The sequence below is a fragment of the Mustela putorius genome, unplaced genomic scaffold (assembly GCF_011764305.1).
Source record: "Mustela putorius furo isolate JIRA1106 unplaced genomic scaffold, ASM1176430v1.1 tig00000127_pilon_pilon_pilon, whole genome shotgun sequence".
Classification (NCBI taxonomy): domain Eukaryota; kingdom Metazoa; phylum Chordata; class Mammalia; order Carnivora; family Mustelidae; genus Mustela; species Mustela putorius.
The window spans coordinates 482,540-554,628 of record NW_025421288.1 but is presented as its reverse complement, the minus strand read 5'-3'; the positions used below and the strand labels follow the sequence as shown (position 1 = coordinate 554,628).

General features: G+C 38.8%; 4 protein-coding genes across 4 annotated transcripts; 2 read left to right on the top strand and 2 right to left on the bottom strand.

Annotated features, from left to right (window-relative positions):
• Positions 1–11,090: 11,090 nt before the first annotated feature.
• LOC101680002 (olfactory receptor 4C45-like) lies at positions 11,091–12,032 on the top strand. Its single transcript, XM_004763223.1, has one exon. It carries the CDS (start codon positions 11,091–11,093, stop codon positions 12,030–12,032), a length of 942 nt encoding a protein of 313 aa, XP_004763280.1.
• A 24,579-nt stretch (positions 12,033–36,611) lies between these two features.
• LOC101680308 (olfactory receptor 4C45-like) lies at positions 36,612–37,553 on the top strand. The gene has a single exon (XM_004763224.2). It carries the CDS (start codon positions 36,612–36,614, stop codon positions 37,551–37,553), a length of 942 nt encoding a protein of 313 aa, XP_004763281.2.
• A 14,001-nt stretch (positions 37,554–51,554) lies between these two features.
• On the bottom strand, positions 51,555–52,535 carry LOC101681465 (olfactory receptor 4C3). The gene has a single exon (XM_004763027.3). It carries the CDS (start codon positions 52,455–52,457, stop codon positions 51,555–51,557), a length of 903 nt encoding a protein of 300 aa, XP_004763084.1. The 5' UTR covers positions 52,458–52,535.
• A 16,765-nt stretch (positions 52,536–69,300) lies between these two features.
• LOC101681746 (olfactory receptor 140) lies at positions 69,301–70,209 on the bottom strand. Its single transcript, XM_004763028.1, has one exon. The coding sequence runs from the start codon at positions 70,207–70,209 to the stop codon at positions 69,301–69,303; it is 909 nt and encodes a 302-aa protein (XP_004763085.1).
• Positions 70,210–72,089: the final 1,880 nt, after the last annotated feature.

The following is a 72,089-nucleotide window of genomic DNA, read 5'->3' as shown; positions in this document are numbered from 1 at the left end:
ATCAAAATCAAAAGCTTCTGCTCAGCAAAGGAAACAGGCAACAAAACAAGGAGGCAACCCACAGAATAGGAGAAGATATTTGCAAATGACAGTACAGAAAAAAGGTTGATATCCAGGATCTATAAAGAACTCCTCAAACTCAACACACACAAAACAGATAATCATGTCAAAAAATGGGCAGAAAATACAAATGGCTATCAGACACATGAAAAAATGTTCATCATCACTAGTCATCAGGGAGATTCAATTTAAAACCCACATTGAGATACCACCTTAAACAAGTTAGAATGGCCAAAATTAGCAACACAGGAATCAACGTGTGTTGGAGAGGATGTGGAGAAAGGGGAACCCTCTTACACTGTTGGTGGGAATGCAAGTTGGTGCAGCCACTTTGGAGAACAGTGTGGAGATTCCTCAAGAAATTAAAAATAGAACTTAAAAATAGAACAGTGACATGATTGTCTGTTTTGTGTGTGTTGAGTTTGAGGAGTTCATTATAGATAGTGGATATCAACTTTTTGTCGGTACTGTCATTTGCAAATATCTTCTCCCATTCTGTGGGTTGCCTCTTTCTTTTCTTGTTGTTTTGCTTTTATATATATTTTTTCTCTTCTCGTTTACTTTTATCAGTCTTTTTGTTTGTATACTTCATAAATCTTAACTTGGGGCCCATTAGAGCTAGGCCTTCTCTTTTATTTTATCTTTCTTTTTTTCCTCTCCCTCTCTCTCTCTCTCTCTCTCTCTCTCTCTTATTTTTCTTTTTTCTCTCTATCTTTTTTCTTTCATTTGGGTGGGGACTCTTGATTGCTCAGAAGCATTACAGGGTGCACTTTGACTGCACCACAGTTGATACATCCAGCTATAGGTTCAGCCATCACTCACCAAAATGACTAGGAGGAGGAATGCCAAAAGAAGAAAAATTCAGAGGCTGGGCCTTCCGCAACAGAGCTAATGGCTTTTGACATAGACAATATGTTGGAAAGGGAATTCAGGCTAACAATTATCCAGGCAATAGCTAGGTTGGCAAAAGCCATGGATGACAAAATGGAATTGATTAGAGCAGAACTGAAAGCCACCAGGGATGAGGTTCACAATGCTCCCAATGAGTTCCAATCTAATTTAAATTCTCTAAAATCTAGGGTAACTGAGAAAGAAGATAGAATTAGTGATCTGGAGGACAAACAGATAGAGAGAAAGGATCAGGAGGAAGCCTGAAACCAACAGCTTAGAAGCCATAAAACAGAATCAGGGAAATAAATGATGCCATGAAATGTTCCAACGTTAGAATTATTGGAATCCGTGAAGGGAGGAGAAAGAAAGAAATCTAGCAGATATAGTGGAACAAGTTCTACATGAAAATTTTCCCAATTTCGCAAATGGAACCAGCATTCATGTACTAGAGGCTGAAAGATCTCCACCCAAGATTATAGATTTTTGAAATTCCTCGAGACACCTGATAGCAAGAATGAGGAATTATAATTGTAGACAGGCTCTCTTGAAGGCAACTAGGACAAAGAAGCTCCTTACCTACTGAGGAAAGCCCATCAGAATAATGCCAGACCTGTCCACAGAGACCTGACAAGCCAGAAATGGCTGGCAAGATATATTCAGGGCACTGAATGAGAAGAACATGCAGCCAAGAATACTTTATCCAACAAGACTGACATTCAAAATGGATGGAGAGATAAGGAGTTTCCAAGACCGGAAACGCTTAAAAGACTATGCAACCACCAAGCCAACACTGCAGGAAATATTAAGGGGGGTTCTATAAAAGAGGGAAAATCCTAAGAATAGCATTGAACAGAAATATAGAGACAATCTACAGAAAGAAAGACTTCAAAGTTAACACAATGTCAATAAAAACGTTTCTATCAATAATCACACTCAATGCAAATGGGCTAAATGTGCCTATAAAATGACACATGGTTGCAGATTGGATAAAACGACAGGACCCATCCATATGTTGTCTACAAGAGACCCATTTCAAGCCTAAGGATACACCCAGACAGAATGTGAAGGGATGGAGAAGCATTTTTCATGCCAATGGGCCTCAAAAGAAGGCTGGGGTAACAATTCTCATATCAGAAAAATTAGATTTTAAATTAAAGACTGTAGTCAGAGATCCAGAAGGACACTACATCATTCTTAAAGGGACTATTCATCAAGAAGACCTAACAATTGTAAATATTTATACCCCCAATATGGGAGCAGTCAATTACTTAAGAAAACTATTAATCAAGATAAAGAGTCATATTGACATGAATACATTAATTGTAGGAGATCTCAACACGCCTCTCTCAGTAATAGACAGATCATCGAAGCAAAAAATCAATAAAGAAACAAGAGCATTGAATGACACATTGGACCACATGGACCTCATAGATATATATAGAACATTCCACCCTAAAACAACAGAATACTCATTCTTCTCAAGTGCACATGGAGCCTTCTCCAGAATAGACCATATACTGGGTCACAAATCAGGACTCAACTGATACCGAAAGACTGACATTACCCCCTGCGTATTCACAGATCACAATGCTTTGAAACTGGAGTTCAATCACAAGGAAAAGTTCAGAAGGAACTCAAACACCTGGAAGCTGAAGACCACCTTGCTTAAAAGAATGCTTGGATCAACCTAGATCGAAGAAGAACTTAAACAATTCATGGAAACCAATGAGAATACAAACACTTCAGTCCAACACCTATGGGATACAGCAAAGGCGATACAGAGCCATCCAAGCCTCCCTCAAAAAAATTGAAAAATCCAGAATACACCAGATGTGTCTACACCATAAAGAACTGGAGGATAAACAACAAATTAACCCAACTCCATACACAAGAAGGTAAATAATCAAGATTAGAGCACAGATCAATGAGATACAAACTAGAGATACAGTAGAGCATATCAATGAAACTAGAAGCTGGTTTTTTGAAAGAATCAGTAAGACTGATAAACAATTGGCCACACTAATCCAAAAGAAAAGAGAGAAGACCCAAATTCATAAAATTATGAATGAAAACTGACAGATTACAACTAACACCAAGATAATGGAAACAATCATCAAAAGTTATAATCAATAGTTATATGTGGATAAATTAAGTAACCTCGATGAAATGGATGCATTCCTGGAAACTATAAACTCCCAAAATTGAACCAGGATTAAATTGACAATCTGAATAGATCAATATCTAGTAAAAATATTGAAGCAGTGATTAAAAATCTCCCAAAAAAACAAGAGCCCAGGACGTGAGGGATTCCCTGGGAATTCTACCAAACTTTCAAAGAAGAAATAACACCTATTCTCCTGAAGCTGTTTAAAAAAACAGAAGCAGAAGGAAAACTTCCAGACTCTTTCTATGAAGCCAGTATTACCCTGATCCCCAAACCAGGCAAAGACCCTACCAAAAAGGAGAATTTCAGACCAATATCCCTGATGAATATGGATGCTAAGATTTTCAACAAGATCCTAACAAACAGGACCCAATAGCACATTAAAAAGATTATCCACCATGACCAAGTGGGATTCATCCCTGGGTTACAAGGATGGTTCAACATTCACAAATCAATCAATGTGATAGAACAAATCAATAAGAGAAGAGAGAAGAACCACATGGTCCTCTTAATTGATGCAGAAAAAGCATTTGACAAAATCCAACATCCATTCCTGATTAAAATGCTTCAAAGTATAGGGATAGAGGAAACATTCCTGAACTTCATCAAATCTATCTATGAAAAACCCAAAGCAAATATCATCCTCAATGGAAAAAAGCTCGCAGGCTTCCCATTGAGATCTGGAACACAAGGATACCCACTCTCACCACTCTTGTTCAACATAGATCAGATGTCCTAGCAACAGCAGTCAGACAACAAAGAGAAATAAAAGGTATCCAAATTGGCAATGAAGAAGTCAAACTCTCTCTCTTTGCTGATGACATGCTACGTTATAAGGAAAACCCAAAAGACTCCACCCCCACACTACTAGAACTCATACAACAATTCAGTAATGTGGCAGAATACAAAGTCAATGTAAAGAAATCAGTTGCTTTCGTATATACTAACAGTAAAAATACAGAAAGGGAAATTAGGGAATCAATTCTATTTACTATAGCACCAAGAACCATAAGATACCTGGAAATAAACCTAACCAGAGGTAAAGGATCTGTACTGGGGGAACTACAAAACATGAAATTTCATGAAAGAAATTGAAGAAGACACAAAAAGATGGAAGACCATTCCATGATCTTGGATCGGAAGAATAAACATTGTTAAAATGTCTATACTGCCTAGAGCAAGCAATACTTTTAATGCCATTCCAATCAAAATTCCACCAGTATTTTTCAAAGAGCTGGAACAAATAATCCAAAAATTCATATGGAATCAGAAGAGACTCCGAATCACTAAGGAAATGTTGAAAAACAAAAATAAAACTGGGGGCATCACGTTACCTGATTTCAAGCTTTACTACAAAGCTGTGATCACCAAGACAGCATGGTACTTGCATAAAATCAGATAAATAGACCACTGGAACAGAATAGAGAGCCCAGATATAGACCCTCAACTCTATGGTCAAATAATCTTTGACAAAGCAGGGTCAGTTGGGGTAAATTGGAAGGGGAGGTGAACCATGAGAGACTATGGACTCTGAAAAACAATCTGAGGGGTTTGAAGCTGCGTGGGGTGGTAGGTTGGGGGAACCAGGTGGTGGATATTAGAGAGGGGATGGATTGCATGGAGCACTGGGTGTGGTGCAAAAATAATGAATAGTGTTGTGCTGAAAATAAATTTTAAAAAAAAAAGAAATCAATGAAATAGAAACCAAAAAAACAATAGAACAAATCAATGAAACTAGGAACTGGTTCTCTAAAGGAATTAATAAGATTGACAAACCCCTGGCCAGACTTATCAAAAAGAAAAGAGAAAGGACCCAAATAAATAAAAGCACTAATGAAAGAGAAGAGATCACAACCAACACCAAAGAAATACAAACAATCATAAGAACATACTATGAGCAACTCTACACCAACAAATTCTACAATCTGGAAGAAACAGATACATTTCTAGAAACATAAAATGCCTCAATATTATCAAAGCCATCTATGAAAAACCCACTACAAATATCATTCTCAATGGAGACAAACTGAAAGCTTTTCCACTAAGGTCAGGAATACAGCAGGGATGTCCGTTATGACCAGTGCTATTCAACATAGTACTAGAAGTCCTAGCCTCAGCAATCAGACAACAAACAGAAATTAAAGGCATCCAAATTGGCAAATAAGAAGTCAAACTATCACTCTTTGCAGATGATATGATACTGTATGTGGAAAACTCAAAAGGCTCCACTCCAAAACTGCTAGAACTTGTACAGGAATTCAGTAATGTGTCAGGATATAAAGTCAATGCACAGAAAAATGAAATTGGACTATTTCCTTACACCACAAATGAAAATAGACTTAAAATGGATGAAGGACCTCAATGTGAGAACGAAATCCAGCAAAACCCTTGAGGAGAACACAGTTGCTGTGTTCACACAGTTGCATTTCTTTACACTAACAATAAGACAGAAAGAAGAGAATTTAAAGAGTCAATTCCACTAACAATTGCACCCAAAACCATAAGATACCTAGGAGTAAACCTAACCAAAGAGGCTAAGAATCTATACTCAGAAAACTATAAAGTACTCATGAAAGAAATTGAGGAAAACACAAAGAACTGGAAAAATGTTCCATGCTCCTGGATTGGAAGAATAAATATGGTGAAAATGCCTATTCTACCTAAAGCAAGCTACACATTTAACGCAATTCCTATCAAAATCTCATCCATTTTTTTTTCAAAGAAATAGAACAATCCTAAAATTTATATGGAACCAGAAAAACCTCGAATAGCCAAAGGAATATTGAAAAAGAAAGCCAAAGTTGGTGGCATCACAATTCCAGACTTCAAGCTCTATTACAAAGCTGTCATCATCAAGACAGTATGGTACTGGCACAAAAACAGACACATAGATCAATGGAACAGAATAGAGAGCCCAGAAATAGACCCTCAACTCTATGGTCAACTAACCTTCAAGAAAGCAGGAAGGAATGTCCAATGGAAAAAAAAGGCAGCCTCTTCAACAAATGGTGCTGGGAAAATTGGACAGCCACTTGCAGAAAAATGAAATTGGACTATTTCCTTACACCACAAATGAAAATAGACTTAAAATGGATGAAGGACCTCAATGTGAGAATGAAATCCAGCAAAACCCTTGAGGAGAACACAGGCAGCAACCTCTTTGACCTCAACTGCAGCAACTTCTTCCTAGGGACATCGCCAAAGGCAATGGAAGCAAGGGCAAAAATGAACTATTGGGATTTCATCAAGATCAAAAGCTTTTGTACAGCAAAGGAAACAGTAAAAAAAAAAAAATAAACTGACAGAATGGGAGAAGATGTTTGCAAATGACATATCAGATAAAGGGCTAATATCCAAAATCTATAAAGAGCTTAGCAAACTCAACACCCAAAGAACAAATAATCTAATCAAGAAATGGCAGAGGACATGAGCAGACATTTCTGCAAAAAAGACATCTAGATGGCAAACAGACACATGAAAAAATACTCCACAACACTCGGCATCAGGGAAATACAAATCAAAACCACAATGAGATACCATCTCTCACCAGTCAGAATGGCTAAAATTAACAAGTCAAGAAATGACAGATGCTGGCCAGGATGGGGAAAGAGGGGAACCCTCCTACACTGTTGGTGGGAATGCAAGCTGGTGCAACCACTCTGGAAAACAGTGTGGAGATTCCTCAAAAAACTGAAAATAGAGCTACCCTATGACCCAGCGATTGCACTACTGGGTATATATCCTAAAGATACAAACGTGGTACTCCAAAGGGACATGTGCACCCAAATGTTTATAGCAGCAATGTCCACAATAGCCAAACTATGGAAAGAACCTAAATGTCCATCAACGGATGAATGGATAAAGAAGAGTTGAGGTATATATACAAAAGAATACTATGAAGCCATCAAAAGGAATGAAATCTTGCCATTTGTGATGACGTGGATGGAACTAGAATGCATTATGCTTAGCGAAATAAGTCAATCAGAGAAAGACAACTATCATATGATCTCGCTGTTATGAGGAAATGGAAATGCAATATTGGAGGCTTGGGGGGAAGGAAAAGAAAAAATAAAAGAAGATGGGATCAGGAGGGAGAAAGCCATAAAAGACAAAATCTCAAAAAACAGACTGAGGGTTCGTTGGGGGAGGGGGGACAGGAGAGGGTGGTGGGGATATGGATATTGGGGAGGGTATGTGCTACGATTTGTGCTGTGAAATGTGTAAAGCTGGTGATTCACAGACCTGTACCCCCTGGGGACAAAAATACATTATATGTTTATTAAAAAATTTAAAAATTAAAAAAAATAGCCATTATCAAAAGACAAAACATAACAAGTATTAGTAAGGATGTGGAGAAAAAGAATCCTTGTACACCAATGGTAAGAATGTAAATTTATATAGTCACTATGCAAAACAGGATGGAGGTTCTTCAAAAAATTAAAATAAAATACCATATGATCCAACAATCCCTCACCTGGGTATTTATTGAGAGCTACTGAAATCAGGATCCCAAGGAATTCTTTGCACTCCTATTGCTCATTTCAGCATTATTCACAGTAGCTAAGAAGGGGAAACAGCCTCAGTGTCCATCAATGGATGTAAATCTTTGAAACAAGTAATGGAATATATACAGACATGGTATACTTTACAGCCTTAAAAAGGATGGAAATCCTGTCATTTGTGACCACAAGGATGAAACTTGAGGGCATTACTCTAAGCAAAATAAGCCAGTCACAGAAGAAACACTGCAATAGTCCACTTATATAAAATATTCAATATAGACACACTCAAAAGAACCGGAAAGCAAACAGTGTTTTCTGAAGCTGGTTAAGGAAGAAATAAGCAGTGATTGTTTGAAGGATATGGATTATTTTTTATGAAAAGATGAAAAATTCTGGAGATGGTTGGTGGTGTTGTTTGCACACAATACAAATGTACTTAATGACACCGAACTGTACTGTTGAAAATGGTTTACAGGTGCCTGGGACACTCAGTGGGTTATGTGTCTGTCTTCAGCTCAGGTCATGATCCTGAGGTCCAGGGATCAAGCCCCTCATTTTTCTCCCTGCTCAGCAGGCAGTCTGCTTCTCTCTCTCCCTCTGCCCTTGGTCATGCTCTCTCTCTCTCTCACTCTTTCTATATAAAGTAAATATATAAAATCTTAAAAATTTAAAAATGAAAATGGTTAAAATAGTAAGTTTTATATTATGTGTATTTCCTACAATAAAAAGAAAAAAAAAAAAAAAAAGGGAGAGAGACAGACTGCAAGCAAGCAAAATAATTACGTGCTGAGGACAGGGCTGGAGGCACTCTTTCCATTTGTGGTGCAGGATGGGATTTCAGAACTATATCAGCTTCTTTAAAGATAAACACTGATTTTTTTTAAGGTGATTTTGTACAAATTTCATCCAGCTCTTCAACATGTCAGAAATTGAGGGAAAAGTTATAATGGAGCACCCCTTCTATACTGTTTCCATCCTCTACCTCTGAATGTCTTTATAGAAAATGTTTCCCTTGGTGTGATTTTCTCAATGCCTACCATGTAGAAGCATTGCTCTTTACTGTACATCTCCACAATTCTTTCCTGCAGGATAGAGAGAAAAGCTATATTCCCATGAACACATCATGAGGACCTGTCATTGATATACACACACCAGAAGAAGTTGATGGATCTATGGCTCATAAATTACCCAAACTTCCATAGCTGAGAATTCTGCCATCTGAGTCTCCATTGTTAGCTGCTAATAAAAATGTCAGTCTCCCAGAGTTACATTTTATGTAGCCTTGAAAACTGGCATTTCCATTCTCAGGACAACTGTATACTTAGAACAGACACGTTTTCAGAGAGAAACCCATTCTCTGAACACTAACCTATGCCTAAATCTGCCTCCTATCCTGTGCCAGGCTCAACAATGTCAAAATGAACAGCAAAGCCCTGTAAGGAAGCTTTCCTACTTTTTTTACCAAAATTTAATACTAAACTATAGCCACAGACACGTGTTTCACCGAAGCTCAACTGGCCTCTAATGATGTTTGTGGGTGCCAAGGCGGAATAAGTGAAAAGCAGAGGCTGAGACTTCTACCAAAGGTTCCGACAGGACCAATTACTAATCCTCTGAGGACTTGAGAGGTCAGTGCATTACCAAAGTGCAGGCACTCTGCCAAGGTCTATTTAAATATTTGACTAGAATCAGTGAAGAAAGAATTAAAGGATATTTAACTAAATGACAGAGGCAGAGTATATACCTACAAGCTTAAGATTCATATGTGAGACATTGCACCCAAGCTTATGGGGTTAAAAGGAGGAATGAAAAAGAATTCTCTCTACACTGCTCAAGGACTTTGGGAAATGTATTTTAAAGATGTGTCTACATTTTTATAGGAGGCCATGCAAGTGAGTAGAAATTAAATCCTAGAGTATTGAAGTTTCCTAAATAAAACAGCTCATTTCTGGGCAATTTCAGAATGATAATGGAACCAAAGTAAACTAAAATGACCAGGACTCGGACAGTTCTCTGAGAGAGAATTCCAGTGATGCTCTTGTTAGTTGACAGAGTATACTTGCAGCTGTGGTGCTATGCCCTCAGGAGAAGAAAACATGACTGAGTGCAATCCAAAAACAGTGGAACCCACAACCAACTAGATCCAGGTCAGTAGTAACTCAATCTTTTTCCACAAATTTTAAGCAGATTTACTTAATTTATCCAAATTATTTTCACCAAATAGTTTTTGTAGCTAGATACTGTGAATTGAAGGTAATATTTTTCTCTAAAAACAAATTTGAACACAATGACATTAAAATAGCAGTAGAAAATGTGATCTGTAATTCCGCAACACAAAATGTTGTTGAGAACTACTAAGGTCATTTATCTAACACTGTGGTTAAAATGTATGTAGAAGTGGATTGCCTCAGTACACTTCTACGTGTTTATTTGAAACTGTTTCCCCTTTTCACAACCTCCATGTTGCCACGCTGAAGTCAGAATTTGTGGATTAAACCTATGAAGGATAATGAAACACTTAGTTCCCACCTATAGTAGCAGCCATGGATAGAGAAGAAACAAAGAGACATAGCTTTCTGGAAAACAAAATATAGTTTCCTCACCTTTATTGAAGCTGAAAGGTCCTGATGCTGACTTCTGTGTCTGTAAAACTTTGAGGAAAAATATGTTGTTATATTCCTTACCAGGGATAGGGAAAGGAGAAAAAGAGGGGGAGAAGGAATAAAATGTCCTATGATCATTTGTAACAAAGACTCACTATGGAAAATCCATGCCTAGATCAATCAAACAAAGAATAAATTCTTGTATATATTCAATTCTTCCACTAATAAGCAATGAAGACTTCAAGTTCATTTTAATTGATTAAACTATGTCAAAGGAAAAACTTGTATTATCTTAGGTAACATTTCTCTCTCAACAATAGGAGATTCGAGGAAACATCATGACTCCTTTAATTCCATTTGTAAAATGTGACTAGGATTATAGATCTATTCAGGAGCGGTATTCTTTTTATTTAAAGACTAACTGATTAATTATTAGAGAGAGCACGCACAACAGATGGACAAGCAGAGGCAGAAGCAGAGGTAGAAGCAGACATCCCCTGAGCAGAGAGCCTGAACCGGGACTCAATCTCAGGATGCTGGAATCAGGGCCTCATCCAAAGGCAAACACTTTTCTGGCTGAGCCACCCAGGCACCCTTTTCTGGTGCTTGTAACATACTTCCACTATTCAACTTATATGAATAAGAGAAATTTAATATCTTACTGTTCTTTTTTACAAATATCTCCAAAGCAGTTGTGATGAGTGGAAGCTGTGGCTTCCTCTTTAGTCAGACCTCCTGGATCTTGATGGAAAATTTCAAGTTGAATGGATGGTGATGGAAGTGATGGAGGTGATGGAAGATTTCAGTGTTGAATTCAAAATTCTGTGATCTTTCCAGATTGACCGTAGACTTATAACCCAAGCTGACTCCATGGGAAGGATAAGCAATGTAACGGAATTCATTCTGCTGGGCCTGACTCCGAACCCAGAACTGAAGAAATTCTTATTTGCTGTGTTTTTAATCACCTACATGATCACAATGGCAGGTAACCTCCTCATCTCCATCACCATCTTCATCAGCCCAGCCCTGGGATCTCCCATGTACATTTTTCTGTCCTACTTGTCCATTTTAGATGCTTTCTACTCTTCTTCCATAGCACCCAAAATGATCTTTGACTTGATTTCTGACAAGAACACCATATCCTTCAATGGCTGCATGACTCAGCTCTTTGCTGAACATTTCTTTGCTGGAGCAGAGATCACCCTATTAGCTGTCATGGCCTATGACCGCTATGTAGCCATCTGTAAGCCCTTGCATTACATGACCGTCATGAGCCGACCTGTCTGTTCTTTCTTGGTGGGAATGGCTGTGATTTTAGGCTTTCTGCATGGAGGGATCCAGGTATTGTTCATAGTCCAGTTGCCATTCTGTGGCCCCAATGCCATTGACCATTTTATGTGTGATTTAATACCTCTCCTGGAATTAGCCTGTACAGACACTCACACTTTGGGGCCCATGATTGCCGCTAACAGTGGGTCACAATGTCTGCTCATTTTTTCTATGCTGGTTGCTTCTTACATTGTCATCCTTTGCTCCCTGAGGACTAAAAGCTCTGAAGGGCGTCGCAAAGCCCTGTCTACTTGTGCTTCTCATGTCACTGTTGTCATCTTATTCTTTGTACCTTGTTTATTCATGTATCTGAGACCCATGATTTCCTTCCCCGCTGACAAAGCTGTGGCTGTGTTCTTTACCTTAGTAACTCCCATGTTAAACCCTTTAATTTATACCCTCAGAAATGCAGAAGTGAAAAATGTCATGAAGAAACTCTGGGGGCAAATAATGAAAATTGGTAATAATGAAACTTGGGATTAGAGTATTTACATAAAAACATCTAGTGGAAATTTAGAGATTTATTATCCTTCCTAGTTGATTAGACATGAGACAGTCAATTATCCTGTCTGGATCACTTTTCTTCAGAAGCATATATTTTGTGGGCAGGATCATCACACCCATTAAGACAAAGTAAGCATGGTGCCTAGAGTCTACAATAATTCCAGGAGCCCTGGAAATGGTTAATTTCTTTTAAAGTAGGAGGAAAAAATGAAAGTAATCCAAATCCAATGTGCAGTATAATCATCTTTAGACCAATGCTTTTATAAAATGTAATTTTAATATTTTTAAGGGAGGAAAAGGGCTCATGAGGACAATATAGTAACGGGCCACAAAAATCATAATGTTCCACTGATTGTGGGTATGAAACAGGGAAACAGCAATATTCCTGAGCACTCTCCACATGCTATACTTCAGCTAGAATGAAGTTTTATTTCAAAAGAATAAAAGTATATATGCAAAAACATAAAGAACACCAGGGAGTCTTCAAGAAGTACTTTCTTTCTTTCTTTCTTTCTTTCTTTTGAGATTTTAAAAATAAAGACTTTTTTTCAGCATTTTTTTAAATTTTTTATTTTTCAACATAACAGTATTCATTATTTTTGCACCACACCCAGTGCTCCATGCAATCCGTGCCCTCTCCCATATCCACCACCTGGATCCCCCAACCTCCCACCCCCCCCACCCCTTCAAAACCCTCAGATTGTTTTTCAGAGTCCATAGTCTCTCATGGTTCACCTCCCTTTCCAATTTCCCTCAACTCCCTTCTCCTCTCCATCTCCCCTTGTCCTCCATGCTATTTGTTATGCTCCACAAATAAGTGAAACCATATGACACTTGACTCTCTCTGCATGACTTATTTCACTCAGCATAATCTCTTCCAGTCCTATCCATGTTGCTACAAAAGTTGGGTATTTATCCTTTCTGATGGAGGCAGAATACTCCATAGTATATATGGACCACATCTTCCTTATCCATTTGTTCGTTGATCCAAATATACCTTTTCTTATCTACCCAAATTTTAGAGATTTACAGATGCCCCTGCACCACAATAATAAAAACTCTTTTCTTCCCACAAGCCCTAGAAAAGAACACTTGTACAGAAAGATACTTTTTTAAAACTACATCACCTCCATTTCCTGTAGTATGCAATTGTCTACAGAAATATTAGAGGCAGAACTGCTGATGCAAAAGAAATAGGAGTGATCAAGTCTGTAGATTAAGGCAGAAAATATCTGTATGTTAAAGATGTGTTTTAGACATGGACAAGGACAGAGTCTGAACACCTGGAAATTACCAGTGATGTAGGAACATGTATGTGTCACAAATTGAACAATGACCACAGATCTGGATTACAGAAAAGAAACATAAGGGTACATAATGAAATTCTAGGAGAGATTCAGAAACAGTCAGATGCTTTGAAGTCAGATATTAAGAGCTTTGGATCAAATAGGCTTGATTTCTCACCTTATCTCTGGCATCAATTAATATTTTGATGTAAGCATTTTGCTTCATCTCTCTACTGATTGTTTTAATCTGTACAATGGAAATAACATTGCATAATCTCTTAAATTGTGGGAATTAAATGATTTATATTGAAAAAGATGAATCAACTAAAAATTAGTGAAATTGCCCAGACATGGTTACAGCCTTCAGAGATGTCATCAGCACAGAAAGTAAGCCAGGGACAATGATTGCTGACAAGAGGAGGCCAAGAACACCACTACCAACCACCATTCACTAACCATGATCACAGGAGGACCAAACATCTGTGCCATGCTCACTTCACTTTACAATAAGTCATAAAAGGCATCTGGATATGAGTAGGGACAGCAGAGAAGAGAGTTACTATCTCAGCAAGGAATCTAATGGGACCTATGAGCAGATCTCTGGACACTAAAAGCTAGCCCCCCACCAACTCCCCATTCTGGGACACAAATGCCTTTAAACATCTCTGCAGTAGCAAATGAGGGGGGGGCTGGCTGGAGCAACTGTGAAGTGTCTAAGCGGAACATATTTCAAAAGCTCTCTCTAATGATGGATCCCCTTCTGCTGCTCTCAAGGGAGGAAAAGGAAAAGCCACTGCAGTGCCAGAGACCAACAGACCTATCTCTGTACAGAGCTTGGGATTCCTGAGGAAGAGCTCAGAAACTTGTCTTGAGAGGGTGATTTCACAATCAGGGATTGAATATTTTGTGATACTGACATTTCTAATGTTCTCAGGTCTTTAGATCTGGTTAAAGTCTACTCTCTATGAAGGCCTTTTAAAAACAAATGTTTTCACGAGTTAAAAAAAAAAAAAAGACTCTTAAGAGAACAAAGTAGTGGTTGCCAGTGGTAATTGCAAAAGGTGGTTGTGGAGGGAAGGTTGAAATAAATGAAATTAAAAGGTCAAACTTTGTTATAAAATAAGTAACTCAAGGGGTTAAAATGTATAGTATAAAGAATGTAATCAACAATATTATAATATTGTGTGACAAATGGGCAACTACAGTTATCTTGGTGAGTACTGAATAATGTACAGAACTGTCAAATCCTATGCTGTACACCTGAAACTATCGTGACATTGTATGTTAAATACACTCCAATACAACCTCTACAAAATAGATGTTTTGCGATAATTTCCTGAGTGACCACCTTCTAAATAAATGCAAGCAACACTATACCTAAAATATCAAACTTATTTTTAAAGATCTAGCTGTAGTTCCCAAGAAAGATGGGATGAAAAAGAATAATGTAGAAATAAGAATGATGATGCTCATGATGCTCATGATGACGGGGAATGCTTCTGGAGCACCTTCTCTGAACAATATACTGACATACCCAAACATTCATATGTTTTGGAGGCAGTAATTTCTTTCATTAATTTAGGTTTCAAACTGTGGAACTTACCTCTTTTTAAAATGTCCTTTACATACCACTAGAGGAGAAAAGTCAGAAAAACTGGGCCTTTAAAGCAAGCCCAAGTTGTTCACCCTCCACATCTGCTTTCCTTAAACACATTCATTCCACTTTCACATTTGGTATACTCAAAGTCGCAAATGAAAAATCTTCCATATCTGGAAGTAGGCAAGAAGACTCTTGCCAAACTCTCATCTTATCAGTCAGATTAGCAACATATTTTATCCATTTGTGGCCACACAGAAGGTGTATTATTCAACATTCTTTTTCTTGTATGATTCATTGGAAGTGTTTCTCGGGTCATTGGTAAAATACCCACATGGCAAATATGGTCACAAAAACCCAAGCCAAACTATACCTGTAGTGGTCTAACCATAAATGGATCATCAAGGTGTAACCTCATTTCTTTTCTTCAAATTTTCCAGTTGGGAGTTGTTGTTTTTTGGTTTTTTTTTAAGATTTTATTTATCCATTCAACAAAGAGAGACACAGAGAGAGGAGCAGCAAGTAGAGGCAAAGGGAGAAGCAGGCTTCCTGCCGAGCAGGGAACTGGACATGGGAATCAATCCAAGGACCCTGGGATCATGACCTGAGCCAAAGGCACATCATAACAGACTGAACCACCCAGGCTCCCCCAGTTGGGAGATTTTAGGTAGAGCCTGATAATCAGCAAGAGGACAAGTTTCCTACTTTCCCTACAAGTTCCACGATTTCTCTAGAGTCAGTCTTTCATCAGTGACATATGACACAGGTGGTAAGAGTACTATCTTTTGTTCCAAAGTGGTCTCTTGAAAATAGCATGATTTTCTTCTGCTGTAGAATCATGATCCACTTAGAGGGACTTCTACCTCTTTCTCTCTATTATGACTTTTGTCCCACAACCCCTCCCCATCATCAGATTTCCCAGCTCAAACTTGTGCTATTTTTTCCACAGGGCTGATTATAAGAGGAGCTGTATTAACACATCTTTGGACACACACCCAGGCAGATATCCTAAAATCTGATAAGAAAAGAATCAAAGGACTGACCTTGACACTTGGTAATGGGGCTACATTTGCAGTCAAAAGGACCTTGGGATCCACCCTAAAATATCTTAGGAATACATATTTTCAAATTTAACTCCAAGGATCTTGTGTCTTGGGCATCAATATTACCTTTCCTCAGTACACGAAAGTTTAAACAAAAAGGATGATGTCAGGCAACACAAAGGAAACATGTTGCAAAATGGTGAAGATATAAAATTGTGGAATTGCATCATTGCTCATCTCAAGTTATCCTACTTATCTTAAAAATACTTCTAGTGGACAGAGCAACTGCAAAGACCGTACAAGTTTGCATATTTGAAAGGACTCATAAGAAATCCAAAAGCATAGGGAGAGACAAGATGGCAGGGAAGTAGAGGGCGGCACCGTTTCAACCTGACCCTAAAGTGAGCTGATTACCTACCAAAGAACTCCGATCACCCATAAAATCAGCCTAAGATCAGAATTATACACAACTGGATCTCTACAGGGGCAGAAGATGCCAGTGGGCAGGTAAAGCGGAGTGGGAACATTGGACTGATATCAAAAGATAAACAAAAGGGGGAGGGAGCCAGCAGAGGTGACCCATTAAAAAGTAATACCCCAAAACAAGAGTGCTCTGTGTCTGGGGACCAGCATTAACTTGGAGTCTCACAAAGAGAGACTTTGTGAGTCTCACTCACAAAGAGCAAAGGATCGCGGGGGGGGGGGGGGGGGCGTGGATTGTGGGAATCGGGGTGGCTAGGGACAGGGGCTTAAGTCCCTGGACCCAGGACAGCCTCCCCTGGCATTGAACAAGAGAGAGTGCTGTGGAGAAACCAGGTCTTGGTCCCAGAGCCGCCAGCGTGCCGAGAATGCATGGAGTCTGGCTCTTGTGAGGGGCTGGGAACCTCGCCAGTTAGCAGAATGCCACGCTATGCTATCAGAGCCTGAGATGTGCATGCCCCCACTCCCCCTGAGAGAGGTGTTCAAAGGCCCAGCCTGACACTCTTAGACACCCGCAGTGCTATCAGAGCCTGAGACACGGGCACCCCACAACCTCCCCTGGGAGAGTGCCCACAGGTGCCAGCCCAGTGCTCTAGGACCAGGAAAGGCCAGGAACTACCAGCCCAGGCCTGTGGGAAAATCTCAGTGTGTGATTGCAGCTTGGAACCTCTCTGGTGATCTAGAGCTGCCCGGACAGCCACCACTGCCATGGTTTTGGGTACAAGCAGGAGATCCTGCATGCCCAGGGACCGTGACTTGGAACCTGCTCTGCCAGCAGCATTGCAGCACCCATAGGGGAGCCGACTGAGGCTTCTCTCTGAGAGGGAGGTCAGGGTGCACTTTGATTTCCTGTAAACCTCCAAAAACCATCAAAAGCTGTTAAGGCGAGAGAAAAAAAAACAAACAAACAAACAAAAAAACTTCAAGAGAACAAAAGCCTGAAAAACCGGTCTCCTCAGAGCCCACCCTTTAAGGAGGACTTAATTCATGAAACATTATTGACAGAAAACTCACATGGCAGGCCCCTCCCCCAGAAAACCAACCAGGAAAGGAAAAAAAAAAAAAAGACTACAAGAGAACAACTGCCACTACTTCATAGATACAACCTTTATTTTTAACTCGTTCCCACTATTCTGGTTCATTTTTTTTAATATAGGTAATTTTTTAACTTATTTACCATCACAGTGAGATGTCCAGTACATCAAATTCCATAATAACCTTCTAACTGGAACTTTCTGAAACATACACCCGTGTTTTTCTTTTGCTTTTCTATTTTTTATTTTTTTTATTTTAGTTTAATTTAGTCTAGTTTATTCTTTTTTTATTTTTATTTTCTAATATTCATATAGAGTTAAACTTCAAGGTAACCCCCTTTCCCCAGTCATTGCTACCCCTATAGGTAAACCAATTTTTAATCTTCCTTTATCTTAGGAAAGTTGAGTCCTTTAACAAAGATATCAAGATACATCCAGGAAAAGTCAAAATAACCTTCCACACCCACACGGAGAATTTATAACCACTCTCCCATATTTTTCTTCTGCCACTGTTTCTGTATATTTGTGTTTGTCCTGGTAGTATATAAATCATACTTGGGGTTCTTTTAGATGAGGTTCTTCCTTTTGTTGCTTTTATATATGCATATTTTTTTCTCTTGTAATAAACTTTTAACAGTCTTTTGGTTTGTATGTTTTTGTCTGTGTACTTCATAAATTTTACCTTGGGGTCCATTAGGGCTGAGCCTTCTCTTTTATCTTCCCTTTTTTTCCATGCCTCTCTCCCTCTCTTTCTTTTTCTTTTTTTTTTTTCTTCTTTTTTTTTTTTTTTTTTTTATCTCGTTAGGGTGGGTAATCCTGATTGCGCAGAAGCGTTCCAGGGTGCACGTTGACTGCACCACAGTCGATATATCTGGTTACATTCATTCAGTCATCTCTCACAAAAATGACTACGAGGAGGAATGCCCAACAGAAGAAAAAACAGAGGCTGGGCCTTCTGCAACAGAGCTAAAGCCTATCGACATAGACAATATGTCAGAAAGGGAATTCAGGCTAACAATTATCCAGGCAATAGCTAGGTAGGAGAAAGCCATGGATGACCAAACAGAATTTATTAGGGCAAAACGGAAAGCGACCAGGGATGATGTTCACAATGTTATGGCAGAACTGAAAGCCACCAGGGATGAGGTTCACAATGCTCTCAATGAGTTCCAATCTAATCTAAATTCTCTCAAAGCTAGGGTAACTGAGACAGAAGATAGAATTAGTGATCTGGAGGACAAACAGACAGAGAGAAAGGATCAGGAGGAAGCCTGGAACGAACAGCTTAAGCCGTGAAAACAGAATCAGGGAAATAAATGATGCCATGAAATGTTCCATGTCAGAAATATTGGAATCCCTGAAGGGAGGAGAAAGAAAAAAATCTAGAATATATAGTGGAACAAGTTCTACATTAAAATTGCCCCAATCTCAAAAATGGAACCAGCGTTCATGTACTGGAGGCAGAATGGTTTCCCCGCAAGTTTATAGATTCTCTAAAGTCCTCTAAAGTTCATAGATTCTCTAAAGTACCTCTAAAGTTTATATATTCTCTAAAGTACCCCTAATAGTAAGAATGAAGAATTATAATTGTGGGCAGACCCTCCTAAAAGCAGCAAGGACAAAGAAGCTCTTTCCTACTGAGGAAAGCCCATCAGAATAATGTCAGACCTGTCCACAGAGACCTGGCAAGCCAGAAAGGGCTGGCAAGATATAGTCAGGGTACTAAATGAGAAGAATATGCAGCCAAGAATACTTTATCCAGCAAGACTGACATTCCAAATGGATGGAGGGATAAAGAGTTTCCAAGACCAGCAAGGCTTAAAAGACTATGCAACCACCAAGCCGACACTGCAGGAAATATTAAGGGGGTTCTATAAAAGAGTAAAACTCCTAAAAATAGCATTGAACAGAAATATAGGGACAATGTACAGAAAGAAAGACTGCAAAGGTAAGACGATGTCAATAAAAAAGTATCTATCAATAATCACTCTCAATGTGAATGGCATAAATGCACCCATAAAATGACACATGGTTGCAGATTGGATAAAACGACAGGACCCATTCATATGTTGTCTACAAGAGACCCATTTTGAACCTGAAGATACACCCAGACTGAAAGTGAAGGGATAGAGAAGAATCTTTCATATGAAGAGGTCTCAAAAGAATGCTGGGGTAACAATTCTCATATCAAATAAATTAGATTTTAAACTAAAGACTGTAGTCAGAGATATAGAAGGACAGACATCATTCTTAAAGGGACTATCCACCAAGATGATCTAACAGTTGTAAATATCTATGACCCCAATATGGGAGAAGCCAATTACATAAGAAAACTGTTAATCAAGATAAATAATCATATTGATATGAATACATTAATAGTAGGAGATCTTAACACACCACTCTTAGAAATAGACAGATCATCGAAGCAGAAAATCAATAAAGAAGCAAGAGCATTGAATGACACATTGGACCAGATGGACCTCATATATACAGAACATTCCTCCCTAAAACAACAGAATACTCATTCTTCTCCAGTGCACATGGAGCCTTCTCCAGAATAGACCACATACTGGGTCACAAATCAGGACTCAACCGATACCAAAAGACTGACATTACCCCCTGCATATTCACAGATCACAATGCTTTGAAACTGGAGCTCAATCACAAGGAAAAGTTCAGAAGGAACTCAAACACCTGGAAGCTAAAGACCACCTTGCTTAAGAATGCTTGGATCAACCAGCAGATCAAAGAAGAACTGAAACAATTCATGGAAACCAATGAGAATGAAGACACTTCAGTCCAAAATCTATGGGATACAGCAAAGGTGGTCCTAAGGGGGAAATACATAGTCATCCAAGCCTCCCTCAAAAAAATTGAAAAATCCAGAATACACCTTAAAGAACTGGAGAATCAACAACAAATCAAACTCCACACATAAAAAGGGAAACCATCAAGATTAGAGCTGAGATCAATGAGGTAGAAACCAGAGATAGTAGAGCATATCAATGAAACTAGAAGCTGGTTTTTTGAAAGAATCAATAAGATCAATAAACCATTGGCCACAGTAATCCAAAAGAAAAGAGAGAAAGCCCAAATTCATAAAAATATGAATGAAAAGGGAGAGATCACAAGTAACACCAAGGAAGTAGAAACAATCATCAGAAGTGATTATCAACAGTTATACGCCAATAAGCTTAGCAACCTAGATGAAATGGATACATTCCTGGAAAACTATAAACTCCCAAAACTGAACCAGGAAGAAATCGACAACCTGAATAGACAAATATCTAGTAACGAGATTGAAGCAGTGATCAAAAACCTCCCAAAAAACAAGAGTCCAGGACCTGACAGATTCCCTGGGGAATTCTACCAAACTTTCAAAGAAGAAATAACACCTATTCTCCTGAAGCTGTATCAAAAAAATTGAAACAAACTGAGGGTTGCCGGGGGGAGGGGGTTTGGGAGAAGGGGGTGGGATTCACAGACCTGTACCCCTGGGGATAAAAATATATGTTTATAAAAAATAAAAAATTAAAAAAAAAAATTGAAACAGAAGGAAAACTACCAGACTCTTTCTATGAAGCCAGCATTACCCTGATCCCCAAACCAGGCAAAGACCCTACCAAAAAGGAGAATTTCAGACCAATATCACTGATGAATATGGATGCTAAGATTCTCAACAAGATCCTAGCAAACAGGACCCAACAGCACATTAAAAAGATTATCCACCATGACCAAGTGGGATTCATCCCTGGGCTACAAGGATGGTTCAACATTCGCAAATCAATCTAGGTGATACAACAAATTAATATGAGAAGAGAAAAGAACCACATGGTCCTCTCAATTGATGCAGAAAAAGCATTTGACAAAATCCAGCATCCATTCCTGATTAAAACGCTTCAAAGTATAGGGATAGAGGGAACATTCCTGAACTTCATCCAATCTATCTATGAAAGACCCACAGCAAATATCATCCTCAATGGGAAAAATCTTGTAGCCTTCCCATTCATATCAGGAACAAGACAAGGATGCCCACTGTCACCACTCTTGTTCAACATAATATTAGAAGTCCTAGCAAAAGCAGTCAGACAACAAAGAGAAATAAAAACTCTCCAAATTGGCAATGAAGAAGTCAAACTCTCTCTCTTTGCAGATGGCATGATTCTTTATATGGAAAACCCAAAAGACTCCACCCCCAAACAACTAGAACTCATACAGCAATTCAGCAACGTGGCAGGACAAAAAGTCAATGTGCAGAAATCAGTGGCTTTCTTATACACTAACAATGAAAATACAGAAAGTGAAATTAGAGAGTCGATTCCATTTACTATAGCACCAAGAACCATAAAATACCTGGGAATAAAGCTAACCAAGAGGTAAAGTTCTGTGTACTTGAAAACTACAGAACACTCATGAAAGAAATTGAAGAAGACACAAAGAGATGGAAGACCATTCCATGCTCTTGGATAGGAAGAATAATTTTTTTTTAAATGTCTATACTGCCTAGAGCAATCTATAATTTTAATGCCATTTAGATCAAAATTCCACCGGTATTCTTCAAAGAGCTGCAGCAAATAATCGAAAAATTTGTATGGAATCAGAAGAGACACTGAATCGCTAAGGAAATGTTGAAAAACAAAAATAAAACAGGGGGCATCACATTACATGATTTCAAGCTTTACTACAAAGCTGTGATCACCAAGACAGCATCACCAAGACTGGCATAAAAACAGACACATAGACCAGTGGAACAGAGTAGAGAGCGCAGATATGGACCCTCAACTCTATGGTCAATTAATCTTCGACAAAACAGGAAAAAATATACAGTGGAAAAAAGACAGTCTCTTCAATAAATGGTGCTGGGAAAACTGGGCAGCTACATGTAGAAGAATGAAACTCGACCATTATTTTACACCGTACACAAAAATAAACTCAAAATGGATAAAGGACCTCAATGTGAGACAGGAATCCATCAGAATCCTAGAGGCGAACATAAGCAGTAACCTCTTCGATATCAGCCACAGCAACTTCTTTCAAGATATGTTTCCAAATGCAAAGGAAACAAAAGCGAAAATGAACCTTTGGGACTTCATCAAAATCAAAAGCTTCTGCTCAGCAAAAGAAACAGGCAACAAAACAAGGAGGCAACCCACGGAATAGGAGAAGATACTTGCAAATGACAGTACAGACAAAAGGTTGATATCCAGGATCTATAATGAACTCCTCAAACTCAACACACACAATACACATAATCATGTCAAAAAATGGGCAGAAGATATGAACAGAGACTTCTCCAATGAAGACATACAAATGGCTATCAGACACATGAAAAAATGTTCATCATCACTAGTCATCAGGGAGATTCAATTTAAAACCACATTGAGATACCACCTTACACAAGTTAGAATGGCCAAAATTAGCAACACAGGAATCAACGTGTGTTGGAGAGGATGTGGAGAAAGGGGAACCCTCTTCCACTGTTGGTGGGAATGCAAGTTGGTGCAGCCACTTTGGAGAACAGTGTGGAGATTCCTCAAGAAGTTAAAAATAGAGCCTCCCTATGACCCTGCATTTGCACTCCTGGGTATTTTCTCCAAAGATACAGATGTAGTGAAAAGAAGGGCCATCTGTACCCCAACGTTCATAGCAGCAATGGCCACGGTCACCAAACTGTGGAAAGAACCAAGATGCCTTTCAATGGACAAATGGATAAGGAAGATGTGGTCCATATACACTATGGAGAATTATGCCTCCATCAGAAAGGATGAATACCCAACTTTTGTAGCAACATGGAGGGGACTGAAAGAGATTATGCTGAGTGAAATAAGTCAAGCAAAGAGAGTCAAGTATCATATGGTTTCACTTATTTGTGGAGCATAACACATAATATGGAGGACAAGGGGAGATGGAGAGGAGAAGGGAGTTGATGGAAAATGGAAGGGGAGGTGAACCATGAGTCTATGGACTGAGAAATAATCTGAGAGTTTTGAAGGGGTAAGGGGTGGGAGGTTGGGGGAACCAGGTGGTAGGTAGTAGGGAGGGCACAGATTGCATGGAGCACTGGGTGTGGTGCAAAAACAAAGAATACTGTTATGCTGAAAAGAAATTAAAAAATTTAAAAAAAGCTTTAAGAAGACAAAATGTCTCAAACTGCAGCAATGAATAAAAGACATTCCATGTGAACAGCAACTGAAAGAGGGCAGGACTATACTCACTTCAGACAAAATAGACTCTAAAAACAAAACTGTCACAAATAAGGACTTTATATAATGATAAAAGGGTTGGTTACTTAGGAAGATATAATAATTATAAATACTGATGGACCCAACAGCAGAGTATCTACATATATCAAGCAAATAACAGATATAAAGGCAGAAAGAGACAAAACCACAGTAGGACTAAGAGACTTCAATGTTCACTTTCAATGATGGATACAACATATAGACAGAAAATCAGTAAGAACCCAATGGACATGAACATTATTAACCAAATGGACCTAAAAGGCATATATAGAACAATCCATCCAATAACAGTAGAATATACAGTCTTCTCAAGTGCACATGGCAGATGATGCAGAATAGATTATATGTTCGGTCACAAAACAAGTCTTGAAAAACTTAAGATTCAAGTCATACAATGTATATTTTCTGAACACAAGGAAGTGAAACAAAATCAAGAGCAGAAGGAAAATTGGCAAATTCACAAATTCATGAAAATTAAATAACACATTCTTCTGCAACCTATTGGTCAATGAGGAAATCAAAAGAGGAATTAGAAACATGTCAAAACAAACAAAATTTTAAACTTACAACAAAAGCTATGGGAAGTAGCAAAAGCCATACAAAGAGGAAAGTGTATAGCAATGATCACCTACCTTTAAAAAGATCTCAAGTAAACTTACCTCAAGAAATGAGAAAGACAACTAAGTCCAAAGGTAGCAGCGGTAGGGATAATTGAGATTATAGGAGAAAAAGGAAATAGAGATGAGGAAATCAATAGAAAAATATCAATGAAACTAAAAGCTGTTTTTTAAAGTACAACAAAACTGACAAACTTTACCTAGATGGAGAAAAGTTCACATATGAAAGAGGGGACATTAAAACTCATACCACAGAAATAAAAGGATTACAAGAAACTGCTAACAAAGTATGTTACTTAATTGGATTACATGGAAGAAATAGATAAATTCCTAGGAACATACATTCTACCACATCTGATGCATGAAGAAGTAGATAATCTGAACAAATAATGAGCAAGGAATTTAAATCCATAACGAGAAGCTTACCAAGAGAGGAAAGCCCAACATCCGAGTCACTGGTGAAATCTAAAATACAACATTTAAAGAAGAAGAAATGCCAATCCTTCTCAAAATCTTCTAAAGTTTTGAAAAGGAAAAAAACACATCTGAACTCCCTTTAGAAGGCCAGAATTACTGTTACCAAAAAAAGAAAAAAATGACTGAAATACTTAGAAAAAATATGAATCTAAAAAATTAAGGATTTTTAAGCTGGAAAAGAAAAAAATTTATGAAAGAACATAAAAATGAAAAAAGGCAAATAAATGGAAAGGCACCCTGTGTTTGTGGATTTCAAGATTCAATGTTGTCAAAATGTTCATACTATACAAAGTGATCTAGTATCACCGTAATAGCTATCAAAATCCTAATGGAATCTTGCATGGAAAAGAAAAAACAATCGGGGCACCTCGGTGGCTCAGTAGTTGAGCATCCAACTCTTGGTTTCAACTCAGGTCATGATCTCAGGGTCATGAGATCTAGCCCCAAGTCAGGCTGCTATATGAGTGGGGAGACTGCTTGAGATCTCTCCTTCTCGCTCTGCTCGTCCCCCCACTTGCTCACACTCACTGTCTCTAAAAGAAATAAATCAAGCTTAAAAAAGAAAAAGAAAAAAGAATCTTAAAATTGATGTCGAATTAAAATAGAACCCCATAGCCAAAGCAATCATAAGAAAGAAGGACAAAGCTAGAAACATCACACTTCCAGATTTCAAACTATATTACAAAACTATAGTAATTAAAATAGTATGGTACTGGCATAAAGACAGATATAGAGACCAATGCAACAGAACAGAGAACCCAAAAACAAGCCCACGCATATACATAGGCTCACGCTTGATCTTTAACAAGGGTGTCAAGAATACACAATGGGAAAAGAATAATTTCTTCAGTAAGTGCTGGGAAGACTGGATATCCATAGGCAAATGAATGGAATTGAACCTTTATCTTATACCTTCACCAAAATCATCAAGCTAGATTTAAAATGGAAGGCTGGAAACTAAACCTTTTAGAAGAAAACACAGCAGAAAATCTTCATCATTGGAATGAGCTATGATTTCTTGGATATAACACCAAAAGAACAGACAACAGAAGCAAAAATAAACAAAGGGGACTACATCAGACTTAAAAAAAACTTCTGTACAGCAAAGGAACAATTAACAATTTCCCACAGAATGGCAAAAAATATTTGCAAACAATATGTTTCATATGGGGTTAGTATCCAAAATAGACAAAGAACTCATACAACTCAATAGCAAAGATAGCCCAATTTGAAAATGGGCCACAGACTGAAATAGACCTTCCCACAAAGAAAATATATAAATGGCCAACAAGCAAATGAAAAGATGCTCAACATTACTAATCATCAGAAAAATACAATTCAAAACCACAATGATGTAATATTTCATATCTATTAAAATGGCCATTATCAAAAGACAAAACATAACAAGTATTAGTAAGGATGTGGAGAAAAAGAACCCTTGTTCACCAATGGTGAGAATGTAAATCTGTATAGTCACTATGCAAAACAGGATGGAGGTTCTTCAAAAAATTAAAATAAAATACCATATGATCCAACAATCCCTCACCTGGGTATTTATCAAAAACTACTGAAATCAGGACCTCAAGGAATTCTTTGCACTCCTATTGCTCATTTCAGCATTATTCACAGTAGCTAAGATGGGGAAACAACCTCAGTGTCCATCAACGGATACAAATCTTTGAAACAGGTCTTGGATTTTTTATACAAACATGGTATACTATTCAGCCTTAAAAAGGAAGGAAACCCTGTTCTTTGTGACCACAAGGATGAAACGTGAGGTTATTACTCTAAGCAAAGTAGGCCAGTCATAGAAGAAACACTGCAATAGTCCACTTATATGAAATATTTAATATAGTCCCACTCCAAAGGACCAGAAAGAAAACAGTGTTTTATGAATATGGGTAAGGAAGAGATGAGCAATGATTGTTTGAAGGATATGGATTTTATTTATGAAAAGATTAAAAATTCTGGCGATGGTTGGTGGTGATGTTTGCACACAATATGAATGCCCTTAATGACACTGAACTGTGTCAGTGAAAATGGTTACAGGTGCCTGGAAGGCTCAGTGGGTTACGGGTCTGTCTTCAGCTCAGGTCATGATCCTGGGGTCCAGGGATCAAGCCCCTCATTTTGCTCCCTGCTCAGCAGGCAGTCTGCTTCTCTCTCTCCCTCTGCCCTTGGTCATGCTCTCTCTCTCACTCTTTCTATATAAAGTAAATATATAAAATCTTAAAAATTTAAAAATGAAAATGGTTAAAATAGTAAGATTATATTATGTGTATTTCCCACAATAAAAAGAAGGGGAAAAAAAGGGAGAGGGACAGACTGCGAGCAAGCAAAATAATTACGTGCTGAGGACAGGGCTGAAGGCATTCTTTCCATTTGTGGTGCAGGATGGGATTTCAGGAGTATATCATCTTCTTTAAAGATAAACACTGATTTTTTTTAAAGGTAATTTCATACAAATTTCACCCAGCTCTTCAACATGTCAGAAACTGAGGGAGAAGTTTATAGTGGAGCCTCCCTTCTATACTGTTTCCATCCTCTACCTCTGAATGTCTTTATAGAAAATGTTTCCCTTGGTGTGATTTTCTCAATGCCTACCATGTAGAAGCATTGCTCTTTACTGTACATCTCCACAATTCTTTCCTGCAGGATAGAGAGAAAAGCTATATTCCCATGAACACATCATGATGACCTGTCATCGAGATACACACACCAGAAGAAGATGATTGATCTATGGCTCAAAAATTACCCAATCTGAGGCACCTGGGTCGCTCAGAGGGTTAAGCCTCTACCTTCCGCTCAGGTCATGATCTCAGGATCCTGGGATCAAGCCTCGAGTCGGGCTCTCTGCTCAGCAGGGCGCCTGCTTTCCTTCCTCTCTCTCTGCCTGCTTGAGATCTCTGTCTGTCAAATGAATAAATAAAATATTCTAAAAATAAATAAATAGATAGATAAATCACCCAATCTTTCATAGCAGAGAATTCTGCCATATGAGTCTCTATTGTTAGCTGCTAATAAAATGTCAGTCTCCCAGAGTTACATTGCACGTAGCCTTGAAAACTGGCATTTCCATTCTCAGGACAACTGAGAACAGACACATTTTCACAGAGAAACCCATTCTCTGAACACTGACCTATGCCTAAAACTGCCTCCTATCCTGTGCCAGGCTCAACAATGTCAAAATGAACAGCAAAGCCCTGTAAGGAAGCTTCCCTACTTTTTTTACCAAAATTTCAACTAAACTATAGCCACAGACATGTGTTTCACCGAAGCTCAACTGGCCTCTAATGATGTTTGTGGGTGCCAAGGGGGAATAAGTGAAAAGCAGAGGCTGAGGCTTCTACCAAAGGTTCCGACAGGACCAATTACTAATCCTCTGAAGACTTGAGAGGTCAGTGCATTACCAAAGTGCAGGCACTCTGCCAAAGTCTATTTAAGTATTTCTCTAGAATCAGTGAAGAAAGAATTAAAGGATATTTAACTAAATGACAGAGGCAGAGTATATACCTACAAGCTTAAGATTCATATGTGAGACACTGCACCCAAGCTTATGGGATTAAGAAGAGGAATGAAAAAGAATTCTCTCTACACTGCTCATGGACTTTGGGAAATGTAAATTTGGCAGGATTTAAAAATCTATATCTACCCAATCAAATGGATCTGATGCACTTACATATTCTATGGTTCCATATGCTAGCTTTTTCTGACTTAAAGGTTTTCCTTTTCCCATTATTTTTCTTGGGATTAAATATACTTCTGAGATTTGAAAAATAAATGTATTTTAAAGATGTGTCTACATTTTCATAGGAGGTCAGGCAAGTGAGTAGAAATTAAATCCTAGAGTATTGAAGTTTCCTAAATAAAACAGCTCATTTCTGGGCAATTTCAGAATGATAATGGAACCAAAGTAAACTAAAATGACCAGGACTCGGACAGTTCTCTGAGAGAGAATTCCAGTGATGCTCTTGTTAGTTGACAGAGTATACTTGCAGCTGTGGTGCTATGCCCTCAGGAGAAGAAAACATGACTGAGTGCAATCCAAAAACAATGGAACCCACAACCAACTAGATCCAGGTCAGTAGTAACTCAATCTTTTTCCACAAATTTTAAGCAGATTTACTTAATTTATCCAAATTATTTTCACCAAATAGTTTTTGTAGCTAGATACTGTGAATTGAGGTAATATTTTTCTCTAAAAATGAATTTGAACACAATGACATTAAAATAGCAGTAGAAAATGTGATCTGTAATTCCGCAACACAAAATGTTGTTGAGAACTACTAAGGTCACTTATCTAACACTGTGGTTAACATGTATGTAGAAGTGGATTGCCTCAGAACACTCCTACGTGTTTATTTGAAACTGTTTCCCCTTTTCACAACTTCCATGTTGCCACACTGAAGTCAGAATTTGTGGATTAAACCTATGCAGGATGATGAATCACTTAGTTCCCACCTATAGTAGCAGCCATGGATAGAGAAGAAACAAAGAGACATAGATTTCTGGAAAACAAAATATAGTTCCTCACCTTTATTGAAGCTGAAAGGTCCTGATGCTGACTTCTGTGTCCGTAAACCTTTGAGGAAAATTATGTTGTTATTTTCCTTAGCAAGGATAGGGAAAGGAGAAAAAAAAGGGGGAGAAGGAATAAAATGTCCTATGATCATGTGTAACAAGGACTCACTATGGAAAATCCATGCCTAGATCAATCAAACAAAGAATAAATTCTTATATATATTCAATTTTTCCACTAATTAGTAATGAAGACTTCAAGGTCATCTTTTTTTTTTAATTTTTTATTTTTTATAAACATATATTTTTATCCCCAGGGGTACAGGTCTGTGAATCACCAGGTTTACACACTTCACAGCACTCACCAAAGCACATACCCTCCCCAATATCCATAATCCCACCCCCGTCTCCCAAACCCCCTCCACCCAGCAACCCTCAGTTTGTTTTGTGAGAGTAAGAGTCACTTATGGTTTGTCTCCCTCCCAATCCCATCTTGTTTCATTGATTCTTCTCGTACCCACTTAAGCCCCCATGTTGCATCACCACTTCCTCATATCAGGGAGATCATATGATAGTTGTCTTTCTCTGCTTGACTTATTTCGCTAAGCATGATTTGCTCTAATTCCATCCATGTTGTCGCAAATGGCAAGATTTCATTTCTTTTGATGGCTGCATAGTATTCCATTGTGTATATATACCACATCTTCTAGATCCATTCATCTGTTGATGGACATCTAGGTTCTTTCCAAAGTTTGGCTATTGTGGACATTGCTGCTATAACCATTCGGGTGCACGTGCCCCTTTGGATCACTACGTTTGTATCTTTAGGGTAAATACCCAATAATGCAATTGCTGGGTCATAGGGCAGTTCTATTTTCAACATTTTGAGGAACCTCCATGCTGTTTTCCAGAGTGGCTGCACCAGCTTGCATTCCCACCAACAGTGTAGGAGGGTTCCCCTTTCTCCGCATCCTCGCCAGCATCTGTCATTCCCTGACTTGTTGATTTTAGCCATTCTGACTGGTGTGAGGTGATATCTCATTGTGGTTTTGATTTGTATTTCCCTGATGCCGAGTGATATGGAGCACTTTTTCATGTGTCTGTTGGCCATCTGGATGTCTTCTTTGCAGAAATGTCTGTTCATGTCCTCTGCCCATTTCTTGATTGGATTATTTGTTCTTTGGGTGTTGAGTTTGCTAAGTTCTTTATAGATTCTGGACACTAGTCCTTTATCTGATATGTCGTTTGCAAATATCTTCTCCCATTCTGTCAGTTGTCTTTTGATTTTGTTAACTGTTTCCTTTGCTGTGCAAAAGCTTTTGATCTTGAGGAAATCCCAATAGTTCATTTATGCCCTTGCTTCCCTTGCCTTTGGCGTTGTTCCTAGGAAGATGTTGCTGCGGCTGAGGTCGAAGAGGTTGCTGCCTGTGTTCTCCTCAAGGATTTTGATGGATTCCTTTCGCACATTGAGGTCCTTCATCCATTTTGAGTCTATTTTTGTGTGTGGTGTAAGGAAATGGTCCAATTTCATTTTTATGCATGTGGCTGTCCAATTTTCCCAGCACCATTTATTGAAGAGGCTGTCTTTTTTCCATTGGACATTCTTTCCTGCTTTGTCGAAGATTAGTTGACTGTAGAGTTGAGGATCTATTTCTGGGCTCTCTATTCTGTTCCATTGATCTATGTGTCTGTTTTTGTGCCAGTACCATGCTGTCTTGATGATGACAGCTTTGTAATAGAGCTTGAAGTCTGGAATTGTGATGCCACCAACGTTGGCTTTCTTTTTTAATATCCCTTTGGCTATTCAAGGTCTTTTCTGGTTCCATATAAATTTTAGAATTATTTGTTCCATTTCTTTGAAAAAGATGGATGGTACTTTGATAGGAATTGCATTAAATGTGTAGATTGCTTTAGGTAGCATAGACATTTTCACAATATTTATTCTTCCAATCCAGGAGCATGGAACATTTTTCCATTTCTTTGTGTCTTCCTCAATTTCTTTCATGAGTACTTTATAGTTTTCTGAGTATAGATTCTATGCCTCTTTGGTTAGGTTTATTCCTAGGTATTTTATGGTTTTGGATGCAATTGTAAATGGGATTGACTCCTTAATTTCTCTTTCTTCTGTCTTGCTGTTGGTGTAGAGAAATGCAACTGATTTCTGTGCATTGATTTTATATCCTGACACTTTGCTGAATTCCTGTATAAGTTCTAGCAGTTTTGGAGTGGAGTCTTTTGGGTTTTCCACATATACTATAATATCATCTGCAAAGAGTGATAATTTGACTTCTTCTTTGCTGATTTGGATGCCTTTAATTTCCTTTTGTTGTCTGATTGCTGAGGCTAGGACCTCTAGTACTATGTTGAATAGCAGTGGTGATAATGGACATCTCTGCCGTGTTCCTGACCTTAGCGGAAAAGCTTTCAGTTTTTCTCCATTGAGAATGATATTTGCGGTGGGTTTTTCATAGATGGCTTTGATGATATTGAGGTATGTGCCCTCTATCCCTACACTTTGAAGAGTTTTGATCGGGAAGGGATGCTGTACTTTGTCAAATGCTTTTTCAGCATCTATTGAGAGTATCATATGGTTCTTGTTCTTTCTTTTATTGATGTGTTGTATCACATTGACTGATTTACGGATGTTGAACCAACGTTGCAGCCCTGGAATAAATCCCACTTGGTCGTGGTGAATAATCCTTTTAATATACTGTTGAATCCTATTGGCTAGTATTTTGTTGAGTATTTTCGCATCTGTGTTCATCAAGGATATTGGTCTATAGCTCTCTTTTTTGATGGGATCCTTGTCTGGCTTTGGGATCAAGATGATGCTGGCCTCATAAAATGAGTATGGAAGTTTTCCTTCCATTTGTATTTTTTGGAACAGTTTCAGGAGAATAGGAATTAGTTCTTCTTTAAATGTTTGGTAGAATTCCCCCAGGAAGCCATCTGGCCCTGGGCTTTTGTTTGTTTGGAGATTTTTAATGACTGTTTCAATCTCCTTACTGGTTATGGGTCTGTTCAGGCTTTCTATTTCTTCGGGATTCAGTTGTGGTAGTTTATATGTTTCTAGGAATGCATCCATTTCTTCCAGATTGTCAAATTTATTGGCGTAGAGTTGCTCATAGTGTGTTCTTATAATAGTTTGTATTTCTTTGGTGTTAGTTGTGATCTCTCCTCTTTCATTCATGATTTTATTTATTTGGGTCCTTTCTCTTTTCTTTTTGATAAGTCTGGCCAGGTGTTTATCAATTTTATTAATTCTTTCAAAGAACCAGCTCCTAGTTTCGTTGATTTGTTCTATTGTGTTTTTTTTGTTTCTATTTCATTGATTTCTGCTCTGATCTTTATGATTTCTCCTTGCCTGCTGGGCTTAGGGTTTCTTTCTTGTTCTTTCTCCAGCTCCTTTAGGTGTAGGGTTAGGTTGTGTACCTGAGACCTTTCTTGTTTCTTGAGAAAGGCTTGTACCGCTATATATTTTCCTCTCAGGACTGCCTTTGTTGTGTCCCACAGATTTTGAACCATTGTATTTTCAATATCATTTGTTTCCATGATTTTTTTCAGTTCTTCTTTAATTTCCTGGTTGACCCATTCATTCTTTAGAAGGATGCTGTTTCGTCTCCATGTATTTGGGTTCTTTTCAAACTTCCTTTTGTGGTTGAGTTCTAGCTTTAGAGCATTGTGGCCTGAAAATATGCAGGGAATGATCCCAATCTTTTGATACCGGTTGAGTCCTGATTTAGGACCGAGGATGTGATCTATTCTGGAGAATGTTCCATGTGCACTAGAGAAGAATGTGTATTCTGTTGCTTTGGGATGAAATGTTCTGAATATATCTGTGATGTCCATCTGGTCCAGTGTGTCGTTTAAGGCCTTTATTTCCTTGCTGATCTTTTGCTTGGATGATCTGTCCATTTCAGTGAGGGGAGTGTTAAAGTCCCCTACTATTATTGTATTATTGTTGATGTGTTTCTTTGATTTTGTTAATTGGTTTATATAGTTGGCTGCTCCCACGTTGGGGGCATAGATATTTAAAATTGTTAAATCTTCTTGTTGGACAGACCCCTTGAGTATGATATACTGTCCTTCCTCATCTCTTATTATAGTCTTTGGCTAAAAATCTAATTGATCTGATATAAGGATTGCCACTCCTGATTTCTTCTGATGTCCATTAGCATGGTAAATTCTTTTCCACTCCCTCACTTTAAATCTGGAGGTGTCTTCGGGCTTAAAATGAGTTTCTTGGAGGCAACATATAGATGGGTTTTGTTTTTTTATCCATTCTGATACCCTGTGTCTTTTGACAGGGGCATTTAGCCCATTAACATTCAGGGTAACTATTGAGAGATATGAATTTAGTGCCATTGTATTGCCTGTAAGGTGACTGTTACTGTATATGGTCTCTGTTCCTTTCTGATCTACCACTTGTAGGCTCTCTCTTTGCTTAGAGGACCCCTTTCAAGATTTCCTGTAGAGCTGGTTTGGTATTTGCAAATTCTTTCAGTTTTTGTTTGTCCTGGAAGCTTTTAATCTCTCCTTCTATTTTCAATGATAGCCTAGCTGGATATAGTATTCTTGGCTGCATTTTTTTCTTGTTTACTGCTCTGAAAATATCATGCCAGCTCTTTCTGGCCTGCCAGGTCTCTGTGGATAAGTCAGCTGCCAATCTAATATTTTTAACATTGTATGTTACAGACTTCTTTTCCCGGGCTGCTTTCAGGATTTTCTCTTTGTCACTGAGACTTGTAAATTTTACTATTAGGTGACGGGGTGTGGGCCTATTCTTATTGATTTTGAGGTGCATTCTCTGAACCTCCTGAATTTTGATGCTCGTTCCCTTTGCCATATTGGGGAAATTCTCCCCAATAATTCTCTCCAGTATACCTTCTGTTCCCCTCTCTCTTTCTTCTTCTTCTGGAATCCCAATTATTCTAATGTTGTTTCATCTTATGGTGTCACTTATCTCTCGAATTCTCCCCTCGTGGTCCAGTAGCTGTTTGTCCCTCTTTTGCTCAGCTTCTTTATTCTCTGTCATTTGGTCTTCTATATCATGAATTCTTTCTTCTGCCTCATTTATCCTAGCAGTGAGAGCCTCCATTTTTTATTGCACCTCATTAATAGCTTTTTGATTTCAACTTGGTTAGATTTTAGTTCTTTTATTTCTCCAGAAAGGGCTTTTATATCTCTCAAGAGGGTTTCTCTAATATCTTCCATGCCTTTTTCGAGCCCGGCTAGAACCTTGAGAATTGTCATTCTGAACTCTAGAGCTGACATATTACCAATGTCTGTATTGATTAGATCCCTAGCCTTCGGTACTGCTTCTTGTTCTTTTTCTTGTGTTGAATTTTTCCTTCTTATCATTTTGTCCAGATAAGAGTATATGAAGTAGCAAGGAAAATACTAAAAGGGTGGCAACAACCCCAGGAAAATATGCTTTAACCAAATTAGAAGAGATCCCAAATCGTGAGGGGGGAGAAAGGGGATAAAAAGAGGTTCAAAAAGGAAGAAAGAAAAACGAAAAAAAAAGAATTAAAAAAAAAAAGAAAACAAATAAGAAAAATAAAAAAAGAAAAAATATATATATTAGATAAACTGGTTAAAAAACGTTAAAAAATAAAAAGGTAAAAGTTAAAAAAAAAAATTTTACCAGAAGGCGAGAAAAAAAACAAAAAATGAAAAGAAAATAATTAAATTAACTGCAAGACTAAAAAAAATCACAGGGAAAAAGCCATGAGTTCCGTGCTTTGCTTTCTCCTCCTCTGGAATTCTGCTGCTCTCCTTGGTATTGAAACCGCACTCCTTGGTAGGTGAACTTGGTCTCAGCTGGATTTCTTGTTGATCTTCTGGGGGAGGGGCCTGTTGTAGTGATTCTCAAGTGTCTTTGCCCCAGGCGGAATTGCACCGCCCTTACCAGGGGTAAGGGGTGAGTAATCCGCTCAGGTTTGCTTTCAGGAGCTTTTGTTCCCTGAGCGCTTTCCATAGAGTTCCGGAGGACGGGAATACAAATGGCGGCCTCCTGGTCTCCGGCCCAGAGGAGCCGAGAGCCCAGGGCCCCACTCCTTAGTGCGCCCTCAGAGAACAGCGCCAGTTACTCCCGTCTGCCTGACCTCTGGCCCTGCTCCGAGCTCACCGTGCCTGCGACCGGTTCAAGGTAACACCGAGCTGTGAGCTTACTGTCGGCTCTGTCTCTGTAGCCGGCTTTCCCGTTCCAATACCCGCAAGCTCTGCGACACTCAGACACCCCCGATCCTTCTGTGACCCTGCAGGACCTGAGGCCACGCTGACCCCGCGTGGGCTTCGCCCCTTTTAGCCTCTGGAGCGATGTCCCTCAGCGGAACAGACTTTTAAAAGTCCTGATTTTGTGCACCGTTGCTCCGCTGCTTGCCAGGAGCCAGCCCCTCCCCCTGGGGTCTATCTTCCCGTCGCTTTGGATTCACTTCTCCGCCGGTCCTACCTTTCAGAAAGTGGTTGTTTTTCTGTTTCCAGAATTGCTGTTCTTCTTCTCTTCGATCTGCCGATGGATTTTCAGGTGTTTGCAATCTTTAGATAAGCTATCTAGCTGATCTCCGGCTAGCTGAAGTAGTCTCAGCCTGCTACTTCTCCGCCATCTTGACTCTTCCTCCCTTCAAGTTCATCTTAATTGATTAAACTATGTCAAAGGAAAAACTGGTATTATCTTAGATAACATTTCTGTCTCAATAACAGGAGATTTAAAGAAACTTCATGACTAATTAATTCCATTTGTAAAATGTGACTAGGATTATAGATCTATTCGGGAGCAGTATTCTTTTTATTTAAAGACTGACTAATTGATTAGAGAGAGCACGCACAACAGACGGAGGAGCAGAAGCATAAACAGAGTGAGAAGCAGAGGTAGAAGCATCCTCCCCCTGAGCAGAGAGCCTGAACCTGGACTCAATCTCAGGACCCTGGGATCAGGGACTCATCCAAGGCAAACATTTAACTGACTGAGCCACCCAGGCACCCTTTTCAGTGCTTGTAGCATACTGTCACTATTCTGTTTATATGAATAAGAGAAATTTAGTGTCTTTCTGTTCTTTTTTTACAAATACCTCCAAAGTGGTTGAAAGTGGAAGGTGTGGCTTCCTCTTTAGTCACACCTCTTTAGTCATGATGGAAGATTTCGCAGTTGAATGGATGGTGATGGAGGTGATGGAAGATTTCAGTGTTGATTGCAAAATGCTACTCAGAAATTCTGTGATCTCTCCAGATGAACCATAGGCTCATGACCCAAGCTGAATCCATGGCAACGACGAGCAATGTAACAGAATTTATTCTGCTGGGCCTGACTCCGAATCCAGAACTGCAGAAATTCTTATTTGCTGTGTTTTTAATCACCTACTTGATCACAATTGCAGGTAACCTCCTCATCTCTGTCACCATCTTCATCAGCCCAGCCCTGGGATCTCCCATGTACTTTTTTCTGTCCTACTTGTCTATTATAGATGCTTTCTACTCTTCTTCCATAGCACCCAAAATGATCTTTGACTTGATCTCTGACAAGAATACCATATCCTTCAATGGCTGCATGGCTCAGCTCTTTGCTGAACATTTCCTTGCTGGAGCAGAGATCATCCTATTAGCTGTCATGGCCTATGACCGCTATGTAGCCATCTGTAAGCCCTTGCATTACATGACCATCATGAGTCAACCTGTCTGTTCTTTCTTGGTGGGAATGGCTGTGATTTTAGGCTTTCTGCATGGAGGGATCCAGGTATTGTTCATGGTCCAGTTGCCATTCTGTGGCCCCAATGCCATTGACCATTTTATGTGTGACTTAATACCTCTCCTGGAACTAGCTTGTACAGACATTCACACGTTGGGGCCTCTGATTGCTGCCAACAGTGGGTCACTATGTCTGCTCATTTTTTCTGTGCTGGTTGCTTCTTACATTGTCATCCTGCACTCCCTGTGGACTAAAAGCTCTGAAGGGGGTAGCAAAGCCCTGTCTACCTGTGCTTCTCATGTCTCTGTTGTCATCTTATTCTTTGTACCTTCTTCATTCCTGTATCTGAGACCCATTACCTCCTTCCCTGCTGACAAAGCTGTGGCTGTGTTTTACACCATAGTAACTCCCATGCTAAACCCTTTAATCTATACCTTCAGAAATGCAGAAGCAAAAAATGTCATGAAAAAACTCTGGGGGCAAATAATGAAAATTGGTGATAATGAAACTTGGGATTAGAGTATTTACATTAAAATATCTAGTGAAAATTTAGAGAGATTTGTTACCCTTCTTAGTTAATTAAACGTGGAACAGTCAATTACCCTCTCTGGATCACTTTTCTTCAGAAGTATATATATTCTGGGAAGGATCAACATACCCATTAAGGCAAAGTAAGCATGGTGCCTAGAGCCCACAGAAATTCTAGAAGCCCTGGAAATGGTTAATTTCCTTTAAAGTAGAAGAAAAAATGAATGTAATCCAAATCCAACTTGCAGTATAGTCATCTTTATACCAACGCTGTCATAAAATGTAATTTTTTTCTAAGACTTTTGCTTTTTTTTTAATTAGGAATTTTTTAATTAAATTTATTTATTTTCAGCATAACAGTATTCATTATTTTTTTCACCACACCCAGTGCTCCATGCAATCCGTGCCCTCTATAATACCCACCACCTGGAACCCCAAACTCCCACCCCCCACACCACTTCAAACCCCTCAGATTGTTTTTCAGAGTCCATAGTCTCTCATGATTCACCTCCCCTTCCAATTTACCCCAACTCCCTTATCCTCTCTAACTCCCCATTTCCTCCATGCTGTTTGTTATGCTCCACAAATAAGTGAAACCATATGATAATTGACTCTCTCTGCTTGACTGATTTCACTCAGCATAATCTCTTCCAGTCCCGTCCATGTTGCTACAAAAGTTGGGTATTCATCCTTTCTGACGGAGGCAAAATACTCCATAGTGTATATGGACCACATTTTCCTTATCCATTTGTCCGTTGAAGGGTATCTTGGTTCTTTCCATAGTTTGGCGACCATGACCATTGCTGCTATAAACATTGGGGTACAGATGGCCCTTCTTTTCACTAAATTTGTATCTTTGGGGTAAATATCCAGGAGTGCAATTGCAGAGTCATAGGGAAGTTTTATTTTTAATTTCTTAAGGAATCTCCACACTGTTCTCCAAAGAAGCTGCACTAACCTGCATTCCCACCAAGAGTGGAAGAGGGTTCCCCTTTCTCTACATCCCCTCCAACACATGTTGTTTCCTGTTTTGTTAATTTTGGCCATTCTAACTGGTGTAAGGTGATATCTCAATGTGGTTTTCATTTGAATCTCCCTGAGGGCTAGTGATGATGAACATTTTTTCATGTGTCTGATAGCCATTTGTATGTCTTCATTGGAGAAGTCTCTGTTCATATCTTCTGCCCATTTTTTATATGATTGCCTGTTTTGTGTGTGTTGAGTTTGAGGAGTTCATTATATATCCTGGATATCAACCTTTTGTCTGTACTGTCATTTGCAAATAATCTTCTCCCATTCCGTGGGTTGCCTCTTTGTTTTGTTGACTGTTTCCTTTGCTGTGCAGAAGCTTTTGATTTTGATGAAGTCCCAAAAGTTTATTTTCACTTTTGTTTCCTTTGCCTTTGGAGGCATATATTGAAAGAAGTTGCTGTGGCTGATATCAAAGAGGTTACTGCCTATATTCTCCTCTAGGATTCTGATGGATTCCTGTCTCACATTGAGGTCTTTTATCCATTTTGAGTTTATCTTTGTGTACGGTGTAAAAGAATGGTCGAGTTTCATTCTTCTACATGTAGCTGCCCAGTTTTCCCAGCACCATTTATTGAAGAGACTGTCTTTTTTCCACTGTATATTTTTTCCTGCTTTGTCAAAGATTATTCGACCATAGACTTGAGTGTCCATAGCTGGGCTCTCTACTCTGTTCCACTGGTCTATGTGTCTGTTTTTATGCCAGTACCATGCTGTCTTGGTGATCACAGCTTTGTAATAAAGCTTGAAATCAGGTAACGTGATTCCCCCCATTTTATTTTTGTTTTTCAACATTTCCTTAGTGATTCGGGGTCTCTTCTGATTCCATATAAATTTCTGGATCATTTGCTCCAGCTCTTTGAAGAATACTGGTAGAATTTTGATTGGAATGGCATTAAAAGTATAGATTGCTCTAGGCAGTATAGACATTTTAACAATGTTTATTCTTCCGTTCCAAGAGCATGGAATGGTCTTCCATCTTTTTGTGTCTTCTTCAATTTCCTTCATGAGTGTTCTGTAGTTCCTCAAGTACAGATCCTTTACCTTTTTGGTTAAGTTTATTCCTAGGTATCTTATGGTTCTTGGTGCTATAGGAAATGGAATCAATTCTCTAATTTCCCTTTCTGTATTTTCATTGTTAGTGTATAAGAAAGCCACTGATTTCTGTACATTGACTTTGTGTCCTGCCATGTTGCTGAATTGCTGTATGAGTTCTAGTAGTTTGGGGGCGGAGTCTTTTGGGTTTTCCATATAAATAATCATGTCATCTGTGAAGAGAGAGTGTTTGACTTCTTCATTGCCAATTTGGATACCTTTTATTTCTCTTTGTTGTCTGATTGCTGTTGCTAGGACTACTTTTATTATGTTGAACAAGAGTGGTGAAAGTGGGCATCCTTATCTTGTTTCTGATCTCAATGGGAAGGCTGCAAGCTTTTTCCCATTGAGGATGATATTTGCTGTGGGTCTTTCACAGATAGATTTGATGAAGTTCAGGAATTTTCCCTGTATTCCTATACTTTGAAGCATTTTAATCAGGAAAGAATGCTGGATTTTGTCAAATGCTTTTTCTGCATCAATTGAGAGGACCATTTGTTTCTTCTCTCTTCTCATATTAATTTGTTGTATCACATTGATTGATTTGCGAATGTTGAACCATCCTTGTAGCTCAGGGATGAATCCCACCTGGTCATGGTGGATAATCTTTTTAATGTGCTATTTGATCCTATTTGCTAGAATCTTATGGAGAATCTTAGCATTCATATTCATCAGTGATATTGGTCTGAAACTCTCCTTTTTGGTAAAGTCTTTGCCTGGTTTGGGGATCAGGGTAATGCTGGCCTCATAGAAAGAGTCTGGATGTTTTCCTTCTGCTTCAATTTTTTGAAACAGTTTCAGGAGAATAGGTGTTATTTCTTCTTTGAAAGTTTGGTAGAATTCCCCAGGGAATCTGTCAGGTCCTGGGCTCTTGTTTTTTGGGAGGTTTTTGATCACTGCTTCAATCTCGTTACTAGATATTGGTCTATTCAGGTTGTCGATTTCTTCCTGGTTCAGTTTTGGGAGTTTATAGTTTTCCAGGAATGCATCCATTTCATCTAGTTTGCTAAGCTTATTGGCATATAACTGTTGATAATAACTTCTGATGATTGTTTCTACTTCCTTGGTGTTAGTTGTGATCTCTCCCTTTTCATTCATAATTTCTTAAAATTATGAATAAAATGTAATTTTAATATTTTTAATGGAGGAGAACTCATGAGGACAAATAGCAAGGGACCACAGAAGTCATTATGTTGCCCTGATTGTGGGTTGAAACAAGGGAGCACCAATATTTCTGAGAACTCTTTACACACAACACTACATCAAGAATGAAGTTTTATTTCAAACAAGTGAAACCATATATGCAAAAACATATAGAACACCAGGGAGTCTTCAAAAGCAGTTTCATCCAAATATACTTTTTCTTATCTTCCTAAATTTTAGAGATTTACAGATGTTCCTGCACCACAGTAATAAAAACACTTTACTTCCCACAAGCCCATGAAAAGAACACTTGTACACAAAGGTACTTTTTAAAAATTACATCACCTCCATTTTTTGTAGTATGCAGTTGTGTACAGAAATATTAGAGGCAGAATTGACTTCTGCAAAAGAAATAGAAGTGATTAAGTCTGTAGAGTTAAGGATAAAATATCTGCATGTTAAAGTTGTGTTTTAGACATGGGTAAGGCAGTGTCTGAACAGCAAGGGCAGGAACAAGTCTGTGTCACAAACTGAACAACAATGACCATAGATCTGGATTACAAAAATGAATTCGTAACAGGTACATAATGAAATTCTAGGAGAGATTCATAAACAGTCAGATGCTTTGAAGTCAGAGATTAAGAGCTTTGGATCAAATAGGCTTGATTTCTCATCTTCTTTCTGGCATCAATTAACCTTTTATTGTAAGCATTTTGCTTCATCTCTCTACTGATTGTTTTAATCTGCACAATGGAAATAACAGTGCATACTCTCTTAAGTTGTGGGAATTAAATGATTTAGATTGAAAAAAATGAATCAGCTAAAAATTGGTGAAATTGCTCTGACATGGTTACAGCCTTCAGAGATGTCGCCAGCACAGAAAGTAAGCCAGGGACAACACTTGCTGACAAGAAAAGCCCAAGAACACCACTACCAACCACAATTCACTAACTATGATCACAGGAGGACCAAACATCTGTGCCAGCTTCATTTCACTTTAGAGTAAATCATAAAAGGCATCTTGATATGAGTAGGGAGAGAAGAGCAGAGAGTTACTATCTCAGCAAGGAATCTAATAGGACCTGTGAGCAGATCTCTGGACACTAAAAGCTAGGCCCCCACCAACTCCCTAGTCTGGGATACAAATGCCCTTAAACATATCTGCAGTAACAAATGGGGGAGATGGCTGGAGCAACTGTGACGTGTCTGAGCAGAACTTACTTCAAAAGCTCTCACTGATGTTGGATCCCCTTCTGCTGCTCTCAAATCAGGAAAGGGGAGAGCCACTGCAGTGCCAGAAACTGGCAGACCTATCACTGTACAGAGCTTGGGATTCCAGGAAGAGCTCAGTAACTTGTCTTCAGAGGGTGACTTCATAACCAGGGATTAAATTTCATGTGATGCTGACATTTCTCATGTTCTCGGGATTTTAGATCTGGTTGGGGCTTACTCTCTATGAAGGCCTTTTAAAAATAAATATTTTGCCAAAACAAACCAACAGACTCTCATGTAAGGACAAAGTGGTGGTTGCCAGTGGTGAGTGTGGGGGGGAAGGATGAAATAGGTTAGGAGGAATAAAAGGTACAAACTTTGTTATAAAATAAATACATCAAATGGATGAAAAGGACAGCATAAGGAATATAATCAATAATATAATACTGTTGTATGGTGACAGATGGGTGACTACACTTACCTTGGTGAGCACTGAATAGTGTACAGACCTGTTGAATCACTATTTTGAACACCTGAAACTAATGTAACATTGTATGTCAATTACACTTCAATATAAATTCTAAAATTTAGATGTTTGACATAGTTTCCTCTGAGTGGCCATCTTATAAATATATGCAACAGTATGGTTAAAATATCAAACTTATCTTATGAAGATCTCTGTAGTTTCCAAGAAAGATGTGATGAAATAGGATAATGTAAAAATAAGGATGACGATCAAAGAAAGAATATTACCATATGGTTTCATGCATATGTAAAATTTAAGAAACAAAACAGAGAATCATAGAGGAAGGTAGGGAAAAATAAAATAAGACAAAATCAGAGAGGGAAACAAACCTTAAGAGACTCTTTTTTATTTATTTATAAGTCAGAAAGAGCAAAAAAATAGAGCACTAGCAGAGGGAGGGGCGGGCAGAGGGAGAAGCAGGCTCCCCACTGAGCAAGGAGCCCAGTGCAGGACTCAATCCAGGATTCGGTCCCGGACTCAATCTCAGGACCCCAAGATCATGACCCAAGCCAAAGGCAAATGCGTAACTGACTGAGGCACCGAGGCATCCCCCTTGGAGCCTCTTAACTATAGGAAAGAAACTGAGGGCTGCTGTAGGGGAGGTGGGTAGGGGATAGAGTCCCTGGGTGATGGGAATTATGTGATGTAATGTGTGACATAATGAGCACTGGGTGTTATATGCAACTGATGAATAACTGAACTCTACACCTGAAACTGATGCTACACTATACGTTAATTAAACAAATTTAAATAAGATTTTAAAAATAAAGATGATCATGATCATGATGCTGAAAAAGACAGCTAATGTTTTTGGAGCACATGAACAATGTCCTGAGCTACCCACTCACTTATATGTTCTGGAGGAAGTGATTTCTGTCCATATTTTTTTTTCATTAATGTAAGTCTCAAACTGAGGAACCTGCCTCTGTTTAAAACATTTCCTTTTTTGAACATAATGGTGAACATGCCCACAGAATCCTGTGAACATCAATAAAACAACGCTAGTATCAGTAATTGTGACAGGTTGTTTTGAGTATTTACTAGGTGCAAAGTACTTTGTAGTCACGTTTTTTTTATTATTATTCAATTCTTACCAAAGCCCAATAACTCCAAGGATACTGATTTCCCCATTTCACGAATAGAAAACAGTGGGCTGGAGTGGCTGATTATATAGCTCAAGATCAATATGCAAAAATTTGCCTGAACCAGAGTTCAAATTTAAGCCTGTCTCACTAAAGGCTTTGTGCATTATCAAACCCATGTTTTAGTGGCTTACTATAATGAAACAACAAATTAAAATTTTTACATTTCTCTCTAATCTTTGGAATTTTCTTCTTGAAACCCTTTCACCGTCATTGTTTTTTGTTTGCTTGTTTTTTATTTTACTAATTTTCAGTGTTCCAAAATTCATTGTTTATGCACCACACCCAGTGCTACATGCAATACGTGCCTTCCTTAATACCCACCACCAGGTTCACCCATCCCCCAACCCCCACCTCCCCTCCAAAACCTTCAGTTTGTTTCTCAGAGTCCACAGTCTCTCATGCTTCATCTCCCCCTCCAATATCCCCCAGCACCCTCTCCACTCCTTCTCCCAATATCCTCCATGCTATTCCTTATGCTCCACAATTAAGTGAAACCATATGATAATTGACTCTCTCTGCTTGACTTACTTCACTCAGCATAATCTCTTCCAGTCCTGTTCATGTTGAAACAAAAGTGGGGTATTCATCCTTTCTGATGGAGGCATAATATTCCATCTTATATATGTACCATATCTTCTTTATCCAGTCATCTGTTGAAGGGCTTATTGGCTCTTTCCACAGTTTGGCAACTGTGGCCATTGTTGCTATGAACATTGGGGTACTGGTGGCCCTTCTTTTCACTACATCTGTATCTTTGGGGTAAATACCCAGTAGTGCAATTGCAGGGTCATAGGGAAGCTCTATTTTTAATTTCTTAAGGAATCTCCACACTGTTCTCCTAAGTGGCTGCACCAACTTGCATTCCCACCAACAGTGTAAGAGGGTTCCCTTTTCTCCACATCCTCTCCAACACACATTGTTTACTGTCTTGTTAATTTTGGCCATGCTAACTGGTGTAAAGTGGTATCTCAACGTGATTTTGATTTTAATCTCCCTGATGGCTAATGGTGATGAACATTTTTTCATGTGTCTTTTAGCACATTCATATATCTTCATGGGAGAAGTGTCTGTTCATATCTTCTGCCCATTTTTTACATGATTATCTGTTTTGGTTGTGTTGAGTTTGAGGAGATCTTTATAGATCTTAGATATCAACCCTTTGTCTATAGTGTCATTTGTAAATATCTTCTCCCATTCCATGGGTTGCCTCTTTGTTTTGTTGACTGTTTCTTTTGCTGTGCAGAAGTTTTTGATCTTGATGAAGTCCCAAAAGTTCATTTTTGCTTCTGTTTCCTTTGGCTTTGGAGACATAGCTTGAAAGAAGTTGCTGTGACCGATGTCGAAGAGGTTACTGCCTATATTCTCCTCTAGGATTGTAATAGATTCCTGCCTCACATTGAAGTCTTTTATCCATTTTGAGTTTATCTTTGTGTATGGTGTAAGAGAATTGTCGAGTTTCATTCTTCTACATATAGCTTTCCAATTTTCCCAGCACCATTTATTGAAGAGACTGTCTTTTTTGCACTGGATATTTTTTCCTGCTTTGTTGAAAATTATTTGGCCATAGAGTTAAGAGTCCATATCTCAGCTCTCTACTCTGTTCTACTGGTCTATATGTCTGTTTTTATGCCAGTATCATTCTATCTTGGTGATCACAGCTTTGTAGTAAAGCTTGAAATCGGAAAACATGATGCCCCCAGTTTCATTTTTCTTTTTCAACATTTCCATAGCTATCTGTGGTTTCTTCTGGCTCCATACAAATTTTAAGATTGTTTGTTACAGCTCTTTGAAAAATGCTGGTGGAATTTTGATTGCGATGGCACTGAAAGTATAGGTGGTTCCTCACACCAAAGGAAAGAGTCAACAAAACAAAGAGGCAACCCATATCGGCAAATGACAGTACAGACAAAAGGCTGATATCCATATCTATAAAGAACTTCTCAAACTCAACACACACAAAACAGATAATCATGTCAAAAAATGGGCAGAAGACATGAACAGACATTTCTCCAACAAAGACAACAAATAGCTATCAGACACATGAAAAAAGGTTCATCACCATTAGCGATCAGGGAGATTCAAATCAAAATCACATTGAGATACCACCTTACACCAGTTAAAATGGCCAAAATTAACAAGACAGTAAACAACGTGTGTTGGAGAGGATGTGGAGAAAGGGGAACCCTCTTACACTGTTGATGGGAATGCAAGTTGGTGCAGCCACTTAGGAGAACAGTGTGGAGATTCCTTAAGAAATTAAAAATAGAGCTTCCCTATGACCCTGCAATTGCACTACTGGGTATTTACCCCAAAGATACAGATGTAGTGAAAAGAAGGGCCACCAGTACCCCAATGTTCATAGCAACAATGGCCACAGTTGCAAAACTGTGGAAAGAGCCCAGATGCCCTTCAACGGACAAATGAATAAGGAAGATGTGGTCCATATACACTATGGAGTAGTATGCCTCCATCAGAAAGGATGAATACCCAACTTTTGTAGTAACATGGATGGGAGTGGAAGAGATTATGCAGAGTGAAATAAGTCAAGCAGAGAGAGTCAATTATCATATGGTTTCATTTATTTGTGGAGCATAGGAAATAACATGGAGGACGTGGAAAGATGGAGAGGAGAAGGGAGTTGGATGAACTTGGAGGGGGAGACGAACCATGAGAGACTACGGACTCTAAAAAACAATCTGAGGGCTTTGAAGGAGCGGGGCGGGGGAGAGGTTGGGTGAGCCTGGTGGTGGGTATTATGGAGGGCACGTATTGCATGGAGCACTGGGTGTGGTACATAAACAATGAATTCTGGCACACTGAAAAGAAATTTAAAAAAATAAAAAAAAATTTAAAAAGAAGATCTAACAACTTATAAATATCTATGCCCCTAATATGGGAGCATCCAACTATATAAGCCCATTAATAACAAAATCAAAGAAACACATCGACAATAATACAATAATAGTAGAGGACTTCAACATCCCCCTCACTGAAAAAAAAAAAAACAGTATAGTTGGCTCTAGGCAGTATAGACATTTTAACAATGTTTATCTTTCCAATTCATGAGCAGGGAATGCTCTTCCATCTTTTTTGTGTCTCCTTCAATTTCTTCCATGACTATTCTGTAGTTCCTTGAGTATAGATCCTTTACCTCTTTGTTAGGCTTTATTCCAAGATATCTTATGGTTCTTGGTGCTATAGTAAATGGAATCGATTCTCTAATTTCCCTTTCTGTATTTTTATTGTTAGTGTATAAGAAAGCAACTGATTTCTGTACATTGACTTTGTATCCTGTCACATTACTGAATTGCTGTATGAGTTCTAGTAGTTTGGGGGTGGAGTCTTTTGGGTTTTCCATATAAAATATCATGTCATCTGTGAAAAGAGAGAGTTTGACTTCTACATTGTCAATTTGAATACATTTTATTTCTTTTTTTTTTTTTTTTTTTTTTTTTTTTTTTGGTCTGATTGCTATTGCTAGGACTTCTAGTACTATGTTGAACAAGAGTGATGAAAGTGGACATCCTTGTCCTCTTCCTGATCTCAAAGGGAAGGCTCTCAGCCTTTCCCCACTGAGGATGATATTCACTGTGGGTTTTTCATAGATAGATTTTATGAAGTTGAGGAATGTTCCCGCTATCCCTATACTTTGAAGCATTTTAATCAGGAACAGATGCTGGATTTTGTCAAATGCTTTTTCTGCATCAATTGAGAGGACCTTGTGGTTCTTCTCTCTTCTCTTATAGATTTGTTCTATCACATTGATTGATTTGCAAATGTTGAACCATTCTTGTAGCCCAGGGATGAATCCCACCTGGTCATGGTGGATAATCTTCCCTTTGAGATCAGGAACCTATTCTCCTGAAGCTGTTTCAAAAAATTGAAGCAGAAGGAAAACTTCCAGACTCTTCATATGAAGCCATCATTACCCTGATCCCCAAACCAGGCAAAGACCCTACCAAAAAGGAGAATTTCAGACCAATATCACTGATGAATATGGATGCTAAGATTCTCAACAAGATCCTAGCAAACATGATCCAACAGCACACTAAAAGGATTATCCATGCTATGAAAGACCCACAGCAAATATCATCCTCAATGGGAAAAAGCTTGCAGCCTTCCTGTTGAGATCAGGAACACGACAAGGATGCCCACTATCACCACTCTTGTTCAACATAATATTAGAAGTCCTAGCAACAACAATCAGACAACAAAGAGAAATAAAAGGTATCCAAATTGGCAATGAAGAAGTCAAACTCTCTCTCTTCGCATTTGACATGATTCTTTATATGGAAAACCCAAAAGACTCCGCCCCCAAACTACTAGAACTCATACAGTAATTCAGCAATGTGGCAGGACACAAAGTCAATGTACAGAAATCAGTGGCTTTCTTATACACTAACAATGAAAATACAGAAAGGGAAATTAGAGAATCGATTCCATAAGATACCTGGGAATAAACCTAACCAAAGACGTAAAGGATCTGTACTCAAGGAACTACCTGGGAATAAACCTAACCAAAGAGGTAAAGGATCTGTACTTGTGGAACTACAGAACACTCATTAAGGAAATTGAAGAAGACACAAAAAGATGGGAGACCATTCCATGCTCTTGGATCAGAAGAATAAACAAATTCTTATTGATTGCTCTATCACATTAATTGATTTGTGAGTGTTGAACAACACTTGCATCCCATGGATAAATCCCACCTGGTCATGGTGGATAACCTTTTTCATGTACTGTTGGATCCTATTAGCTAGGATCTTGTTGAGAATCTTGGCATCCATATTCATTAGGGATATTGGTCTGAAATTCACCTTCATTGTTTGAACCAATCTATAAATAGACTTGCCTTAATAGATAGGCCAGGCTGAAAGTATGCAAGTCTACAAAGAACCAGCTTATGAGTAGTCAGTAATGTATATCTCCATGCATGTTTTGATGCCCTGTAACAAGAAATTTCTTTGAAATTATTTTCTCCTTCATCAGCAATAATTTGTACATAAGGAATGACCTTTGGCTTATATGGTAGTATTTTCCCCTGATAAGTAAGTAACAAGTATTTTTGATATGAATATGTGCTCATCCTGCTGTATACATTAAAAAAGAAAGAAAAATACTTCACTAAGGGAAAAAAATTCAGGACAGGTGAAAACTGTTTCTAAGTACCTTGCTGGTAGCCTCATAACAATAAGTTGTGGAATAAAAGTCTCCAATGCAGTTCGTCTGTTTTTCTTCCACAAGCATATTCTCAACAGAACTTAAAATTTGGAAGCTTGTACTATTTCCAGTCTTTCTTATTCTGTTGCCCACTGATAGGAAAGGGCACCAACATTTATCAGATGTCATCAACCTAGAGATTGATGTTCTTAGAGGAGGCTGTACTCTTAGAGCACATATGCCTTTCTTAAGAGTATGCACTAAGGATTAAAAATGCCCATTTTTAGACACAGAAACCAAGGATCAGAAAAGTTTATATAAGCTGCCTAGTAAGCTGAACAAAGAAATCATTTATCCCCAAAGGTAGCCTTTTAGGATGGTTCAGGCCTATTCATATTCATGGAAGAAATGGAAGGAACAGTGGAGGGATGAGAAGAGAGAGGAGGTGAGGGAGGAGGAGAGGAGGAAAAGATAACCAAGGTATCTACCAAAACACTGATGGTGACATCTCTGGGTAATGTCTTATAGGTGGATTTACACATGCACAAGTGCGTGTGTGATGTGTATTGCCCACCTGTGTTTTCCTAGATTAAGAATTTTAAAATAAATATTTATTTGGGGAGAAAAGTGTTTTACCATATACTCCAAAATGGAGACACCGCTACTTTTGTTTAAAAAAAAAATTAGTAACAATTTTTAAATCATATGGAAAACTTCTGGTCATATTTACTTATGTGTTATTCTAACAATTTGAAGTTTTTCAAAAATAAGGAACATTCATAAATTAGTTGGGTTGTTGTTAATGATTATTCAGGCAACAAAAACAAGCAAGCACTACAATCACTCTATTATGCTGGTTGATATCTTAACTGGACTAGAAAGTACTTGTCAAATTTCAACTAAAGTAAGTACGCTTTTCTAGAGTGCCTCCTGAGTTAAAATTGTGGCACATTAGGGGGAAGATAGGCTATTTTTTAGTAAGTCTCACCATGACTTAATATTTATTAGCTGATTGGAAAATTGGCTCAATCATATTTTTATTATCTAATAATAGAAATGAAAGGTCTCCTATTCAGATTCAAGGTCTCAGAATTCAAGATCTCCTTTATACCTAGTTTTATTAACTAGACTATCAGAATGTGACAAAATGAAAGACAATGTTTATTTTTCCTAGGAACTTTGAAACTGTTGTTTTTGTTAGACATAGAAATTTAGGGGTACAGCAATAACTACTTCCTGATGAGCTCCTGAATTTTTTGGTTCTTGGAGACTAATTGTGAATACTTATTGTTGTGAAACTTTTTCATATTAATTTCTAATTTGTTTTCTCTTAGTGCAAAAAGTGGATATGTTGCAACATCATGAATTACAGATTATTTGGGAAACAAAAGAGAAACTTATTATAAATTATGGCAGCTTTCACTCGAATGAAACCTGATAAGGGACGGGGTCAGAGCTCATAAAACCAGGAAAAGAATGGAGCACACATGGGCTTATGTTTCAGATTCCAGAACACTGTCATCCCTTGGAATCTGAAAAGAGGGAGTTAGGGGGGAAAAAAAGGAAATGCAACTTTGCATCACTGACCAAAAACTAAGCCATTCTACTCTACGCACAGTGTATATTTCACACCTAGCAGAGATAAAAAAGTGAAAGAAGGCAATCTCTGTATGGAAGGTTAGGAAAAGTTTGAGGAACCTATCAAATAAATCATGTTGTGTGTATATGTCCCAGAACCTGTATTCCAAATTTTCCATAGATTTTCTAATTTATTTCTCACAGTAACACTTTAGGTATGTATTATCTTCACTCTTCATTTAAAGACAGGCACCAGAGGCTGACAGAAGTTTGGTCACTTAGGGGTGCCTCGGTGGCACAGTCAGTTAGGCATCTGACTTCTGGTTTCAGCTCAGGTCATGATCTCAGGGTTGTGTGATCAAGCCTTGCATAGGGCTCCACACCCAGCATGGAGCCTACACGAGAGTCTCTCCCTCTCCGTCTGCCTACCTCCCTGGCTCACACATTCTAAAAAATCACTCTCGTGCTCTCTCTCTCAAATAAATGAAATCTTTTTTTTAAAAGAGGAAGTTTGGTCACTTATTAGAGATCATGTCACAAGTAAGCATGGAAAAATAAAAAAGTCAGGTGCATCTGTCTCCCGAGCTAAGAGTCTTATAAAACAGCACCTATGCCAAGGATGTCATACAGGGTGATGAGAAGGAATAGAAGCCTTACCCAGATGGACACAGGCTGCTGTACAAGGCTAAGCATGAAATGATTTACCTTAAGTTGTATTTTGTCTCACATTTCTACAGCTCAATTACAACACAGACTAGAATGATATAACATGGTTGCTTTTGAAAGATCTGGATGATGGATTAAAAATAACTGATTTTAAGTTCTAGCTTAGGTACTTTAAAACCAGCTAACCTTAAGTAATCAATTAATCACATGAGACAAAGTTTCATTTCTAAAACAGAGAAAATAATCATTCCTGCCATATATGTCTCAAAACTACGCAATTATAGTGAAAAGACTAAACCATAGAAGTCTACGAAGATGAACAGATAACATGGAATAAGGTGATATTCCATAATAAAAACAAGTTCAGGTTTGTTCCACTTACAGAAATAAAGTCATTTCTCTTTCCTGCTTTACCACTCATTACACACCTTCACCTTCTCACTGAGTGAAGAGCTTTCTCATGGCATTTTTTACATCTTCCTTTCTCAGGGTATAAATGACTGGATTCAACATAGGTGTCAGAATACCATAAAATACTGCTATGTTTTTGTCTATGGACAAAGTAAATGATGGTCGCATATAAGTAAATATACACGGCACAAAGAACAGAGCAACAACAGTGAAGTGGGCCCCACAGGTAGACAGGGCTTTGCGTCTCCCCTCTGCACCATGGCACCTCAAGGAATGCAGAATGACAATGTAGGAGACAGCCAGCATGAGGAAGTTCAACAGGCAGATCACACCACTGTTGGCGACCACCAGCACACCGATGACATAAGTGTCCGTACAGGCGAGTTCTAGCAATGGATACAAGTCACAGACAAAGTGATCAATCACGTTAGGGCCACAGAAGGGCAGCTGAAGGACCAAGAGGAGCTGAACAAGTGAATGCAGGAAGCCTCCCAGCCAAGCCACGCCCACTAGCAGGGCACAGAGATGCCTGGTCATGATGGTCATATAGTACAGGGGCTTGCAGATGGCCACGTAGCGGTCATAGGCCATGACTGTGAGCAGGATGATCTCAACACCTCCCAAAAAATGGGCTCCAAAGAGCTGAGCCAGGCAGCCCTCAAAAGAGATGGCTCTCCCCTCACACAATGAGTCAGCAATGAGTTTAGGGGCCATAGAGGAAGAGTAACAGGTGTCAATAAAGGATAGGTTGGCCAGGAAAAAATACATGGGGGAAGCCAGTGTGGGACTGAAGGTAACGGTGACCACAATGAGCATGTTGCCACACACCGTGACCACATAGATGATCAAAAAAACCACAAAGAGGACCCTCTGTATCTGTGCATTCTGTGAGAGTCCCAGCATGAAAAATTCTGTGATATTGTGCGGCATTTCCACAGAGTCCAAGGAGGAGAATGCACGTATGCTCCTGCCTATAAAGTCAAGGGAGAAACACAATTTTAACAGAATTACAAGGGGGAAGAGGTGTTGCGAGGTTTTCTTGGGATGCCTCCACTTCCCTTTGTCTCTCCTAACACTTTCTGTTCCAAAATTCTTGTACCAATTCACTTTGTTAATCTCTAAATATGAGCATGTCTCTTGTTAACTTTAGCATCAATGGGCAGTAGGTACCTAAGTTATTACATGAAAATATCTAAATTGAATTATCTAAATTTTAAATTAGTTTAAATTATCTAAATTGAATTATCTAAATTTTAAATTGAATTTAAAATTGAATCATCTAAATTTTAATTGAATTATCTAAATTGAATTATCTAAATTTTAAATTAGTTTCATTGCTACAGAAACTGAATATTTGGCAGACCTTGATTTTCTAATTCAGCTTGTAATCTTCTAATTCATCTGAAAATTTACAGGAGGTTTCCACATAGATACAATTTCACTTGAGAAAACCAAGTATATTAGGAGCTCCTGAAATCTCTGCACATAGAGTCCACACCCTTTGAATTAAAACTTTCTTCTTGAACTTTTCAGTGAGGTTTGTTATGCTTTCTGTCAGTGTTTCTGATGGCAGTGCAAACTGATGTAAAACAAACTGAAGCAAAACTTTCACAGTCTTGCTTCAGAACTCACAGAACTGACAGAACTCAAAAGCTGACTAACGGCAAACAGAAACCTCCCCAACTTCCCATTTCTCTCCTCACCCATCTCCTCCTACTCTGAACCCATGGCAGGGGCAAAATAATGTCCAAGATATAATAGCAATCATTCTAGCTAAAAGTTACTAGTCCCTCTGCATTTATGGGGAGGACTCAAAGTACAAGTTCAGTGATTACCAATGAAAGATCCTGTTAAGTAATGAGTATCTGCCTATTCATTAAAGGAAGCTACCAGGCAGGGTAGGGAGAGCAGATACCCCATCATAACCAGCTATAAATTCACCTGGCAGAATATTCCTACTCACCTTTTATTCTCCGAATGATAGTAAGGAAATTCTCGTGCCTATCTTAGTTTTAAACAAAAAAACTGACAATAACTCCACACACCACCAACCTATGGTTTTCCTGGAAATATAGGTCTCTTTAAAGTAGCTGAATCTTCCAAACTGCTGAAGATCTGATGCTCTGTATAATAAGAATTAAGGTAGAATCATTAGGTGTCAGAGGAAGAGACACCCAGATCTAAGAAACACTGGGGAGAAGATTTCTGTGTTCATCAAGAAGCTGCCTGCTTTTTCTCTCAGTTTTAGTTCAAGAAGGCAAATGTAGCTTCTGCAAGTGGCATGTCTGACGGGAGCCTTTTCAGAGCAGAACATTATGGCCAAGAGGACAGACAGTGGTGATAAGTGCAAACACCTGGGTAGCATGTGGTTTTTGCCAAGTACTACCCTAACTGCTTTTTGTATATCAGCTCCTTTAAGCCTCTCATTATCCCCATGAGGTAGATTGCTGTTTTCAACCTCCTTTTGCAGAGCAAGAAAATGAGACACACATTAGCAACTCACAGAAGCATACTCAGCTAGTAAGGGGCAGAGCTGGGGCTTGCAGCCAGGCAATCTTGTTACAGATTCTGTGGGCTTCCTGGAACTACACTGTCACTTAAACTAATCTGGGTTTGACTCCTTGCTCTGCCTGTTGTTGGCCATTTAACTGAGAACAACTTCTCAAAGCTTCAATGTTCTTATCTATAAAAAACAAAAATAAAAGAACTGCTACACCCTATGGTTGCAGAGAGCAGTAGATGAGAACAGGGTATGCTGAGTGTTTCTATGGAGCCTGGATAGGATAAAAATCCAATAAATGGCTTCTCTGAAATCACCATCAACTCCGTAGGTAACAAACTCTTCATGTAACTTAAGGACTCAAGGGCCTAAGTGAATGAACTCAAAACTAACTGAATTATATTAGGCATAACTAATTATATTCAAAACTATAATATTATAAATACAAAAAAAAACCATAATACTGATCCTCATAAAGAACACAGAGAAAATGCAAACAGATATGAATAGCACAGAATTCATCCAAATAATGAATTTATATGCCCCAAAATTAAAATGTTAAGCTGATTCATCTCTGCAATCTATTAAGTAATTATTTATTAAAAGCTAGCCAGAAGAAAAAGAAGTCATCATCTCCTCCTTGAGTTACCCATGAGAAACAAAATTGTGTTGTGGAAAGTAATGAGAATTTTAGTAAAATCATTCTACTGAAGTTTTGAGTTGCATTTTTCTTTTTCTTTTTAAGATAGATTGATTGATTGATTGATTGATTGATTTGACACAAAGAGAGCACAAGTAGGCAGAGCACAGGCAGAGGGAGAGGGAGAAGCAGGCTCCCTGGAGCAGAGAGCCCAAAGCAGGCTCGATGCCAGGACCCTGGGATCGTGACCTGAGTCAAAGACAGCCACTTAAAAAAAAAAAAAAAAAGACATCTACTTAACTGACTGAGCCACCCAGGTACCTCTTCTTTTATTTAATTTTAAAAACAGATTATGAAAAATTTACATTGACTGGATATGAGGACAAAAAGTCTCCAGGTTTTGTGTTGTTTTTACACCCTACCACCATGGAAAGGTGGATGTGGAAGAGTTCTTAGAGGATCATCAGACCAGCTCCAAGCATGTCATCCCAAATTTCACTGTTCACATGATTAAACTCCTGGATGAGATTAGAATTGGTTTATCCATTGAGATAAAGCACAGACTGGGCAGTTGCTATTGATTACCAAAACTCATCTGAGCTGAAGGTTTCTTAGACTATTAAGAGGTGAGAACCCAAAAGATGGTCATTCATTTACAAGCAGCTGGGAATTTGTTCTGTCATCCATTTCCCCTTTATCTGCTTACAAACCTGATGGCATTTACAATCATTTTTTTTTCAATTGTCAATTCTAAAGATGGTGGATTTTAGACTAAGAGAGACTAGATGCACTGATTCAAGGTCACATGAGTGACCCATAGCAGAGGGGCAGCTGGAACTCAGATTGGTACCCCAACCTGAGCCCTTTCCAATGCAACTACCACCTTCTATTACCTGCCTTCTCTAGAGGGAGGAGCAGGATCATTAGCTCTGCTTTCTGCTAAGGATATTCACCAGCACAGTCTCAGGGAAAAGCTTTCTCCTTCTACTGGACAGGGCTTTTATATGGGAGTTGGGAGTGATAGCACAGGGACTGTCAGTGCCATATGGCTTCTGCCTTTCTAAGGGAGAATAATTCTCCCTCACAGGATCACTTGCAGAAGCAGTGTAGAGCTTGTGCTTCCTTCATGTATCAGAACAATGTTAGCACCATCATTTAATTAGTTCCCTGAATAGAATTTTGGTCTCAAAAGGAAGTGACTTCTCCTGTACCTCTTAGAAGTGCCCGATGTCCTTCTGGTGTCTTGAAAGAAAAAGTATAAATCATCAAGAGAAAAGGGGAATTAGGATATTTAAAGAACTCATACTGGAGGGTCAGTGTCCTTAGAAAAATTGCTGACTGAAGAACATCAGGAAGAATCAACAGCATTTACTGAACATCTTCTATGTTTTAGGCACAGGTCTTTCATCTTCCCCCTTAAAACTGAGAGAAGAAGATCACTGTCTTTTAAGCAGGAGGGGCAGATGGAGAGAATCTCATGCAGGTCCCACACTGAGGACCCAGCTTGATGCAGAGCTCAATCTCAGGAAATGAAGAGTCAGACACTTAACCTACTGAGCCACCCCACTATTCTTCATTTTAGTTCAAGAACTCCCTAAGTCTTGTTTCTTAGAACTGCAATGAAGCTCAAAAGCTTCTTTCTTCCTTTTCTCAGCTCTCCATTACAGAGCGGGATCTGTGTCATTCTGGATGGCTCCTCCCACCTTCCCTCACCAGTGTTTCCCCAGTAAATCTCTTGCACATCTACTCTGTCTTACCTTCTGCTTCTCAGAACTAGGACTGATATAAAAAAATACAAAGAACTCTTACAAATCTCAGGGCACCTGGGTGGCTCAGTCAGCTAAGTGGCTGCCTTCAGCTCAGGTCAGGATCCCAGGGTCCTGGGATTGAGCCCATCAGGCTCCTTGCTCAGCGGAAAGTTACTTCTCCCTCTTTCTCCTTTTGCCTGCACTCAGCCTACTTGTGTTCTCTCCCTCTCTCTGTCAAATAAAAAAATAAAATCATTTTAAAAAGAACACTTAGAGGCAACTGGGTGGCTCAGTGGGTTAAAGACTCTGCCTTCAGCTCAGGTCATGGTCTCAGGGTCCTGGGATCAGGCCCTGAGTCAGGCTCTCTGCTAAGTGGGGAGCCTGCTTACCTTCCTCTCTCTCTCTCTCTGCCTGCCTCTCTGCCTACTTGTGATCTCTGTCTTTCAAATAAATAAATAAAATCTTTAAAAAAAAAAAAAAAAGAACTCTTACAAATCATTAAGTTAAAACAACCACAGGAGATTGGAACAGCACTTCAGCAAAGAAGATAGCAAATGTCCAGTAAACATCTAAGGGGGTAGGACTCATCTGAAAATAAGATATAGGACCACAACAAAATACCACTGTAATGCTTCCGCTACTTGCCTCAAACTAAAAGGATGGTCAATACCAAGTGTTTATTTTCAATATAGAGGTATGGTATCTCTCTATGCTGCTTGTACAAATATATAAATGTTTTCTAAGTATACACGGGATATATATAAATATACATATAACCAATGACCCAGAAACACTATACCTAGACAAAAACCTAGAGAAAGATATGCAGCTCACATGGAAAGATACATCACCAAGACTCTTAACAGAGCTATTTGTAATACCATTAAACTGGTAACTTAAATATCCATAATTAACAGAATGGATAAAAAGTGTTGGTATATGTACACAACTAACAGAATGAAAACAAGTGAATGACAGATATCACAACATGAATGAATCTCACAAACACAGTATGAGCCAAAGAATCCACAGTTAGTCAATGATTGCATATATGATTGCATCATTTAAAATGTAAAATAGCCAACCTAGGGATGTGTACATAAGTGGTAAATATACAAGTAATAAGAAAAGCAAACAGGTTTTATCACAAAAGTCACCTTAGTGTTGACCTTTAAGGGAAGAGAAAGACATATGAATGGAAAGATATAAGGGATCCTGGGAGGGCTATATCTTATATAAAGATATAAGGAAAGATATAAGGGAATCTTGAACTCCTTTGTGGTTTTATGGGTGTCCCACTTTATGAATCAAAGATTTTTGTCTTGATTTTTTAATTGTCTGATTATGTTGTGTCTTGGGTGGATTTCTTTAAGTTCATCCAGTTTGAGATGTACTGAGCTTCCCAAACCGCTAAGTTTAAATATTTCACCAAATTTGGGAAATTTTCAGCCATTATTTTTGTAACATTTCTTTCTGAGCCACATTCTTTCTCCTCCTTTTTCTGAGACTCTAATTACATAAATATTAGACATTATGGTATTGTCCCACAAGTCTCTTACACCCTGTCCAGTATTTCTAAATTTTTCCTCTCTGTGGATAATTTCTACTGATAGAGCTATTGATCTATCTGACTGGATAATTTCTGTTGCTCTATTTCAAGTTCACCTTTCTTTTTTTTTTTAATTCTTTTTTTTTAATTCCTTTTTTTTATTTATATTTTATTTATTTCCAACGTAACAGTATTCATTGTTTTTGCATGACACCCAGTGCTCCGTGCAATCCGTGCCCTCTCCAATAGCCACCACCTGGTTCCCCCAACCTCCCACCCCCTGCCCCTTAAAAACCCTCAGATTGTTTTTCAGAGCCCATAGTCTCTCATGGTTCACCTCCCCTTCCAATTTCCCTCAACTCCCTTCTCCTCTCCATCTACCCTTGTCCTCCATGCTATTTGTTATGCTCCACAAATAAGTGAAATCATATGATAATTGACTCTCTCTGCTTGACTTATTTCACTCAGCATAATCTTTTCCAGTCCCCTCCATGTTGCTACAAAAGTTGGGTATTCATCCTTTCTGATGGAGGCATAATACTCCATAGTATATATGGACCACATCTTCTTTATCCATTCGTCCATTTTGAAGGGCATCTTGGTTCTTCCCACAGTTTGGCGACCATGACTATTGCTGCTATAAACATTGGGGTACAGATGGCCCTTCTTTTCACTACATCTGTATCTTTAGGGTAAATACCCAGTAGTGCAATGGCAGGGTCATAGGGAAGCTCTATTTTTAATTTCTTAAGGAATCTCCACACTGTTCTCCAAAGTGGCTGCACCAACTTGCATTCCCACCAACAGTGTAAGAGGGTTCCCCTTTCTCCCCATCCCGTCCAACACATGTTGCTTCCTGTCTTGCTAATTTCGGCCATTCTAACTGGTGTAAGGTGGTATCTCAATGTGGTTTTAATTTGAATCTCCCTGAGGGCTAGTGATGATGAACATTTTTTCATGTGTCTGATAGCCATTTGTATGTCTTCATTGGAGAAGTCTCTGTTCATATCTTCTGCCCATTTGTTGACATGATTATCTGTTTTGTGTGTGTTGAATATGAGGAGTTCTTTATATATCCTGGGTATCAACCTTTTGTCTGTACTGTCATTTGCAAAATATTCTCCCTTTCCATGGGTTGCTTCTTTGTTTTGTTGACTGTTTCCTTTGCTGTGCAGAAGCTTTTGACTTTGATGAAGTCCCAAAAGTTCATTTTTTCTTTTGTTTCCTTTGCCTTTCGACATATCTTTTTTTTTTAAGATTTTATTTATTTATTTGACAGAGAGAGATCACAAGTAGGCAGAGAGACAGGCAGAGAGAAAGAGAGGAGGAGGAGGAAGCAGGCTCCCTATCCAGCAGAGAGCCTGATGCAGAGCTCGATCCCAGGACCCTGAGATCATGACCCGAGCCAAAGGCAGAGGCTTAACCCACTGAGCCACCCAGGCGCCCCTGGAAACATATCTTGAAAGAAGTTGCTGTGGCTGATATTGAAGAGGTTACTGCCTATGTTCTCCTCTAGGATTCTGATGGATTCCTGTCTCACATTGAGGCCTTTTATCCATTTTGAGTTTATCTTTGTGTATGGTGTAAGAGAATGGTTGAGTTTCATTCTTCAACATGTAGCTGCCCCGTTTTCCCAGCACCATTTATTGAAGAGACTGTCTTTTTTCCACTGTATATTTTTTCCTGCTTTGTCAAAGATTATTCGACCATAGAGTTGAGGGTCCATATCTGGGCTCTCTACTCTGTTCCACTGGTCTATGTGTCTGTTTTTATGCCAGTACCATGCAGTCTTGGTGACCACAGCTTTGTAATAAAGCTTGAAATCAGGTAACGTGATGCCCCCCGTTTTATTTTTGTTTTTCAACTTTTCCTTAGTGATTCGGGGTCTCTTCTGATTCCATAAAAATTTTTGGATTATTTGCTCCAGCTCTTTGAAGAATACTGTTGGAATTTTGATCGGAATGGCATTAAAAGTATAGATTGCTCTAGGCATTATAGACATTTTAACAATGTTTATTCTTCCGTTCCAAGAGCATGGAATGGTCTTCCATCTTTTTGTGTCTTCTTCAATTTCCTTCATGAGTGTTCTGTAGTTCCTCAAGTACAGATCCTTTACCTCTTTGGTTAGGTTTATTCCCAGGTATCTTATGGTTCTTGGTGCTATAGGAAATGGAATCGATTCTCTAATTTCCCTTTCTGTATTTTCATTGTTAGTGTATAAGAAAGCCACTGATTTCTGTATATTGACTTTCTATCCTGCCACGTTGCTGAATTGCTGTATGAGTTCTAATAGTTTGGGGGTGGAGTCTTTTGGGTTTTCCATATAAATAATCATGTCATCTGTGAAGAGAGAGTGTTTGACTTCTTCATTGCCAATTTGGATACCTTTTATTTCTCTTTGTTGTCTGATTGCTGCTGCTAGGACTTCTAATACTATGTTGAACAAGAGTGGTGAGAGTGGGTATCCTTGTCCCATTCCTGTTCTCAACGGGAAGGCTGAGAGCTTTTTCCCATTGAGGATGGTATTTGCTGTGGGTCTTTCATAGATAGATTTGGTGAAGTTCAGGAATGTTCCCTCTATCCCTATACTTTGAAACGTTTTAATCAGGAACGGATGCTGGATTTTGTCAAATGCTTTTTCTGCATCAATTGAGAGGACCATGTGGTTCTTCTCTCTTCTCTTATTGATTTGTTCTATCACATTGATTGATTTGCGAATGTTGAACCATCCTTGAAGCCCAGGAATGAATCCCACCTGGTCATGGTGGATAATCTTTTTAATGTGCTATTGTATCCTGTTGGCTAGGATCTTGTTGAGAATCTTAGCATCCATATTCATCAGTAATATTGGTCTGAAATTCTCCTTTATGGTAGGGTCTTTGCCTGGTTTGGGGATCAGGGTAATGCTGGCTTCATACAAAGAGTCTGGAAGTTTTCCTTCTGCTTCAGTTTTTTTAAACAGCTTCAGGAGAATAGGTGTTATTTCTTCTTTGAAAGTTAGGTAGAATTCCCCAGGGAATCTGTCAGGTTCTGGGCTCTTGTTTTGGGGGAGGTTTTTGATCACTGCTTCAATCTCTTACTAGATATCACTCCATTCAGGTTGACTATTTCTTCCTGGTTCACTTTGGGAAGTTTGTAGTTTTCCAGGAATGCATCCATTTCATCTAGGTTGCTTAGCTTATTGGCATATAACTATTGATAATAACTTCTGATGATTATTTCTACTTCCTTGGTGTTTATTGTGATCTCTCCCTTTTCATTCATAATTTTATTAATTTGGGCTTTCTCTCTTTTCTTTTGGATTAGTGTGGCCAATAGTTTATCGATCTTATTGATTCTTTCAAAAAACCAGCTTCTAGTTTCATTGATACATTCTACCTCATTGATAGATGATTGATTGATGACGGTTTCTACCTCATTGATCTCAGCTCTAATCTTTATTCTTTCCCTTCTTATATGTGGAGTTGGTTTGATTTGTTGTTGATTTTCCAGTTCTTTAAGGTGTGGAGACAGCTGGTGTGTTCTGGATTTTTTCCATTTTTTGAGGGAGGCTTGGATCTCTATGTATTCCCTCTTAGGACCACCTTTGCTGTATCCCATAGGTTTGGGGCCAAAGTGTCTTCATTCTCATTGGTTTCCATGAATTGCTTCAGTTCTTCTTTGATCTTCTGGTTGATCCAAGCATTCTTAAGCAAGGTGGTCTTTAGCTTCCAGGTGTTTGAGTTCCTTCTGAACTTTTCCTTGTGATTGAGCTCCAGTTTCAAAGCATTGTGATCTGAGAATATGCAGGAAATAATCTCAGTCTTTTGGTATCGGTTGAGTCCTGATTTGTGACCCAGTATGTGAGTCTATTCTGGAGAAGGTTCCGTGTGCACTTGAGAAGAATGAGTATTCTGTTGTTTTAGGGAGGAATGTTCTGTATATATGAGGTCCATCTGGTCCAATGTGTCATTCAATGCTCTTGCTTCTTTATTGATTTTCTGCTTCGATGATCTGTCTATTTCTAAGAGTGGTGTGTTAAGATCTCCTACTATTAATGTATTCATATCAATATGATTATTTATCTTGATTAACAGTTTTCTTATGTAATTGGCTTCTCCCATATTGGGGTCATAGATATTTACAACTGTTAGATCATCTTGGTGGATAGTCCCTTTAAGAATGATGTCTGTCCTTCTATATCTCTGACTACAGTCTTTAGTTTAAAATCTAATTTATTTGATATGAGAATTGTTACCCCAGCATTCTTTTGAGACCTATTCATATGAAAGATTCTTCTCTATCCCTTCACTTTCAGTCTGGGTGTATCTTCAGGTTCAAAATGGGTCTCTTGTAGACAACATATGAATGGGTCCTGTCGTTTTATCCAATCTGCAACCATGTGTCATTTTATGGGTCCATTTATGCCATTCACATTGAGAGTGATTATTGATACTTTTTTATTGACATCGTCTTACCTTTGCAGTCTTTCTTTCTGTAAATTGTCTCTATATTTCTGTTCAATGCTATTTTTAGGAGTTTTACTCTTTTATAGAACCCCCTTAATATTTCCTGCAGTGTTGGCTTGGTGGTTGCATAGTCTTTTAAGCCTTGCTGGTCTTGGAAACTCTTTATCCCTCCATCCATTTGGAATGTCAGTCTTGCTGTATAAAGTATTCTTGGCTGCATATTCTTCTCATTTAGTACCCTGACTATATCTTGCCAGCCCTTTCTGGCTTGCCAGGTCTCTGATGGGCTTTCCTCTGTAAGTAAGGAGCTCTTTGTCCTAGCAGCTTTCAAGAGATTATATCTACAATTTTGATCCCTCAATTTGACTATCAGGTGCCTTGATGTTTTTCTGGAATCTATAATCTTGGTTGGAGACCGTTTGACCTCTAGTACATGAACACTGGTTCCATTCACGAGATTGGGAAAATTTTCATGAAGAACTTGTTCCACTATATCTTCTAGGCTTCTTTCTTTCTCCTCCCCTCCAGGGATTCCAATAATTTGATTTGGAATGTTTCATGGCATCATTTATTTCCCTGATTCTGTTTTTGTGGCTTCTAAGCTGTTCATTCCAGGCTTCCTCCTGATCCTTTCTTTCTATCTGTTTGTCCTCCAGATCACTGATTCTATCTTCTGTCTCAGTTACCCTAGCTTTGAGAGAATTTAGATTAGATTGGAACTCATTGAGAGCTTTGTGAACATCATCCCTGGTAGCTTTCAGCTCTTCCCTAACGCTGTGAACATCATTTCTGGTTGCTTTCAGTTCAGCCCTAATCAATTCCATTTTGGTTATCTATGGCTTTCTCCAACCTACCTATTGCCTGGATAATTGTTAGCCTGAATTCCCTTTCCAACATATTGTCTATGTCGATAGCCTTTAGCTCTGTTGCAGAAGGTCCAGCCTCTGTATTTTTCTTCTGTTGGACATTCCTCCTCCTAGTCATTTTTGTGAGAGATGACTGGACAAATGTAGCTGGATATATCAACTGTGGTGCAGTCAAGGTGCACCCTGGAACGCTTCTGCGTAATCAGGATTCCCCACCCAAACGAGAGTTAAAAAAAAAAAAAAAAAGACAAAGAAAAAGAGAGAGAGAGACAGGGAAAAAAAGGGAAGATGAAAGAGAAGGCTCAGCCCAAATGGGCCCCAAGGTAAGATTTATGAAGTATACAAACAAAAACAGACAAACAAAAAGATTGTTAAAAGTTTATGACAAGAGAAAAAATATATACATATATAAAAGCAACAAAAGGAAGATCCTCATCAAAAATAACCCCAAGTATGATTTATATACTACCAGGACAAACACAAATATACAGAAACAGTGGCAGAAGAAAAATATGGGAGAGTGGTTATAAATTCTCAGTGTGGGCATGGAAGGTTATTTTGACTCTTCCTGGATGTATCTTGATATCTTTGTTAAAGAACTCAACTTTCCTAAGATAAAGGAGGATTAAAAATTGGTTTACCTATGGGGTAGCATTATTGAGGAAAGGGGGTTACCTTGAAGTTTAACACTATATGAATATTAGAAAATAAAATAAAAAGGAATAAACTAGACTAACCTAAACTAAAATTTTTCTAAAAAGAAATTTAAAAAATAGAAATGCAAAAGAAAAACACAGGTGTATATATCAAAAAGTTCAGGTTAGAAGGTTATTATGGAATTTGATGTACTGGACATCTCGCTGTGATGGTAAATAGGTTAAAAAATTATTTATATTAAAAAAATGAGACAGAATACTGGGAACGAATTAAAAATGAAAGTTGTCCTATGAAGTAGTGGTGGTTTTTCTCTTGTCATCTTTTTTTTTTTTTCTTTCCTGGTTGGTTTTCTGGGGGAGGGACCTGGCACGTGGGTTTTCAGTCAATGATGTTCCCTGAGTTAAATCCTCCCACCCCCCTCAAGAGTGTGGGCTCTGAAGAAACCATTTTTTTCAGGCTTTTGTTTTCTGGAGGTTTTTGTTTGTTCACTTTTTTTTTTCTCTCGCCTTGACCACTTTTGATGGTTTTTGTAGGTTTAGAGGAAAGCAAACTGCACCCTGACCCCCCTCTCAGAGAGAAGCCTCAGTCTGCTCTCCTGTGGGTGCTGCAGAGCCCAAATAAATTCCCCCTTGGCCACTGGCAGAGCAGGTTCTGAGTCGCGGTCCCTGGGGACACAGGATCTTTTGCTTGTACCCAAAACCATGGCAGCGGTGGCTGTCTGGGCAGCTCCAGACCACCAGAGAGGTTCCAAGCAGTGATTGCACACTGAGATTTTCCCGAGGGCGGGGGCTGTGAGTGCCTGGTCTTTCAGGGTCTGAGAGTGCTGGGTTTGCATGCACCTCTCTCAGGGGAGGGTGAGGGGAGGGTCGTGCACACGTCTCAGGCTCTGGTGGAATGGCATTGGCCTAAGAACGCCAGGCTGGGCCTTCGTGCATCTCTCTCAGGGGAGGGTGAGGGGCAAGCGCGTCTCAGGCTCTGTAGCACAGCTCGGTGTTCTGCCGTCTGTGAGGCTCCCAGCCCCTCACAGGAGCTGGACCCCAAGTGTTGGGTATGCTGTCGGCTCAGGGACCAAGACCTGGTTTCTCCGCTGCACTCTCTGGCTCAGTGTCAGGGGAGGCTGTCCTGGGTCCCGGGACTTAAGCCCCTCTCCCTAGCTGCCCAGATTCCCACAATCCCCCTCTACCCATGATCCTTTGCTCTCTTTGAGTGCTTTCAACCAGTCTCCAAGTTAATGCTGGTCCCCAGATGCTGGGTAATCTCGTATTGGGGTATTACTTTCCAATCATTCGCCACTGGTGGCTCCTTCCCCTTTTGTTTATCCTCCGATATCAATCCAATGTTCCCACTCTGCTTTACCTTCCCACTAGCATCTTCTGCCCCTGTAGAGATCCAGACATGTATAATTCTGATCTCAGGCTGATTTCTTGGGTGATCGGAGTTCTTTGGAAAGTAATCAGCTCACTTTAGGGTACAGGTTGAAAGGGCGCCTCCTCCTACTTCCCTGCCATCTTCTCTCCCCTCATCTTTCTTTTATATTCTTACTATACCACTGAGCCCAGTCAGTGAATCCTTAATTTTGGCCATTGAAACTTTCAGTTCTCAATTTTTAATTTCATTCTTTTTTATAATCTCTATTGCTTTGCTGACACTTTCTACCTTTCCATTTGTTTCAAATACATTCCCTCTTACTATGAGATCATGATTATAATGATGCTTTAAAGTCTTTGTCTGAAAATTACACCATCTTTGTCACTGAGTCTGCTGGGTTGTTTTCTTTTTTTTCCACTTGCAGGTTGAGATTTCTTCCTTGGCTGTATGTTGAGTATTGTCGGATTGTATCTTGGATATTTTGAATATTATGTAATGATACCTGATCTTTTTAAAATTGAGAATGTTGAACTTTTAATTTTAGCAGGCAATTAATCTTGCTAGTTTCAGGTTGCAGTTTCCAGCCCATCTTCTGTGGGCTGTGATCCCAAAGTCAGTTCTGTTAGCAAATCTTCCAGAGTGTTCTTCTGCTCTTTCTCAAAGGTAGACCACCCTGTGTCCAGTCTGGAACTTGAGCAGTGGTCTATCCTATAATGCCATTCTCAAAGACCTTGGAAAGCTATTTGAGTTCAGATTCACACATTTCACTGCTCTGAGGCAGAGAGGCAAAAATCTTAAGAAAGACACTCTGAGTTGGGTGTTCTGCAATGGGACACTGCCCCACTCTCATTGGGTGAGGGATAAAATAACTAATAAAAGTTCCTAAAACATGACTTGCCAGAGCCTTCTTATTTTAAATCACCTCCAGGAGCCTAAAAGAATTGTAGTCACTGTCAGGATAGCTTTGAGAGCTGAAATAAAATACTTTAACACAATATACTGAGAGAATCATACAGTTTTTCTCCTTTGGCCTATTAAAAGGAAAATCCATTATGTTAATGAGCTTTCTAATTTTAATTCCCAGGGACTAGGTCTTTTTTCGAAGATAAGATTTGAGTGTGATTCTATTCAGTGTGATGCCTGTAGAATCTGGAATGTCATCTGGGATGCTGTTTGTTATCAAAGAACCAGCTTGAGTTTATTTATGAGTTCCAGTAAATTCTGTTCATAATGTCTCTTTGTTGTTTGGGGGAAATCATGTATGTTTATTGTACATTAAAAACAAACACCTAAAAATATATGGGTAAAAGTTCAAAGTAAAATAGAATCAAACCACAAAATTAAGTACTGTTGCCATTTTGATAAACCTACTTCAAAATACACATCCCTATCCAGACCTGCACAGGCAGATTACAAGGTACAAAATTTTACATCACCAGGCCATGTGTTGTTTCATAACCTGACTTCTAAGTTCTGTCTTAAGTTGTAAACTCTATGACAACAAATATAGACAAATGCCACCAGTTTAAACCAATGAACATAATCTGTGTACCATAGAACATAAGATTGTGGGGGAACGTGTAGCTACTGGCATTAGATATGAAACAGTGAAATTAAGAGCTATGGAAACCAGGAAAAATACTTTAAAATAGTCAATGTTCAATAGTTTCTGTGTATGTGTATGTGTGTGGTCACATGGACATAATGTTTAGACATTAATTGCAGAATTTCACAACATATGATAGTTATATTAACTTTAGTATAAACCTATAAACCTATTCTGTGCACTTTCATGATTTGAGTTCAGCAATCCCTAATTTTATTTGCTGTATTCTCAGAGTCCCAAGCTGTAGATTCTTTCCAATATTACTGTTCCAAAACCAACTTGTCCCTCCAGTGACAGTGACAATGCCAACAGGAAATGTTATCACATCTAGTGAGTTGTGGTTTTTTTTTTTTTACTTTTGTCTATAGTCTTCTTCTTGCCAAAGAAACTTTTACAAAATTCTTTTCACTGTATTATCAGTAAAATATAGCCCTCAAGCAAAATACCTGGGACAGTGACCAGAGAATTCAAGTTACAATAAGACATACAAATGGAAAGCAAAGCCTTTCCACAGTAATGAGTGACCAGGAGCAAGCATTTTACCAAGTGAATTAGAGAGAATCACAGCCTCCTGGATGTTATACTGAATAGTGACTCTGGACTTGAAATAAATCTGGGCAGAGATTACAATAAGATTGATAACAGGAAGTTTACAAGCAGGAAACAAAAAATAATACATTCAAAGGAAGATCTGTAGAGAGTAAAGCACTGTGCATTTTGGCAAGATCATAATTGAAGGCAGACAGAAAGATCTGGATTTAAATTCCAGCTCAAACTTGGCTAAGTAAATCAACCTCTGTGAATACATTTTCTTCATTTTTAAAAAGAAAATTATGTCAACTTCTTATGAGGACAATATGAGACCCCATTTGTAAACTGATGTACCAAGTCAATGTTCAATAGTTTCTGTGTATGTGTATGTGTGTGGTCACGTGGACATAATGTTTAGACATTAACTGCAGACTTTCACAATATATGATAGTTATATTAACTTTAGGATAAACCTATTCTGTGCATTTTCATGATTTGAGTTCAGCAATCCCTAATTTTATTTGCTATATTCTCAGAGTCCCAAACTGTAGATTCTTTTTTTTTTTTTAATTTTTTATTTTTATAAACATATATTTTTATCCCCAGGGGTACAGGTCTGTGAATCACCAGGTTTACACACTTCACAGCACTCACCAAATCACATACCCTCCCCAATGTCCATAATCCCACCCCCTTCTCCCAAACCCCCTCCCCCCAGCAACCCTCAGTTTGTTTTGTGAGATTAAGAGTCACTTATGGTTTGTCTCCCTCCCAATCCCATCTTGTTTCATTTATTCTTCTACCCACTTAAGCCTCCATGTTGCATCACCACTTCCTCATATCAGGGAGATCATATGATAGTTGTCTTTCTCTGCTTGACTTATTTCGCTAAGCATGATACGCTCTAGTTCCATCCATGTTGTTGCAAATGGGGTAGATTCTTTCCAATATTACTGTTCCAAAACCAACTTGTCCCTCCACAGACAGTGACAATGCCCAAAAAGCCTCTTCCTTGGTTCTTCCCTAGGGTCAAGGGAAGAGAGAGGGATGCCTGCAAGAAAGGACATTCAACTGTTGGTATCCAGGTTGCATCTTCAAAACTGTTCATGGCAGGAAAGCCTTTTATCAACATCTAAGAATCCACATGGAAGATGAAGAGGAAGTGTAGATTATGCTGTGAGGACAATGTCCATCTCGGGGCAACCCAAGACCGCTGAGTCCCTCCCAATGTTCCCCAGACCCAGTCACTCTCTGCACCTTGTGCTCTTCTGTCCAAGACCCAGCCGGAGTAGCAGTCTCTGTCTGAAACATGCCAGTAAAGGTAGTCTTGACTTTTCTCTGCTGTGGATTCCTGGCAATTTTGTGAAGCTGATGGACTCTTCCCAGAATGTTTTTAAGTGTAATAAGATCACATTAAACTATATTTCAGTAAAATCTTGAAAAAAATTGTAGACAGAATCAAGTATAAGTGAACCACCAGTGACTACTCTGATCAATATTCTGATGTGCAGAGTTGGAGGACCAGATTAGTAACATTTCAATAAGGGGATTCTACTCATCATTAGTACCCCAGGCTAATGAAGGATCCATCTCAGACAAAGGTGAGGGAGAAAGAGATGGTGCTTTCATGTCCTGCAATTTAGTGTAAACTGTTAAGAAGAAATTTAAGTTGCATATAATAATTTGTCTGGTCAGTAACATAGGATATGAACAGATTAGACATAATTTTAAACATTCAAATCAGTTTTATCCTGAAAATTTTTATAGTCTCTCAGCTCTCATCATGAGAACATGAATTCTTATTGAGAATGACTGGTTATTTCTTTCCCTGCTGTGCCTGTATCCTCTATCCACAACTGCTCATTTTTTCCATAGATTTTTCATGGCATTTTTTACCTCTGCATTTCTCAGTGTATAAATCAGGGGGTTGAACATGGGTGTCAAAATACAATAAAACACAGCCACTATTTTGTCTATGGACAAAGTAGACGATGGCCGCATATAAATAAATATGCAAGGCACAAAGAACAGAGCAACAACAGTGAAGTGGGCCCCACAGGTAGACAGGGCTTTGCGTCTCCCCTCTGCACCATGGCACCTCAAGGAATGCAGAATGACAATGTAGGAGACAGCCAGCATGAGGAAGTTCAACAGGCAGATCACACCACTGTTGGCGACCACCAGCACACCGATGACATAAGTGTCCATACAGGCGAGTTCTAGCAATGGATACAAGTCACAGACAAAGTGATCGATCACGTTAGGGCCACAGAAGGGCAGCTGAAGGACCAAGAAGAGCTGAACCAGTGAATGCAGGAAGCCTCCCAGCCAAGCCACGCCCACCAGCAAGGCACAAAGATGCCTGGTCATGATGGTCATGTAGTGCAGGGGTTTGCAGATGGCTACATAGCGGTCATAGGCCATGACTGTGAGCAGGATGATTTCAGTTCCTCCCAGTAAATGGGCAACAAAGAATTGAGCCAGGCAGCCCTCAAAAGAGATGGCTCTCCCCTCATACAAGGAGTCAGCAATGAGTTTTGGAGTCATACATGAGGAATAACAAGTATCAATAAAAGACAAGCATGAGAGAAAAAAGTACATAGGGGAGCCCAAGGTGGGACTAATGATAATGGTGGTCATGATAAGTAGGTTGCCTCCAACAGAGACAAGGTAGACGATCAAAAAGAATACAAATAAAACTCTCTGCACCACAGAGTTTTGTGAGAGTCCCAGCATGAAAAATTCCGTGATGTTTCGTGGACTATCCATGAATCCTGAGCTATAGCAAGGACTTGGGTGAAGAGAGATTCACCAAGAATAATTTGTTACTACCTCTTTCAAGAAATTTCAGAAAGTTGGGGGAAATCAGTGTTTGTGGAATAGCATTATCCCAAATCCTGAGTCTCAAAGCAGGAACCTACTAATAATACAAATCATTTTCTGCATTTCTAATTAATAATTTTGACTAAGTACAAAGTTAAGTAGCAGAAAAAATAAACAACTCCTAAAATATTACATCTCTTGCATTTTAACCAATGGGAATGAATTCTATTTTCTGACTGAAAATATCTTCAGGGGGTTTTTTGGTAACAAAAACTGTAATTTATATAAATTTTAGTTTATTAAAAATAACCACTTATGGGAAAATAATTTCCCTAAATATTTTTTGTAGTTGGCTTTTTTAGAGTCAAATTTTCAATTCCCAGTTGCACTTTGCAATGCACACGGGCATCTCCTCAAAAACTGACTTCCTCATCTCAACCCCAACTCAACTTGCCCCCGTTCTGTATTTCCTCCAACACCCACCACAAACATGGGAGTAAGTAATTCTTGACTTCTCCCTTTACTAATCCATCTCATAATTTCAAAATTCATCAACAGACCTTGTCAAATCTTGTTCCTTAACTTTCATCCATGCATCCATCCATTTATTCCAGAACATTCTGCACACCTACAATACCCCAATCATAGTTCTCAGCACTAGACTTAGATCAATTAGCAAAATAATCTGATGGCTGCTCCAATAACACCATAGCTGTTCTCTCCTGCCTCATATCTCACCCAGACACCTGTTCAATCAGCCACACTACAGGCAGTAATATGTGTAAAATTCAATCTTTCAATCATGTCATCATCCAGCTTAAAATCCTCCAAAAACTCCTCTTTAGCTTCAAGATAAAATCTAAGCATTTTAATTTCATTATAAGTCCCTGGAATTTAATCACCTACCTGTGTTATCCATCCTTGTCCAATACCATATACTTTAGCCATACTAAACTCTCCTAAATTCCATGATCAAGTCACACTCATTAACACTTCATTGTCATTCACATACTATTTTCCCAATCTTTCCCAATTCTACTGGCTTACTCCCATACATCCTCCAAAACTAGGCTCAGATATCATCTCTACAAGAAAGATGGTCTCTTCCCCAACCCAAAGCTAGATTATAAGGACTTGCACTGTATTCCTACAGCACCCAGATCACATCTCTATTCTAGCTCTTTGTACACACTCTTTGTACACACACTATGTTTTACTGGTCTCCCTCTATCTTCTCACCCTATTCTTAAAGTATTTTGAAAGAGGATTTTTTGTGTTTAATATCCATATCGCCAGACCTAAAACAGTGGTCGATGACTATTTGCTAAAAGAATTTTTTAAAAAAAGGAAACTTACAATACCTGGATCTAAAGAGGTTGATCAGTTCTTAACAGAATTAATTACTTTCTAACATAGTACACTGATAGAACCAATAGTATTCTTAACAAGTCGTCTGGTCTGTCCTTCTGCATCATCTGGTCCTCTTTCCCCTGCTTTGAATGATGCATATGTTTAATGCCTGGATAGGATTAAAGAAAGTTCCTGCAGGGAGAAAAAAAAATGTTTCAAAATCTTTTCTCTCATTTGGAAAACTCCCACAATCCTAAGTGAATGGGTTCAAAAAACAAATAAGGGATCTCATCCATTTATGGGCTATAGGAGACCTCTTGAAACATCACTTTCATTTTCTTTTCTAAAAAATCACTAAGGTTATTTTTTTGGTATGATAAGCTGGTATAAATATCTTTGGCTTTCAAGTGCTAACATTTTGATCTAGAGATGTTAAATAGCTGACCCAAGTCAGAGAAGTTAGGTTGTGGGAGACT

Bases quoted from the DNA above. Each gene is read 5' to 3' on its own strand.
- LOC101680002 (XM_004763223.1), top strand. From the start codon at position 11,091: ATGGGAAGGATAAGCAATGTAACGGAATTCATTCTGCTGGGCCTGACT.
- LOC101680308 (XM_004763224.2), top strand. From the start codon at position 36,612: ATGGCAACGACGAGCAATGTAACAGAATTTATTCTGCTGGGCCTGACT.
- LOC101681746 (XM_004763028.1), bottom strand. From the start codon at position 70,209: ATGGATAGTCCACGAAACATCACGGAATTTTTCATGCTGGGACTCTCA.
- LOC101681465 (XM_004763027.3), bottom strand. From the start codon at position 52,457: ATGCCGCACAATATCACAGAATTTTTCATGCTGGGACTCTCACAGAAT.